This window comes from Juglans regia, chromosome 13 (genome assembly GCF_001411555.2).
Source record: "Juglans regia cultivar Chandler chromosome 13, Walnut 2.0, whole genome shotgun sequence".
NCBI classification, from domain to species: domain Eukaryota; kingdom Viridiplantae; phylum Streptophyta; class Magnoliopsida; order Fagales; family Juglandaceae; genus Juglans; species Juglans regia.
This window is the reverse complement of record NC_049913.1, coordinates 26,179,118-26,251,206: the sequence shown is the minus strand read 5'-3', so window position 1 is coordinate 26,251,206 and position 72,089 is coordinate 26,179,118. Positions and strand designations below refer to the sequence as shown.

General features: G+C 35.3%; 5 protein-coding genes across 5 annotated transcripts; 3 read left to right on the top strand and 2 right to left on the bottom strand.

Annotated features, from left to right (window-relative positions):
• Nucleotides 1–13,373: 13,373 nt before the first annotated feature.
• On the top strand, nt 13,374–18,305 carry LOC108989721 (protein DETOXIFICATION 29). The gene is made up of 8 exons (XM_035684116.1): nt 13,374–13,843; nt 13,941–14,482; nt 15,220–15,306; nt 16,191–16,247; nt 16,530–16,768; nt 16,933–17,051; nt 17,140–17,226; nt 17,357–18,305. Exons 1-8 carry the CDS (start codon nt 13,493–13,495, stop codon nt 17,441–17,443), a joined length of 1,569 nt encoding a protein of 522 aa, XP_035540009.1. The 5' UTR covers nt 13,374–13,492; the 3' UTR covers nt 17,444–18,305.
• A 1,373-nt stretch (nt 18,306–19,678) lies between these two features.
• LOC108989749 (60S ribosomal protein L27a-3) lies at nt 19,679–20,478 on the bottom strand. Its single transcript, XM_018963472.2, has one exon. It carries the CDS (start codon nt 20,361–20,363, stop codon nt 19,923–19,925), a length of 441 nt encoding a protein of 146 aa, XP_018819017.1. The 5' UTR covers nt 20,364–20,478; the 3' UTR covers nt 19,679–19,922.
• Nucleotides 20,479–27,574: 7,096 nt separating this feature from the next.
• On the bottom strand, nt 27,575–30,449 carry LOC108989744. Its single transcript, XM_018963466.2, has 4 exons — nt 29,874–30,449; nt 29,490–29,642; nt 29,185–29,390; nt 27,575–27,952 (listed from the first exon to the last, which is right to left on the bottom strand). Exons 1-4 carry the CDS (start codon nt 30,324–30,326, stop codon nt 27,745–27,747), a joined length of 1,020 nt encoding a protein of 339 aa, XP_018819011.1. The 5' UTR covers nt 30,327–30,449; the 3' UTR covers nt 27,575–27,744.
• A 19,810-nt stretch (nt 30,450–50,259) lies between these two features.
• LOC108989722 lies at nt 50,260–68,425 on the top strand. Its single transcript, XM_035684371.1, has 17 exons — nt 50,260–50,835; nt 51,213–51,261; nt 54,739–55,179; nt 55,654–56,006; nt 56,081–56,284; nt 56,357–56,545; nt 56,766–56,840; nt 56,920–56,986; nt 57,100–58,213; nt 58,292–58,348; nt 60,494–60,568; nt 60,717–60,759; nt 65,284–65,627; nt 65,828–66,080; nt 66,164–66,937; nt 67,576–67,822; nt 67,985–68,425. Exons 1-17 carry the CDS (start codon nt 50,434–50,436, stop codon nt 68,404–68,406), a joined length of 5,109 nt encoding a protein of 1,702 aa, XP_035540264.1. The 5' UTR covers nt 50,260–50,433; the 3' UTR covers nt 68,407–68,425.
• A 305-nt stretch (nt 68,426–68,730) lies between these two features.
• On the top strand, nt 68,731–69,460 carry LOC108989732. The gene has a single exon (XM_018963452.2). It carries the CDS (start codon nt 68,747–68,749, stop codon nt 69,428–69,430), a length of 684 nt encoding a protein of 227 aa, XP_018818997.1. The 5' UTR covers nt 68,731–68,746; the 3' UTR covers nt 69,431–69,460.
• Nucleotides 69,461–72,089: the final 2,629 nt, after the last annotated feature.

Here is a 72,089-nt window from a genome sequence, read left to right as displayed (position 1 = left end):
CCCTTCTCTCTTTCCAGTACCATCTTTATCTTCATTTTCATCTTCCTCCTCTTCCTCGTTTTCTTTCTCTACCAACCAGCCTTTTGCTGGAGCAAATCTACAGCGCATAAGCAACAGAGCATTTGGCGGAGGAGCAGCAGATGCAACAATAGATTCATCATTAGTGATTTTCTCCCTTTCTCCTTTCCTCTCTCTCCTCAAAGCACTCAAAGCAATTGCTATTTTCGTCATTTTTCTTTTTAAATACCTAAAACCAGTATTGCTCAATATCCATTTTTATGAAATACTAATAATCTGAACTCTGAAAGCTTAAATCAAGAAACAAACAAGTGGCAATTACTTCTATACGAAACTAGAAAATTCAACCCATATTCCATCCACCAATCTGAATAAACAAAAACGATTTGGCTTCAAAATATGACATAAATTTAGCTGATAAAAAGAAGTAACTTCATATCTCAATCATCTACTCAATCTGGCATTGTACACAACCTGAGAGTTCATATATTGTTGGGTACATGGAAACCCCAACTCTAGCCCCCATGGATTTCGATGGAAAATTTGACTTTAAATGAAAATACCCTCACCTCTTGTCAATGCCCACAGCTCTTTTGGTCAAGCTTGAGAGGAGCAACAATCAGAGATTTGATGAAGGGGAGAGCATGCCAGGGGGAGGGAGGGAGGGGGAGAAAGATGGAGAGAGAGAGAGAGAGAGAGAGAGAGAGAGAGAGAGAGAGAGAGAGAGAGAGAGAGAGCGACGAAGGGTGGAGGTAAATTAGAACTGTAAAAGAAATAATTACCTGTGCATGAGTCTATGTTATAATTTACTATACTAATTACGTGGCAAATTATGATTTGTTTGGTGTAAATTGACACTAATCACCCGACCGGTCTGAAGTTGCACTCAAAACAAAAAGAAGGAGAACGCACGTAGCGCCGCTTGAAGAATCTCGAGGATCCAACTGCTGCGCTCCAGCCTTCTCCTCCATTGCCTACCACCTCCATCTCTATTTATTTGACTCGCTCTTTTCATTCCATACTTTTTATTTAATTTCAGTTTAAGGTTTATGGAATATTTTTTAGATTTTTGGCTTAGACTTTTAGGCATTTTATTTGCTGCTTATTTACTTTGTGTTATTTATTTTTCTCGCTTCTTTAAGCTTTCATTTAGCAGTAATTACAATTGCTATGGATTGATTTTAAGAATTTGTGATTTAAATACAAGGATGAACTCTAGAATCTTGATTTTGGGACTTTTCAATTCTCAATTTGTATTTTGTCAATTACTTTCTAATCTAGTTTAATTCTTAGATTCGTTTTATTAATCTCTTAGTTCCATTACATATTAGATTAATTAAACCTTAATTGAGACTTAAATAATTTCTATTTTATTGTTTAATTTTTAGATTAATTAAGATTGTTTAGTTTAGTTAATTTTTTTTAGTGTTAATTTCCATTTGTTAATCTTTTATATTTCATTTCGACACTAAAAAAATTCAAAAATATGAATCTAGTCCATGACTAGTGCCCTTTTCATTCTTGTTGCACTCTTCCATTCATTGCACATACCATCATTTTTATTTTCTCTTTGTTAATATTTTCACTATTTTAAACGAGTTTGATTTTAAGTAACTTTTCTTGAGGAGATGATCTAGGAATTAATTCCTAATTATTACGCGACATCTTTCTGCACTTGGGATAGCCTTTGTGCTGCTCATTTTTGAGTGAGTCAATGCCTCTTTCCCCAATTCTCACTTTAGAAACTTTTGACTGTTGGGGAATAGATTTCATGGGACCTTTTTCGATTTCATTTGGAAACACATATTTTATTAGCTGTGGATTATGTTTCAAAACGGGTGGAGGTCGTTGCTTGCAAAACAAATGACCATCGTGTTGTCTTAAAATTTTTACAATCTCTATTTGCTCACTTTGGCATGCCCAAAGTTATCATTAGTGATGGAGGTTCTCATTTTTGCAACAAACTATTTTCTACACTTATGAAGAAATATTATATCACACACCGAGTTTCTACCCCTTATCACCCTCAAACAAATGGGCAAGTAGAATTGGCAAACAAAGAGATCAAAATCGTTTTGGAGAAAACTATCAATCCTAATAGGAAAGACTGGTCAGTTAAGCTTCTTGATGTTTTGTGGGCTTATAGGACAACTTTTAAAACTAATCTAGGGATGTCCCCTTATCAATTAGTTTTTGGTAAAACTTGTCATTTACCTGTTGATATTTAGCATCGAGCTTTTTGGGCTATAAAATATGTCAACATGTCACTTAGTGAAGTTTAAGGATTGAGAAAATTGCATATCAATTAATTGGATGAAGCTTGTCGAGATGCCTAAGACAATGCTCAGCTGGCAAAGGAACGCATGAAAATTCTACATAATCAGAAAATTCATCCCAAGCATTTCATAGTAGGCCATGAAGTTCTTCTTTACAACTCTCGCTTACATATTTTTCCTGGTAAATTGAAATCTCGATGGAGTGGGCCATACATTGTAAAGAAGGTTTATCCTCACGGGACGGTAGACATTATCAATCCGAAGAATGACAATAGTTTCACTGTCAATGGACAATGTATGATTTTTTTCTTCTTCTTCCCTTTACAGTTTTCTTTAATTGTTTTGCTTTGATTTTATATAACATGCTAGGTTGTCTGTTTTTCTTACTTATTCATGTGCACTTTGGTTTCTTTCGTTCTATTTATTGAGAACCATGTCTCTCACTAGTTGGGGGGAACCTGTGTGCACCGGATAACTCAATTTTGCATTAATGTGATGTGATTGATACACAATAGATGGACACACTCTATTTCTAACATTTTGTGAAATTTGAGTACCTTGGTGGAGTGGTTGAGCAGAATTCGTTTTGTGAAGATTTATTTTCAAACTTGGGCATAGAGCATGATTTTTTATGCATCATATATTTATTGATTTGTGGCTTGAAACACCGGGATGCTATACTTTTTGAGATGAGACTTGGTAAGATTATATAGAACAAATGATAAATTTTGAAGGACATTTTGCACATGCTTACACTTGTAGTGTTCCTCATTTACCATTTACAGATTTAACACAGGAGAAGTAAACTGTAGGTAGGGCTGTAATCGAGTTGAGTCGAGTCGGTCTTTGGCTTGCCAAGCTCGGATCGACTCAAAATACTCGAGCTCGAGCTTGACTCAATAAGCTAAACTCTTAACTTGAACTTGAGCTCGAGCTCATTCCACAAACGAGTTCGAGTCGAATCGAGCCAAGCTCGAGCTCGAGCTCGAGCTCGAATTGTTTATTTTTTAATTTTTTAAATAAGATTCAATAATTAATAAATTAAACAAATAAAAAATAAAGGATCTAATATTGAATTTATACAGTTAACAAGTAGAACCTCTATTGAATTATAAAATTTTAAAAAATTTATAAATAATTAATATCTAACTAGTTGATATTTATCCAAAATAACAATATATTATATGCCTATATATATTATTAATACATACACTTAATATGATAGTATAGATTTATTTCATATATAGTTATCACGTAATAGTATATGAAATTATCAAATTTTATCAACTAATTATTATACAAATTATAAAATATAATATGAAGTATATTCACTATATAGACATAAGTAATTAGATTACATATTATATATTTAATTATAAAAATGGTATACTTATATTATTAGCTAATACACATATATATGTATATATACATATGTGTATGTATATATTTATTAATATATGAATGAGTTTTAATCGAGTCGAGCTAAAGAGTCGACTTGAGCATAAACGAGCGGGCCTTAACGAGCTTTAGCCAAGTCGAGTCGAGTTTTGTTAGGTATGTGTCATTTACTAATTGAGCGGGTATCTGTTTTCACAAACGAGTTTTTTTTTTCACGAGTAGAGTTCGATTCGAATTTAATCGAGTGAGTACTAAGCCATGCTCTTAAAAAAAAAAAAAAGTGATTTGAAAAGAATAGATAAAAAATGGATAAATGCAGCTTAGTGAGCTTTCCTCCTAAGTAAATGGTTAGAAACAGTTACGCAAAACTTTGGGGGTTGAGTGTTAACCTTTAAACAGAGTTGGCGTAAAAACTGACAATCCCTTGGGTTTTGAGGTAGTTAGAATTAGTAATGATTAATCTTAACATTGAAAAATCCTAGGATAAATCATGACTAGTAATGAGGAACACACATCTGAGTTCTGAGATATTTTTCTCAATTCTATCTGAAGGATTGTTGAAACAATCTTGGTGGGTATAGTTCCTGCGGTTGAAAAGTCAAGGGTCACCTTTTGTGAGAATTTGGAATTGTATTTGATTGATTTTGTTTGGATTTCGATCATTATGCAATATTCATCTCAATTAATTTTCACTATTTTGTTCAAAAATTAGCAAAATGCTAGCTGAGAGTGTGATTGAGCTGAATTATTGCATATTTTATACATCTAGAATCCATATATTTGAATTATTTCATTACATTATTATTAATTTTAAGTGGAAAAATAGTTAAAATGCATAAATCCGAGTTATAATTTATAACATAGTTAATGCTTAATTTTATAAATTGTGATTTAATTGGGTAATATTTCTTCACATGCACAACACATTTTTTATATTCTATTTTTTCTTTTTATTTTATTTTATTTTTTCTGATTTCTATTTTTTTTATTTTTCTTTCCAAGCCAAGAAATGCAAAGCATGAGAAAATAGAAAAGTCAAAAAGGTACTTGATTTTTTTGGATTCTCTAAGCATGCGGGACCCAACATTTATTTTCTCTTGATGTTTGGGCTTTGGATGGAAGCAACAAAAGCAGGGCTCTTTTGGATTTTTCTTAAAAACGCACGTCATACGCACAAAAGAAAAGAACGAGGATTCTTTGTTTTTTTTTTTTCGTTTGGACGCAACACGCAAAGAGACACACGATGCAGCTTGAATAACCTCCAGGGGTCCGATGTCTGCCGCTGCCCAGCTGTCCTCCACTGCCTACCACCTCCACCTCCACCTCCACCTCTATCCATTTGGCTTGCTTTTTCCACTCCCTACTTTTTAATTAATTTTAGTTTGAAGTTTATGGTGTATTTTTGAGATTTTTGGCTTAGAAGTTTTGACATTTTATTTGATGTTTATTTACTTTATATTAGTTATTTTTCTTACTCCTTTAAGCTTCCATTAAATAGACATTACAATTATTACGTATTGATTTTGAGAATATATGATTTAAATATAAGGATGAACCCTAGACTTTTGATTTTGGGGCTTTTCAATTTTCAGCTCATATTGTATTAATTATTTTCTAATCTAGTTTAGTTCTTAGTTTAGTTTTGTTAATCTTTTAGTTCCATTGTATATTATGTTAATTAGGACTTAATTAATTTTGATTTTATTAATTAGTTTTATGATTAATTGAGATTGTTTAGTTTAGTTGGTTCCTTGATTGTTAATTTCAATTTGTTAGTCTCTTACATTTCATTTCGACATTCAAACAAATCTAAAAATATGAATCTAGTCCATGACTAGTGCCGCTTTCATTCCCGTTGCTATAACACCCAGACCCAGTCAAGTCCGATTTTTATATATATTTTTGGGCTTATGCGTATGAAAAACCCAATTGAGTGTTCAAGTTTTTTTTTTTTGGAATAGACTATGGGCTTAAAATCTTTGTTTTTGAGGTTTATGATTATTATTTTCTTTTATGTTTATAATTAGGTTAAAAATCCTTTTATGAGTAGAGAAAATTTTTGGACTAATTGAATTATTTTTAGAAATTGAGTCGTGATCGATGACTCAAGAAAAAGCCCAAGACCCAAGCCCACACCCGTGTCTTTTAAACCATTAAAACTAACTGAGTTTATGATTTTCTTTTCGTTGCAACGCATGATTGCACTCCCATGCACGTACGCCTTTATATTCTCCTCAGCTTTAGGGTTTTGTTTTTGTTTTGTTTCAATCACCTATATATTCACACGACAACTTCACAGTTCATCGCACAGCCCCACAGATTTCTCGTCGTGCATGGCTTCATCTAGTTCATTTTCCTCGTCCGTTTTCCATGGCATGCATGATATTACACGTCTCTTTCCTCTCTTTCTCTAGGGTTTTTGTTCATTGCTTATAAATATATACATACGTACGACCTGTATGTGATAGTTTGACAAGCCTATAGCTACCGCAAACCTCCCACGGTAGTCCCCACCCACGCACGTTAGTCGCAACATGCTTTCACTGTACCAGACCACCACTTTTGACACACTTCGGCTTAGCCTCTGTCAAACCCTCCACCAAGTTGCAGCCGCTACTACCTCCTTCAACCACCATCACCGAAACTCATATCGGCCTCTATATTCGATCACGTGAAAACTGACGCCACCACCATAGCACCCGTGGCCAACCACCTTTGTGCATGACCCACGCCACTGCAAACCTCCACTGGAAGAAACAAGCCCAGCTGTTGCACGCCGCTTCATCATAGAAGCCCAAGTAGTGTCGGGCACCGCTGCTCTGCCCTGTACTTCCGTGCCCAGCCACCGATACGCTTTGGACGTGAAGGGCTCTGTTTTTTCACATCAAAACAGGGGAAACATCCCCACCTTAAGCCACGACGTTAGCCCCTCTACTTCGACACCACTACCATCAGAAGACGCCGAAGGACGAGTCTCCACCTACGAATGCTACCCTGGTCGACGCCCAGCCCTAGGCCGTCGCACGCCTCACTACCTCACGGTGAGTTTCCGTTCTCTCTCACGCCGAGCTCTCTCTCGGTCCCTCGCTCTTTCTACGTGAGGTCTCTCTCACTCTCTCTCTCCCATGCCCAGCTTGCCAGCATATCCACCCCAACCGCTGTGCCCAGCCATTTTCCGCCGCTTAAAACTTCTCTCGGTAAGTCCTCTGTCACTCTCCAACCGCAACGATGCTACCTTGTTTCTACTTTCTAGTATAGGTGTTTAGTTGTTCCTGTAAACTTCCGTAGGTTTATTAAATATTTTGAGTGATAATTACAGTTTTACCCTTTTAGCTAAATGTTTCTTGAACAAGTGTTTTCGGTAGGACATGTTTTTCCATGGGACTACGTAGTTTTCAATAAATACTTTAGTACAAAATTATATTAGTTATTATTAATGTTTTAGTCGGATTTGCTAAGTGGGGAAAATGATGAATTTAAAAAGTGATGGTATTTTAGAGTTAGGAGAAATTGTAGGTTTTAAGGTATTAAAATAGATATTTCAGGCTTAGATATTGAAATATGTAGATTGGAAATTTATGGAAGTTACGTGATTATTTTATAAGTGACGATTGATTTTCGTTCAGTACTGCTGTGGAGAATTTCTTATAAGCTAAAAAGTCCAGGTAAGCGGGGTTCCTATGCTAGGTTTTATACGAGTTATTAAGACTGAGATTGACTTTCTGAAAACTTTGTATATTTTGTGATGAAATGAGAACTTAGGAAAAAACCAACATCGGTCGCTTATTTGCATTACTCATGAAATCTGTATGAAAAAAGGAAAATATTTTCTGACATGCATTATATAGGCATGAGCTAAATTTTGTCATGTTGTTTCTGAAATCTGAGAAAGAGCGATATTGAGAATCTGAAAAATGGTGCATTGATTTAGAAAGATGCTCCGACTGTTGTTTTCAGTATGTGAGAATGATCTGATTATGTTTTGGTACTTTGTTTTATTTTGATATGACATCTAAAAACCTTTGGCATGACGTACTGATTTTGTATCTGACTCTGTCTCTGCTCTGCTCTGTTATGCTCTGTTTTGGTTGGTACCAACTTTTCTGTCTCTGAGTGCACCCACTTTGGAAACAAAGTGGTTTTATTATGGTATTTCCTGTGTGCACACTCTGGGCTCCGAGAAGAATAAGGGAAATATTTCATCTCTGTCTCTGCCTGGTTTTGGCACTTGGTTTAGCACAACCCTACCACGGGAGTGAAACATGGTCTTTGCTCTGTGAGATGCTCTATTTTGATGTGATGATGATGCTCAGGTTATATTATGTCAAAGTACTCTGGATTTTACTTGTCTTAAAACCATCGCTCTGATACTTTTGAAAACATGTTTTGTTCTGCATCATAACTCTGAAAAATAGTTTGTTCTGCATACTATACTTTGTAAATGCTTATGTTTGCGCACTAACATATGTTATCTGCTTACTGAGTTATTGATAACTCATCCCTTATCTCCATAACATTTTTCAGATATTTTGGATATTTCAACGGAGGTTCAAGAATAAGAAACATGGGTAAGGTTTTGTGAGCATAGTATATTAAATACAAAGAGGGTACTTGTTATCGGAGAATTTTTATTGAATAGTTTCGTTTTGCTCTGTTGACTTAGTACTTTGGGAAGTTGGCATGTATTCTGAGACTTCGTCGTATTCTTAATTCTTTATCCTGGAGTAAATGGTTTAAAGTAATGAGGTCTATGAATAATTGAGGTATTTGAGTTTATATTTGTACAGTGAGATATGATTTTAAGTGTTAAGAGGTAACTCTCTGACCCATCCGGGTCTGAGGTGTTACAGTTGCACTTTTCCATTCATTGCACATACAACCACTTTTATTTTCTCTTTGTGAATATTTTCACCATTTTAAAGGAATTTGATTTTAAGTAACTTTGCTTGAGGAGACGATTTAGAAATTTATTCCTAATTATTATGCGATATCCTCTTGCACTTGGGACAGCCTTCGTGCTGCTCTTTTTTTAGTGAGTCATTGAGATGATGGAGTGAGTTTTGTGAGACTTACCTAAGATAATTTTATATGTGTTTGGATGTTAAAATGAGTTAAAATGTATTTTTGGGAAGTTGAAAAATGTTATAGGTCTCGTGTATAAAGAGGTGTTAAGTTGAAAAAGGTTGTGTATCCTACATGTAAAAATATTTTGAGTTGAGATGAGTTTAGTGATTTAACAGTTGAGTATTTAAATGTTAGACTCAATTTAAAATTAGATTGAACTGAATAGTCCAAATTCCCAACGAGGCCTAAATGAATAAGACTTTGACAAAACCACTACTCACTCCAACTTGACTCTTGTACCCCTAAATAAGGTGTATCCACCCATGACTTGCCTGCTTATTTAATGCCTGACGTTTTGTAAATGGATTTGGAATATTATTTTAAGAATAATGCTATTTTATCTCTTTAATTTGTACTCTCGTTTCGACCGCTCATATATCTAATTTTTTTTTAATGATTAAAGAAGTGACTATTATTGTATATGTAATTTTTTTTTTAAATATTTAAAATAAAAAAAATTAATTTATACTAAGCGGCACAAAGACTGGACACCACTCTAATTTTAAAAATTTCACGTGGCAGGCAGAAAAATTTAAAATGGTGGTAAGTAATAATAATTCAACAAAACCCAATCCAACCTAGTCCAACCAATTTAAAATTCGAATTTATAAGTCATTCTAGAATGCGGTCCAATCCGGAACCAATTCATCTGTCCTTTTTTCTCAAGATTTAGATTTTTATTTCAAAGGTTTTATTTATTTATTTTAAAGATATTTTTATTCAAAGGTTTAGAATACAAAAATATAGACAGATAAAGTGATCTTATAATATTTATAATTATTTTAACAAATCTTTAAATAATATTAAATAATCATCAAACCATCATCACTCATCCCTCGTCCTTATACTGATCTCACCTATTTCTGATCTCATCCCTCACCAAATCATACGTTATAAGTGGTAATCCTAAACCTCTCTTCATCAGTCTACTTTGTTATGTGAATCGATGACCTGCGTTTTATGTTTCATATATACAATCATAAACTATAAACAATTCTTGCGGTAATAAAGTTGTGAAGAAGGCCGAAGGCCTAAGCCCAAGCCTGTGCGAGAAAATGTTACGGCAAGGCCATGGATAGCATTGTAACACAGAAAGGCTTACAGATTGCTTTGATTTCTCTTCGAATTATAGGGATTCCAAACGACAGGAATCTCAATCCTGGCTAAAGATAAAAGTAAAAACTGCATGGACGAGGGAGAATATCAGGACAGGGCCAACATATTTTGGAACGGAAACGTACAAGAAAAACGGAATACATTCAACTAAAAAAAGCTTTTCCTTAAGTTGACAGAGCCAAGAGCCAGCTTGGACACGACTCCTTGATTCCTTTCTTTCCATGATCTTGTCCACTCGTTGCTGTACATATCTCTCGTTTTGGTTATTCATTTTTACCTACCATTCCTGAAAGAGTAGATGTTAATTAAAATATGGGTTGACTTACAGATCTGTGGAAAAATAGTATACAAACTTATAATATATATATATATATATATATATATATATATATATATACTAGCAGTAGGTAACGTCCGAGCGACGTTTGCCCTTTTTTTTTTAATTTTTTTTTTTATCTAGTGATTGAAGAAGTGTTTTTTTAATAATTTTGTGAATTTTTTATTTTTTTAAAAAATGTTTATGATGATTAAAAAAATACATGACAAAAGGAAAATGAAAATAAAAAAGTGAAATACACATTCAAGACATATTTTTAGGCTACTTCTTCATTAGTTGTAGCAGTTTTTTTTAGTTAATTAAGAATATTATCATATTTAAATTATGTTAAAACTCTAATTATTTATATTGTTATACTTTTTTAAAAATATTTAACAAAATTTCATCATTTATTTAATATTCAGTAAAACTTTATCTTTTATTTAATGATGAGAAATTAGTATTTTATAAATTAAAGTTAATTTTAAGTGTATGATATAATTTTTAAAATTTAATTATCTATTTTATGTTAGTTTAAATTAATATTTAAACTTCTATCGTTTGATTAAATCTGAAAATTAAAGATGAAGGGTCGGAATTTAAAACTCAAAAATCAATATTTTTTCCTACTGTTCATAATTATTGTTTATAAACAGTAGCAAACGGCAAAAAACCATATGAAAAAAAAAAAATTTTGTTACTATTCATTTCATTACTGTTCATCTATGAACAGTAATATTAAATACTGTTCATAATTACTGTTTATAAACAGTAGCAAACGGCAAAAAACCATGCGAAAAAAACCTTTTGTTACTATTTATTACTGTTCATCTATGAACAGTAAATTGATTTTTTTCCTATTGTTCATAATTACTGTTTATAAACAGTAACAAACGGCAAAAGACCATGTGAAAAAAAAAAACTCTTGTTACTATTCATTTCATTACTGTTCATCTATGAACAGTAAATGTTAAATACTGTTCATAATTACTGTTTATAAACAGTAGCATACGGCAAAAAACCATGCGAAAAAAACCTTTTGTTACTATTCATTACTGTTTATCTATGAACAGTAAATTTATAGCCACTTTTAAGTATAGGCCGTGATATATATATTATAACGTTGAGTAGAATTGAACTGAATTGAGTTTTTTATGAATTTATGAATAGTAGTAAGTTGAGATAATGAAGTGAGTTTTGTGGGACCTATCTAAGATGAATTTAGCTGTATTTAGATGTTAAGATAAATTTAGATATATTTATGAAAAGTTAAAAATATCATGGATCCTGCGTGTAAAGAGGTGTTGAGTTGAAAATGGTTTTGAGTCTCTCGTGTAAAAAAGTTTTAAGTTAAGATGAATTTAATGATTTGAGAGTTAAGTATTTAAATATTAGACTCAGTTTAAAATTAGATTGAACTGAATTAATTCCAATTCAATCTAAATTCCAATAAGTGAATTAATTGTGCATGTCTTTTGATGAATAGAAACGTCCATGTTAGTTTCTAGAAGTACTTTCCTGCATGTCCTGGCCCGGCACCAGACTAGCTCTACCTTCCAACCTGCTTATAATGTCATGCAGGTCTATATAAGAATTTTACAAAATTAAGTTTATATATTGAGCTAGCTTAAATATTATGTTAGATCGAGTTGCATTAACGTGTAAACTTATTTTTATAAGATTTTTATGTAAGATCAGCACAATATAAGATTTTTTGGTGATCTCAATCCTTACAACTAGTCGATCTGTTTATACATGTGAAATCAACACTTATCCTAAAAATTTAAACTAATAGGAAGATATAGATTTTATTATTTATTTTACATCTTAACACTCTCATTCACGTGTAGGCTAGACTCTCTCTCAATGGATGATCCAACACATGAAATATTTAATTAAAAAGAGTAGAATGTAGAGTTAGAATTCGAACTCGGAAACTGATCTACTCTGATACCATGTGAAATCAATACTTATCTTAAAAACTTAAGTTAATAAAAAAATATAGATTTTATTATTTATTTTATATCTTAACAATCAAAACTTAACAAGTGATGTATTTGGAGAGCCCCTTCATGTGTTCACAATCATGTCTCAAAATTACTTGAGAGTTAACCAGAAATGACTCACGCCACATGAATTGTCCATGATATGTAAATATAATAGTAATATGACTATACATATATATATATATATATATACACATTTCCCTACCCTTAAAAAGCATATCTACTTTGCGTGATTCACTCCAACCACCGTTGCAAAATAAATAAATGTGAAGAATTGACAAACACACACACACATATACTTTAATTGACCTATATACTTATTGATCTAGTGGTGATGTTCTTTGTTGAACTTTTGCCGGCGGTCTAAAGTTACACGTAGAATACACATTTTGTTGTTTTGATTTTATATTAAGGATCAAGCTTGAGTTCAATTTAATCAGCCTGAGTTTCTAAACAAAAAAACAAAAAACAAGAAAAAGAAAATCAGCTTGATTTGGAATATTGGCGATGTTATATATATATATATATATATATATATATATAGTAGATATTGAGAAAGATCATCAACATTCAGAGCGGATATATATTCGTCTTCCACATGATCCCAAAAACCTTGATCACTTTATTACCTCACACAATGATCATGAGATCATGGCATGCATGTACAAGTGATCTCGTGGACATTGCTCAAACCTTATTTACTATTTCATTTTGTTTTACCTTTTTAGCTTTTTCATTTTACCGTTTTAGTTGATCCGTGATCTGTGCCGGAGGGAAGTTTAATTCCACCCTCATTTTTTTTTTATATGTTTTTAACGTTTTTCAACATTTAGATGTTTTGGTTTTATGTTTTCTTTAGTTTTTTTTTTTTTTCTATGTTTATGATTATTTTATATTTTTATATTCATTTTATGTTTTTATATAGTTTTTAATTTCTTGCTAATATTTTTGTTAAAAACCGTACGGCATAAACCATATTAAATTATCCTTATTTTTGGGAATCGTAAATGATTTATCTTTCAAGAAAGCCGGCCAGAAAGGTAAGTGGGGGCAAGACAACGTATGGAGACGATCTTCTTGTTATAATGAGACATGAAAATTCGACTTGCCTTCGTGAGTCATGATCAGAGTTCGTCATTTATATACGAGAGAGAGTCGCCAATAAGAAACTAAACCACTTACAGTTACTAAACCCTAAAGATCAGCCACTCTCTCTCTCTCTCTCTCTCTCTCTCTCTATGGAGGATGGTAAGCTGCAGCCACTTCTGTCCTCCAGCGTCGAGGACCAAAACCAAAACCAAGAGCCGCGACAGTCCCTCCCTGTAGCAGCAGACAATTCCACCTCCGCCATCTTCGTCGCCGGTGTCCCTGACATCCTTCCTATCGAGGGGCCTCGCGAGTTTTTCAGAGAGTTCCTCAACCAGTCAAAGAAGCTCTGGTACCTCGCCGGCCCCGCCATCTTCACCACCATATGCCGGTACTCGCTCGGGGCCGTTACCCAAGTCTTCGCTGGCCATGTCAGCACTATCGCCCTCGCTGCTTTCGCCGTAGAAAACTCTGTTATCGCCGGCTTCTCCTTCGGCATCATGGCACGTATATAATCATACTACTGTTCTGTCAATCTCTGTACAATAGATATTTGTTCTTGATTACTGAACTAACTATCAATATTTGAATCTGAATTAGCTTGGAATGGGGAGCGCACTCGAAACTCTATGCGGGCAAGCGTACGGAGCTGGGCAGATTGATATGCTAGGGATCTACATGCAAAGGTCGTGGTTGATTCTCGTGTCCACGGCTTTGCTTCTAAGCCTTTTGTACATATTTGCCGGGCCACTCTTGAAACTAATCGGCCAGACGGAATCTATATCGGAAGCCGCGGGAGTCTTCGCCATTTGGATGATTCCGCAACTTTTCGCCTACGCGATGAACTTCCCAATCGCCAAGTTTCTGCAGGCGCAGAGCAAGATCATGGTGATGGCCATGATAGCGTGCGTGGCTCTGGTTCTGCACACTTTCTTTAGCTGGCTGCTGATGATGAAGTTAGGATGGGGTCTGGTGGGAGGGGCTGTGGTGCTGAACTCGGCGTGGTGGTTCATAGTGGTGGCGCAGCTGATTTATATTTTTTGTGGGAGTTGTGGCAGGGCCTGGTCTGGGTTTTCGTTGAAGGCATTTCAGAATCTATGGGGTTTCATTAGGCTATCTGTGGCCTCGGCAGTGATGCTCTGGTGAGATCAGTCTTGACCTTTCAATTTTTTAATATTAATGCTATTCTTTTCTTTCTTGTATTTCTTTTAAAAAATTGTAGAAATCTATTATTAAATGATAAATTTTTTTATATAAATCTCATATTTATCTAATTTTTTTAAATAGAATATATAGAACTTATACATTTTAAAACTATAAATATCATTTCTCCTATTTAAATGATATTAGCTTGGAATCTGCCATGTCACAAAGTGTAACTGGGAATTAATGACATATTAGGAAGAAGGCTCTCTTTTATTTTTATCTTAGTTATGCTGACTTACTAATTCTGGATAAATAAATGAGGTAATATTATTTACTTTTGTTGGAAAGTTTTTTCGATTGAGAGATGGATCGGTCTTAATTAAATTGTGATAGAAATTAGAATGTTGGTACAATATTGACATGCAGGTTAAATAATTGACAATATATCCGATATTTAATTCCTTTTTTTATTAAAATGGAATTCCTATATATATATGACTAACGAACGAAGTAAATATTACTAATATTTAAAAGCATATATAGAAGTTAATAAGATATTTCAGACTGTATGTCCGTACGTGGAATTTTAATTATCATGCATGGGGTCTGCCGTGGTTCATGTGAATTAATTAAGTTGTTAGCATGATTTTCATGGTACGTTGACAGCATTCGACGTACGCATAACGTTCAATAATTTTGTGTTGATCTCATATTGTGATGATTGTATATATAGCTTGGAAGTTTGGTATTTCATGGCGCTGATCCTCTTTGCTGGATATCTAAAGAATGCTGAAGTTTCAGTAGATGCCTTGTCCATATGGTACGTGAGTTTTAATTTTATATATATATAATATATTAGAATAATGTTATACACTACACTCTCATCCTATTTTAATCATGCTAAATAGTATGTGACAAATACATTATCATTAGATGATAAAAAGTATGTAATAAATTATTATTTAATAATGATAAATGTGCTACATCATACTTAGTGAGATAAAAGTGAGATAGTAGTATGGTGTATAGAATTTTCCAATATATTAAGATAGTAAAATTTATAATAAGAAGAAAATTCTATTCATCATATTATCATCTCACTTTCAATCTATTAAATAAGATGTGATATATTTATCATTATTAAATAATTATTTATTATATATATTTTTATTATTTAACAATAATAAATATATTATATATTATTTAATAAATATATTGTGTAGCATTACTCATTTCATGGTGTTGGTTGTAGTTGTACAGCTAGTATTAATTAACCTAACAATCTTCGCCATTTTTTGGGACTGTGCCAAAATGCTGTCTCCTCATCATTCATATATGACATTTAAATCCTTGGGATCAGAGACTTTAATTTCATGCTTGTGAGAGCGACATATCATGCCTCCAAAAAAAAAAAAAATACTAAAAGAAAAAAAATTATTTGTAATAAATTATTTATGGATGACTATTTATGATAAAAAAAAATTATTTTAATAAAAAATTTATTATTTTTACAGAAAATATTTATATACGATTTTTTTTTATAATAACATGTCACATGTGCTTTGCTGACTTTAATTAAAATGGTCTAATTATTTTACATATTACAAAAAATCATGCTTGTGCTTTTCTTTCCTACCGAATAATGAAAAAAATAATACTGGAGGTGTCTAATTCTTTATGGACCGTTGCCTGTTGACGTTGCAGCATGAACATATTGGGCTGGACAATCATGGTTGGTCTTGGGATGAATGCCGCCGTAAGGTTTGACCTCGCATTCCCTCACACTAATTAAGCTTCGACAACGTGACAACACATTTTCTTAATATATTTTGTAATAATATTATAAAATATTGGTATTTTTATGACATGATTATTATTTTTATATGATAATTTATAAAAATATTCTTAATTTAAAATATATTTAGATAAAATATTATTAAAAAATAGTGTATAAATTATTCAATATTTTTTTTAATTTATTTGAAAAAAAAAAACGATCGTGATCCTCTAATTCCAATCTCAATTGGGAATATAAAAATGCAGTATAAGAGTTTCAAATGAGTTGGGTGCGGGTCATCCAAGAACAGCAAAATTCTCATTAGTGGTGGCAGTGGTGACTTCATTTATAATCGGCCTCGTAATCTCACTCATTCTGATACTCACACGAAACGATTACCCATCTTTGTTTACGACCGATACCCAAGTCGAAGACCTTGTTAAGGAGCTCACTCCAGTACTTGCTCTCTGCATTATCATTAACAATGTTCAACCCGTTCTCTCTGGTACCTACAACTTTGAACTCATGAATTCGATCTTGAAAATTTCTTTCCTTCTTTGGCATATAATCTAAGCCTTTCAGTTTCTATCGTTTTTTCTTCTTCTTTCTACAATCTTTTCGAGATTTTAGGTGTAAAGGAAACTGTCATTTGATGTGATGCTTTAACAGGGGTGGCCATTGGAGCAGGATGGCAAGCTGTTGTTGCTTATGTGAATATTGCATGTTATTACATATTGGGGGTACCTCTGGGTGTTATAATGGGTTACAAACTTGATTTGGGGGTCAGGGTAAGTAACATTTTCTCTCCCTCTATTCCTATTATTTTTTTTTACTTCATTTATCTTACTTAAATGTGCTGTCATTTTTAATTTTTAGGGAATATGGTATGGAATGATGACTGGAACAATCGCACAGACGTGTGTCCTTTTCTTCATGATTTACAGGACCAACTGGAGCAAAGAGGTAATTAAACTTTTGACAATTTTTTTTTTTTTCTTTTCGGTTCAAGGATAAGCTTAAATTACAGAAATTATGTTCAACATTGAACCCCAATTAAGCATTGAGGGATTTACTAAATTGGTATGAAATCCAGGCTTCTAAGGCAGAAGACAGAATCAATAAATGGGGAGGGCACACAGAAACCAGAGAGAACGATGTAGCCGAAACAACAGAAACGTGAAAGTGCAAGGCAACAAGCCAGAGATCTTCGCAAATAAGAGACCATACCTCAAAAAGCCAATTTTCTCCAAAACATGCTATACTACTCCAAGGCAGCAAAGAGCTGTTTCTATTGTTTGGCTTGAAAGGTGTTTTTTCCCCCCTTTTCATGGATGAGCTCCTCATCAGGAGAAACAAAATTTCACATCCTTACAGGAAAAGTCTCATCTTGAGATTGTCCAACTGTTCTGAATCAAAATAGGAAGACATAACGCCCCTTTAACAGCTGGTGTATCTAAGAGCAAACTAAGAAATTAACTAATCTGACCAGAAAGACAGCTCCAAGTTTAGACCCAGTAGCCAAATTAACGATCTATACGACGCCAAAATCAAAACAACACCAAACATGTTTTGTTACAAGTTCAATGCAACACCAAACATCTTACGCTTTATTGCCTATTCTACCATATAGACTGGACATTGATCATTACAACCTAGGCAAAAAGGATTTCATTTGTACATTAGGTACCTAGGTAATAAACGAACACTGACATAACACGAGTGATGGCGGCAAGTCCAACGTGGAATGAATGAACAAAACGTTGTGTTAGCAGGGGAAGTGAGCTCAGGCACATGCCATAAGCTAAACATAGCTAAAGAAGACTGATTTAACCCCAAGGGTTATGGCTAAGGCCTTGGTCTTGGAGTATAACTCTCTTCAAGGACCAAGGTTCAACATCTCATGGGTGCAAACAATTATTTGAGACCACACCTCTAGTGAAAACCCAGCGATTTAACCAATTCCGTATAGGAAAATTTCTAAGAGTGCGGTGCACAGGATTAGAGTTTATTATGCGTGGGTCCGAAGGACTGCCTTAGAGAGCTTCTCCGACATTTAAAAAAAAAAAAAAACAGTAGATTCCTAATGAGCAGGAAAAGGTTGCTTGAAAACTAAGGAATGAGTAGGTTGATACTAGATTCACAGCCAACGAAATCACTTCCATTAGAATCCTTACGAAGGAAAAAAACCAGAAATATCACAAAGAAAGCAGAGGAGACGTGATCATCCAAAACAAAAAATACCGTCAGCTTACAATGAAAAGAATAGGTATGAACTCCGAGAACAATTTTTTGGCAACAGTGAACTACATTTCCTAAAAAATTTCCCCACCGTTCATGCAATACATGCATAACCATTCATATTTCCCATGTTTCCAGGGCTAATTATCTTGAGCCAAGCAATTGCAAACCATTTAAACAATGCATGCAAAGAAGACCAATGTTGCTGTCAAAGACAATTGCCAAGACAAGGTAGCAAGGGTCGACAGGCTAATTTTTTTTTTTTTTTTTATGACCAGCTGCAGGAGGAATGCTAGTTCACAAATCAATCACATTAATAACACATTTGAAAACTGGACTCATCCAACCGACCGCAACCATATTTTTTTGCTTTACATTGATTGCAAAAAATCAAATTTAAACAAGCCCTAGAATATCACTATCCTAATGTCATATCTGAAACACCATGACCAATGCTTCTAGCAGGAATCTCAGTAAAAGATAGATATGATAGAAGAAACAAGGCACTAAATAATTACATTTGGAAAGACATTGCCGAACTCAATTCATTCCATGAGTTATTTTGTCAATTCAATAGCTAGTCCTGGTCACTACATAAAAAATGACTTTCTTCATGGGACCTCCGTGAATAGGTTACGTGTACTACACCAGTTTTTGAGCTCATGGAGCGGTATATTATCTCGCTCAGTTGACCTAGAAGCTCTATGCTGTCTTTAGATATGGCTCAAAAGAGCTCCTTCCTTTTACTTCAGTAAAATAAGCCCTCTCACTTGAGGCTCATCCTTTTACTTCAGAAATCAAAGAATTTCTGTAAATTTATTTCAATGGTGTAAGATTGGGCCAAGCTCTCTTCCTATCTTGGATCATATTCCAGTTCTTCCACAAAAGAAAATCACAACAGTACTCACACACAACACCATAGACAATTAAAACACTAATATCACTACCCACACACAATTTCACTCGAAAGCCCATCATCCCCCATTATCAAAGTACTGGAAACATAAATAAAATGCCAAGAGAACCCAATAGAGCCCACCAATAGTAATTTATCCAATCAATAAAATCTGATTCAAACATTTGTAAGAAAATGATGAACAATTCACCATATTAGCTCCATCGATGGCATCATAAACAAAAGTGTCCATTATCTAAAACCAAAACAAGTACCTAAAGAGGAAAAACAATCTCACAACATTATAGTGAAACCTGATCAGATTCACAGAATAAAATAATATTTAAGACATAAACCCATAAAATCTACCACTGCGAATAACATAAAACAACCATAAAGAAATCCAATCATTTAAAAATCTCATTAAAAACAGATAATAATACCAATCACGGCTCGAAGAAGTTCCAAAATAGACCAGAATTTTAAAAAGAACAAAAATGTAACTAAAAAGCAAAAGCAGCGAAACCTAAGCAGTGAGAACGACAGCACCACCGGCCTCCTTAATTTTCTTCTCGGCAATCTTCGAAACGAGCTTGGCCTTGACGACGACGGGCTGGTTCTCCGGCAACACGCCCTTGCCCAAGACCTTGAAGAAGCCATACTGGGTGACGTCGATCAGGGGAACTTTGTCTTTGGACGCCTTGTCCTTGACATCCTTAGGGACCAGGGACCAGAGCTTGTCGACGTTGACGATGGGGCAGTAGAACTTGTTGCGGAGCTTGTGAAAGTACCGCATACCAACCTTACCAAAGTACCCCGGGTGATACTTATCGAATAGAATCCGATGGTGGTGCATGCCTCCAGCGTTTCCGCGGCCTCCCGGATGCTTCCTGTGCTTCCCGATACGACCGTGTCCGGCGCTCACGTGTCCGCGCTTCTTCCTGTTCTTCTTGAACCGGGTCGTCATTTCCGATCTCTTTCTCTGTGATTGTGCGCTGGGGTTCGGCGGCTGAGAGACGAGGTAGTGAAAGGAAGGTGGAGTTTGGGATTTATTGGGCGGACGATTCAGAATTGAGGGATGGGTTTTTATGGTTGACGAGTTTGCCCTTAGGGTTTGTGAATGGCAGCGAGTAGTTACTAGTGATGGAATTTTGAAATGGGCTTTTATTATATAAGGCCTAACGGAGGAGGTGTTGGGCCAAGAATGGTGAGTCTGTGAATCTGTGATCCTTAGTCAGTCCATTAAGATCCACGAAAATTAAATTAGTAAAAATTTAAGAAACACAATCTTTGGATATATCATATATACCCTGGGATTTATTTTTTAAAATAATGCTACGGTTATAAAAATATTTTATAAAAGTATACTTACAAATTAATGTGATTTTTTCATAAAAAAAAAAATTAACGTGATTTCATGTGATATTTTAAATTTATTTTATAATAAAAATAATTTTACTCTGATAATCTAATTGTGAAAAGTTATCACTTACCTCCTTCGAAATATATGAGCAATTCCCTGCCTATCATGCATCAAGATAGCAAATGAATAGTGATGGAGGGGAGAAAGAATATGGGAGACACTCAGGACGAAACTCTTTCTTCCAAATCTGAATGGAACCTTGGCAGGAATGGTTCTATATCTTTTGTAGCTCTTCTATTGAATCTGGGGTCGTTGCCTTTACTTGGAAACTATGGCACAACATATCAATGTTTTGAATTTTGTTTCGTACTGGTCGGTACGGCCAAAATATACCATATTGACCAGATAGCCGATACAAAGAAGTATATTGTTTTGTATTGCTAATAAAAACTTTAGTCATATCGGCTTATATATTGGATTTTGGCCGATATACAAATGTTGGCTTTTACTTTTTTTTTTTTTTTCATTTCTTCAAACTATAGGCTCATTATTTTAGAATATAATTTATATATATAATTTATTCATATATAGACTATTCTAAAATGGTATCGGTATCAAAATATCTTATTTTAATACCTCGATGGAAAGGGTATTTAAAACATTGCAACAAATTGCCTCTGGTTGACAGAAAACAACAATGCGGAATCCAACTGGCTTTAATGTGATTGCTGCAAAAATTACTCAGAATTTGCCACTCATGTCTTCATGGATTGTATTTTAGCATAAAAATTGTGACGATTCCTTTTCTTCTATTTCTTTTGGCCGGCTTCCCATGTCGTCTCTTATGATTTGAAAGACAAAGCTATATCCTGGTTATCTTTTTCAAAAGTTCTTATCAATTTCACAAGATTGCTCAGCTACAGCCTCCTTCCATCCATTATTTTTTGGGAGATTTCATTGGCTAGAAACAAGTGAAAATTTGAAGGGGTTCACATCTCATAGCAGACTGTTATCCAAAACCTTTCCAAGTAGGACTAGAAAGCTTAATTCCTTATTAAAATATAGTCACCTCAAAACAAGTTCCACTTTGGCTATTGAAGTAAAAAAAAAATGTTTGATCAAATGGTTTTTAGGCCATATGGAAACTCAAATGATCAAGAGTAGATAGGATGGCCAAAGGCATATGGCCTGTTGGCATAACACCCAAACTTTTAAATTTGAGGTCTTGGGTTTGACCCCCTCTCCCAAAAAAAAAAAAAAATGTCGGTAGGATGTGGTGGTGTCTTAAGGCACCTATCAGTTCTTTCATTATCGGTTTCTATCATCGTTTAATTAGGTATTGACATATGGAATGGTGTTTTGCAGATTTAAAAGTATTTTCCATCCAACTAGACACAGATATATATATATATATATATATATATATATATATAATTTTGTCAATATATCTCTTCATTTTATTAGTCATCAGTTAGACCGTATTGAAGAAAAAATTGAAAGCTTCTACTCAGACTACTAAACTTGAAAAACCTTTGATTAATTTACCAAAAGATAAGGTAAGGCTTAAGTCCCAAGACTAAACAAGCCAAAACTCTTGATAAAATTAATTAAATACTTTCTAATCTAAAAAAAGAACCCTCTACTAGTGCTTTGAATAGCAAAGGTAAATGAGTGATTTTTGGTCTTTTTTTAGAAGACTTATTTGATTCTGATTCTTCTGTTGACGAAAATATTGTTTTACTTGAAAAAAAAATTTGGCAAAATTGATTTACAAAAACCTTGTATTAAACGATTTTCTAAACAAGAAATATTGTATTAAATTGATTTACTTGAAAATATTGATTTACTTGTATTAAATTGATTTACAAAAACCTTGTATTAAAAATTTGGCAATATTGTATGAATGAAATATTGATAGATTATCTAAACAAGAAATCTTCAATAAAATGAATCAAATGTCTGTGGTTGCAAATGCATATGTTTATAATAACACTCTTGGTCAAACTGAGATTGTTGATTTATTAACCACCGGATTCCCTAGTACTCTTCTTTATTGGTGGGATAAACATTTCACTGAAGAGTCAGGAGAAACCATTAGAAAAGTTGTTAAACATGATGATGATGGTATGCTTATTTTTTATGAAACCATAAGACGAGATATCCTTGGTGGTGTTAATACTTTGATTTATATTATTGTTAAACATTTTATTAGAACTCCCTCCAATATTAATAGTCATATTAGTAATTATTTGAATAATTTAAGATGTCCTACTATGTCTGATTATAGATAGTACCAAGATGTCTTTCTTTCTAGAGTAATGCTTAAAGAATATAGTCAGAGACCATATTGGAAAGAAAAACTTATTGATGAATTATTTCATTTATTTGCTCACAAAGTTAATGATGAATTTACTGATATCTCGAAACTTTTTAATTATGACAATTACATCTATGGTGATATGATCAATACAATTAAAAAATTTGGTATTAGTATGTGCAATGATAAAAAGAAAAAAATATTCGTCAACATCTCAAGAATAGAAAAAAAGGCAAGTATGAGATGAGAGATTTTTGTGAATAATTTGGTCTTCCTCGGAAAAAAAAAGCAAAAGCATAATAATAAATCTTTTAAATACAAAACTCATGCTAAGAAAAAACTATAGTAAGCATGATGATTTTTATAAGAAAAAACCTACTGATTTTTATATAAAAAAAAAATCCCCTATAAGAAAAATACTTTTCAAAATCCTTAAAAATAAAAATGTTCTAACTATGGCAAGTATGGTCATTTTTCCAAAGAATGCACCAAAAAGCCTTGTAAATTTCAAAACAAGCTTAATCAATTAAACAGTAATACCAATGATCATGAGGAACTGATTTGGATTTTAGAATAAAAATCCTATAAATCATTTGATATCAATGAATTTAGTTCAAGTGATTCTGTTTATCACTCATAAACTAAATTTTTTGATTCTCCCAATATTAAGCTTGGATGTAATGATTTTTGTTGCAAACCTTTGAATAAAATAATCAATGTTTTAACTAAAACTGAAGAACATTAAAATCTTTTGTTAACTTTGCTCAGCCAAATTATTGATCTCGAGCTCAAAGAAGAATTTCTTCAAAAGTTCAAGAAAATCATGGTTCGTCAAGAAGGTGAGAATGCTAAATCCAAAATTAGTTTTGAAGAAACCTTGGGACAATTTGATAAGAAAAAGTCCAAAGAAATTTCTATTAATGATTTACAACGTGAAATTGTTTCTATTAAAAAAGATATTGTTGATCTCAAAACTGAGATAAACAATATCAAATTTGACAATAACTTTTAAACAATAATTGTTATGTTTAAAAGTTGATAAACAATTTGATCAAAATATTCCTTTCGACAATGATGAGCAACAAAATGATGATTCTGATTATAGTCAAAAGGAAGTTCCTCCTTCTGACAACAATAAGATTTGTTTAACCCATCATATTATTCCTCCCAACTGATTTTCTAAAGTTACTATTATTGTTTGTTATGAGTTTGAATTCATTGTGGTTGCTTTGATTGATTCCAAATCGGATATGAATTTTATCCAAGAAGGAATAATTCCTAATAAGTATTATGAAAAATCTATTGAAAAATTATTTTATGCTAATGGGTCTCAAATAAAGATCAAGTATGAGCTTAATAATGTACATGTTTGCCAAAATAATATATGCTTTAAAATTCTTTCTATACTTGTTAAAAATATGACAAATAAAGTAATGCTAGGAATTCCTTTTATCTCCTCTTTGTATCCAATCATTTTAGAACATAATAGCATTATTACTAACCATTTCAGTCATAAAGTAAAATTAAAATTTGATTCAAAGTTTGATATTGATACTAATGTTTATTTGAAATCGTTGGTTTCTGTTAAAACAAAATATTTGAATTTCCTACAACAAGAAATCAAATATAAAAAAAAAAATTGTTAAACAATTATCTAATAAGTTGCTATAGTAAAACTGGTCGATGATGTTCGTTCTGATCTTTTAAATACCTTTTAGCATAGAAAAATGGATGTTGTTTCTTTGCTTTATATTAAAGATTTTTCTAAAAAAAATATTTCTACGAAAGCTCGACCAATTCAAATGAATAGTTAGACTTTAGAATTTTGCAAAATAGAAATTCAAGATTTGCTCGCTAAGAAAATTATTAGGAATAGTAAATCTCCTTGATCATGTGATGCTTTCTATATTCAAAAAAATGTTGAGATTGAGAGAGGGACACCTCTCCTAGTCATTAATTACAAACCATTGAATAAAGTCTTAGAGTTGATTAGTTATGCTATCCCAATAAGAATGACTTGATTCATAGGTTAAGTAATGCGATAGTCTTCTTCAAGTTCGATATGAAATCAGGTTTTTGTCAAATCCAAATTAGCGAGTTAGATAAGTATAAGATTGCTTTTACTATCTTCTTTGGCTATTATGAGTGGAATGTAATGCCTTTTGAGCTCAAGAATGCCCCTAGTGAGCTCCAGAACATTATGAATGATATCTTCAATTCATTCGCCCATTTCACCATTATTTATATCGATGATATTCTTATTTACTCGAAGTCTATTGATGAACATTGAAAATATTTGCATTCATTCCTTGACATCATTAGACAATATGGTCTTGTTGTTTTTGTTAAGAAAATCAAATTGTTTCAAACCAAAGTGCAATTCCTTGGTTATGAAGTTTTAGAAGGCAAGATTTGACCTATTAATCGTGCTATTGAGTTTGCTGATAAATTTTTTTGATGTGTTCACCAATAAACTCAGTTACAAAGGCTCATTGATTCATTTAATTATGTCGCCGAGGTTTACAAAGACATAAGGAAATATTGTAAACCATTTTTTGAGCGATTACAATCCAACCCTCCTCCTTAGACTAATATTCATACTTCTATTGTTAAGCAAATCAAGACAAATGTTAAAACTCTATCGTGTCTAAATATCCCTACTACTAGTTCTTTTAAAGTTGTTGAAATAGATGCCTCTAACATTAGTTATGGTGTCATTCTGAAATAGATTATTTCACAAGACTCATCTAAGCAAATCTTTCGCTTCCATTTCGGAGTCTGGAATACTGCATAAACTAATTATTGTACTATTAACAAATAAATTTTATCTATGCATCTCTAAGTTTCAAAGTGATTTACTAAATCATATATTTTTGTTACGTATTGATTGTAAAAGTGCTAAATATGTTCTAGAATTTTTTTTTTGAAAACATTGCATCAAAACATATTTTTTCCAGATAACAAGCTATTTTAAGTGTATTTGATTTTGATATTGAATATGTTAAAGGATCCCAAAATTATATTTCTGATTTCCTTACTCTTGAATTAGAAATGATGAGTAAGAAAAAAGAAAAAAGCAAGATTATTACTCTTCAAATTCTTGATAACAAACTTGTTAAACATGAGTCTACTACTCCTCTTGATATTGCTAAGAGGTTTACTATTCTTGGTAGTATTCCTATCATTAAGCTTGCTTCATTTTCAACTGCTCTTAATACTCCATATGATCCTTATGTTAAATCTATTAGTACTACTAAATCCCAACTCTTTTATCATGCTTCAAAAACTGAATATGTAAAGTAACTCTATGCCCAAAGCCTGTTTTACATTGAATGCAATTGGTCCATGTACATTGATCCCTTCAAAACTGCTTTTGATTTTTTTCCTTCTGGTTTTCACTAGATTCCTAAAAGTCCTACCAAAAAACTCCAATATTATAATGTTATTCTTCTACAAACAGAATCCCTAATAATCAAACCCAATACGATAAGATTGATAATACCAAACTGATCTACCACAATGCTTATATATTAAATCTAGTTATTGAAGAAGAATGAGGAACATCCCTATACTTACAAAAAAATCCTAACTCTAATGTTGCTAACTGCTATTTTGATTACATTGATGCTTGGTTCAAATTCATGTTATTTTAAACCCCAGACATTACACATTTTTGGTTCTTTAATTTTGATAAGAAATTTAAATTTAATTTTCCCATTTGGTTTTTGAGATGGTGATATCAATTTGACCCTATTCCAATGTCTTTACTAATAAATTTCAAATTGCTGTTAAGTGTTTTGCTAATGTTTTCAAAACGGATCGACATAGTCTGAAGTTTCCATACTTTCTCCATTTTTGCAAGAAATACAAAGTTCTTTAGATACTAAAATAGAGTACATACTAGCTAGGTGCTGATGACATTTAAGCACTCCCTGACTGAATTGGGTAGCCTTTGAAGAAGTTCAGCTGTGCAGCAATGGAGTTTCCCATTGTTGGGGGGTAAAATGAGCACGTGCACAGCCCACCGAAGACCCATAAAAGATTGAAACCTACTATGTCAGAACAGAAGGGAGGAAGAGAGAATCTACAAAAAGGAGTTGATCAACCAATAAAGCTGGAGGAGAGATGACATAACGTAGGAGGGATGAGACATAAACCAATAAGATAGACTAGAAGAGGTAGGCATTGACTTCATTTGGAGATCTGGAAGGAAGGGAAGAACAGAGAGCTCCAGACTCTATGGAAGCAATTGTAGAGAGATGGAGAGAGATTATAGTGGATTTTACACCCCAAATTCGTGGCTGTAGACCTTAGTGCCTAACCACATAAATATTGGTCTTCTTTATTTCCTGCAATTAATTATCAAGCAAACTATGGATGAACACCTTAAACACACTACCACCAAGAACAACCATGCGAGAGGAGAGGGTCATTCATATTGTGAAGGCCAGAAAATGTATCAACACCCACCATGCAGTAGTGTTGGTAAAGAAGGCACTCAAAAGAAAAGATGAAAGAATTACATTCCACGAACTATAGGAAATGTAAGAAATACATCTACTTCATACATACAAGCTTAAAATTACAATTTAGAACGAAGTACCAACCTATAGTTTTTAATGAACACGTCATGAATGGACAAATACCGATACTATATGCATATATGATTCATCTCTGAAGGAAGAGGGCAGCTCCAACCAAGCCCAACCATAATGTCAAAGCCACCCAGAGAGCTCTACTGTTCTCAACTCCACTAGGAGGCCGCCATACCAGAAAGTCACTAAGATAGTCTCTGGATGATGGAAGCTGATTGGTTGTTGACCAACTTCTCCTTTCATCCTTGTCCTTGTATTTATCACTCCATGTTCCAGCATAGCTGCAATAATCACGCGCAAGCAACACATCCAATTAATTTCTATTATTACTCAAAATGTCGCACAAATCAGAGTCTGAAACATGAACAGTCAGTAAATGCAAATTCAACATTCCAAAAGAAAAGGCAAGAGTCAAGACCAGGGTCTTGGATGGCATCAATCAAGGCCAAAGTCATTGAATCTATGAGCAAGAAAAATCAGTGATGAAAATATTTGCTGAAGGTTGAATGCATTCACAGATGCTCCATTTCAAAACTACATTCTGTAGCTCATTAAAGAAGCCAAAGCTATTTTGCTCCTGATGCCAGTAAATGGCCCAATGAGGATGAGGACATCAAATTCAGTTATAATCACATGGATTAGCATTAGATTTCAAACTTTTGGAGATCCATTAAAAAAATAATTGTGCACCAGAATATTAAGGCAGTACCTAAGTAAAATTAGGTTACACTTAGATGACTTGATAGTGTTCTAGGAGCCCCTCATGGTCCTTAAATACGTTGCAAAGAAAATAACCTCCAGCATCTTCAAAATGTTTAGTGAGACTTGGATGACATTAGCAAGGTTAAAATAAATAGATTTCTACCAATCTCAATAGGGCTCTTGAAACATTGACTGCATTTGTACAAGGACCAAAAGACAGAACCTTTAGTCAGCAGATTAGGCACCGCCATAGCTCAATGAAGAAGGAAATACATCAACTTCATACCAGCAATGATGTAATACGGTCCTATGAAACAGAGACTTGAAAAACTTCAGTTCACTAGTCTTCAAAGTCCAAAGAGCATAGACTAGCAGGAGAGTCTCTCTCCATGACCTTTCACCACAAAAAGCTTCATTTTTTATGCCCGGCATCCATTCAATGCCATCTTTTTTATCTCATACCATATTGAAGACTGAACAACAACCCAATCTCGACGGGAAAAAAACAACACAAAACTACATAAAATAAAAAAAACCTCTATTCGTGAAATGAACGGATTCTTTTATTTTTTTTATACGACGGGAAATCATTCCACGGCAGAGCCCACAGAACGACTCCATGAAACCTAAAATCCCGGGAGACTTGCACAGCAACCCACTACCATGGCAGTTGGAGCACATGCACACAAGTTTGCCCTGACCACTTGGGCTGCCCACGGGTGGGTGTGAAATAAACGGATTCTAACAACCAGGCAAATCAACAACCAGGTTAACATGCAAGTTATAACTGAATGAAAAGAATCAAAATTACCTGTCATAACTAGAACCAATGAGCGGTATAGTAACCATCTCCTCTTGGGAAATCTTTAGCTTCGGTGCCTGCAAAATGTAACGAAGCTCTGCAGCTTGGCGTCGGATGCTGACACTTGGGTGCTTCCTTTCCAATTGCTGGTAGAGGTCAATACAATCTGCATGGCGGTTATTGGCTTCGTACGCCATAGCAAGCCATATTTGAATCTGGAAACACCAAAATCAATCAGAATCCTTTCGTTTTCAGTCGGTGACCAAACCATCTCCTACCCAAAAGAGAATTTTCGCAGCGGGTACTACACCAACCTCACCACCAAAGAGTGTAGGCCTAGGGATGATAGTGAGGGCACCTTCAAGAAACTCAATGGCCCGTCCGTACATTCCCTTTCCATAAGCCTTTTGGCCCAACTCGAACATCAGCTGTGCCGTGGCTCTCTGCTCCGCCTGTTCCTTAGCCACCTGCCTCTCTCACACCCAAACACAACAAAATCTGATTACACTTCGTGGCCAAAACCACTATAACCAATCCAATAAACAAAACCATACCAAGGCTCCGCAGTCCGCAAGCCAGGTTACAAAAATATACAAAAACTCCGAAAATTTTACCTCTGGAAACTAGAACAACGAAACACCATAGAAAGAGACTAAGGAACCAAACAAATCACAAAGATTTAGGATCCACCAGCTAACCTTTTCGAGCTCTTTTTTAACTCTCATCCTCTTCTCCTCCTCGGTCTCTTCTTTACCCTCACCTTCACCATCCTCCAGTCGACTCTGCAACTCCTCCGCTTTCTTCTCCAACTCCCTCCTCTCCTCGATCTCCTTCACTCTCCTCCGCATTTCCTTCTCCCAATCGAACGGCTCCTCCTCTCCCTCTTCGTCGCTTGATCCCGCATCGAAATCCACGCCGTTGACCTTCGAATTCGCCTTGCCACGGGCAACGACTCGCTTGTTCCGAGCCTCCCCGTCCGAGTCGAAGCTCTTGGAAGCAATAGAAGCGTAGTAGGAAGCGTGAGGGTCGAATCTCTTCGGCAGGTTCAAAACGACGTCGAGCGCCACCGGACGGCTCTTGCGGTCCGCTAGTAGGGTCCGAGGCGAGGCCAAGTCAAGCAACAGAGCTAAATTTCCGAGAACGACGGCCATGACGCCGGAGGATAGAGCGGAGAGAATTGAGGGTGAGGGATGGGGTTCCCGCTGAAAAGACAGTTGGGAGAGAGATATTTGGGCTGTTGAAGAAGTTGTAAGGACAAAAATGCCTATTCAGTTGCTTACAATGTCTTGGAATATTTTTTTAACCTTCCTATTATATTCTGTATATTTATTTAAAAATTTCATTTTATTTTTATATTTTATTTTATTTATAAATATATCTAAAATTATTTTTATTACGTGATTATAAAAATAAAATAATATATTTTTAAATAAATATACAATATGAAATTTATATTTAAAATTTTTATATCTTTTATAAAAAATTTTAAATATAAACTTTACACTTTTCATATTATTTAAAATATATAATTTTATTCTTTTATCATCATATTTTATAAAAAATAAAATAAAAAATATAAAAATAAAATTATATATTTTTTAAATAACGTGAAGAGTGCGAGACTTCTTTACGATATAACTCATTTTTTATTTTTCGTAGGGATGCTATCGTCCGAAAGAATGTGAAACGTGGCGTTATGTGGACGAGAGCCGTGTGGCAACTGTTGCACCCTCGGGCTTTCTCGCGGAAAAGGAAGCTTGATTTGAGTTGAACACGTCACTGAGAAAATCGTCGCGTTTGTTGAGTGAAAAAAGTTACAAAGATACGATGGCGTCTCAGGCATTAAGAGCATTTTTAATGGTTTTTTTATCTTATTTTTTAAAATATATCATTAAAATTTATTTATTTTATTTTAGATGACATACATCAATTTATTTATTTTTTTATATTATTTACATATTATATTTTTTTAATATTTTTTATAACTATCAATAATATTCTCATATTTTTTCATATTTACAATATCTACCTATATAATTATGTTATATTTTAAATTAATTCAAATTTATAAGTCAAATCAAAATTTAAATTGATTCAAAATATAAAAAAGGAGATTATCTTACAAAAATATTTTCAAAATATATTACGAGAATATTCAATTTTGATAAATTTGAAAATACATTCTCAAGATAATTGTGAAAGAATATTAAATTTAGAGAGTTTGCTAAAAGTTGATGGTTTTCCAACTACAATAGGCTCATTCTCGGTTGATGCACACATAGTAGCTATACACACAGTGTTGGGAATTTGGACCTCTCAAATTCACCTTCTAGGATCTACTCTTTACAGGAATATCAAGAAAAATTGAGAAATAATAACAACATAAGAATTTATGTGGAAAACTCATCAATTGGAAAAAAAACCACTAAATCCAGAGAAGAAGATTCACTATGTAAAAAATTGTTACAATCACACAATTTTTCTTCTTACCTCAAGGACACCCACCAAGCTACCCCACTAGCAAAACCTTGACTCTTACCTCTTCTCCTTCCTACAAAAGGATAACAAAAAAATTTTACTAGAATCACAAGTTACTAGTTAAGTTATGACTTGATGCACTTAATCAAGAAAACTAAGCCCCCTTATATAGGTCATGAGCCTTGCCCCTCACTCTTCTAAATTCTCCTACCAATGTGGGATTCAAAGGAACAAACCCAACACATAGGAACTACACCCTGCACCTGTAAGTTTAATCATAATGAAGAAAATTGTACACTTGCAAACTTGGCCAAATAAAATAAAGATTGAAAGTGAAAAAAAAATTCCATTCTTGCAAATCAGTCATATGTCCAATTGCATCACGACTGGTAGCAATAAAAAGGCATTCGGGATGACTTGCACCAGTATTCGAGATGAAAATGGCTTTGAAGTCAAATGGAAATACACACACATGATGGGTAATATATTATGAGAAATGATAGTTGCAGTCGTGACTGTGCATGTACTGTGCAATCACTTTGAAAAAATTGAATATATATGGTACTCACATGAAAAAAAATAATTTTTTAATAGTGGACCACACTTTTTTTCAAAACTATTGTACGATACTTACGCATTCCACATCTGCATGTAGCATTGCTCATATGTTACATTACTGGCTTATCGTGTTCAAAGAGGCAATTTGTTTTCCATTGTGCTGTCTTTTTGCCATCTTCCTACAATATCTTGATTTTATCAGCATTCCTATTTTTGAGAAACCTGTTCTTTTAGTAACAGAACAGACCAGCTAGCTGGAATGCCAAAACTATGGACTGGCCTTAAAATCACCTCAATTTTTGAATAAAGACTCAAGTGGAATTAGATAATATCGGTTATGTATATTATCTATAAGTTCAGAACTTCAATTTGTAAACAAAATAACAAACTAAATAACTAGGCCACTATTAAAATAGAGAAAACAGCAGACATACACAAGTTGTTTGTGAAAATGTTTCACTGTGTATTTCGTTCTCACAAAATGATAAATGTACAGTATGGATATATATAGATATTTACATAACAAAATTGATTGTAAAGGCCACTCTTACTGTGACACCTAGCCCTACTATTTATTCTTTATGTTACAAGGAATATGCTCAGATATTTTAGATGATTCTTGCTACTCTTCTTGTGATGTTGTTGGTACCTTAATATCCCCCCTCGATTCGAGCAAGACTGAGGCAAGAGTAAGACTAGATCAAAGAAGTGAGAAGTGGGCTGTAGACAAAGGTTTGGTGAGGATGTTGGCTATTTGATCATTGCTAGAGACAAAGGCTACATGTAAAGATTTGGTAGCAACTCTTTCGCGTACAAAGTGGTAGTCTAGTTTCACATGCTTTGTTCTAGAGTGTAGGACAAGGCTCATGGAGAGATAAGTTGCGCCAATGTTGTCGCACCAAAGAGTAGGTGGCTCCGATAGACTAATACCAAGTTCCTTGAGAAGTGACTGTAACCAAAGAAGCTCACAAGTGGTATTAGCAACTGATTTGTACTCAGCCTCCATAGAGGACCGAGCTATAGTAGGCTGCTTTTTAGAGCCCCATGAAACTAAATGATTTCCAAAATAAATGCAAAAACCTCTAGTGGATCACCTATCATCTGGGCAACCATCCCAGTCAGCATCAGAGAAGGCTGTCAATTTTGTAGAAGAGGATGAAGAAAAAAATAAACCAAGATGACGAGTTGAATTGAGATAAAGAAGAATGCGTTTTACTGTTATCCAATGTGGAAGACAAGGATTATGCATATATTGACAAACACGATTTATAGTAAATGAAATATCAGGATGGGTGAATGCAAGATATTGCAAGCTCCTAACGACACTACGATACCACACCGGATCCTCATACGTACACCCATCTAAGGTTGTGAGTTTATCAGAACAAGACATAGGTGTTGTTATTGCCTTAGAGGTGTGCATATTAGTCCGTGTAAGTAAATCATTGATGTACTTAGTCTGAGACAAAAATAAACCAGAGGAGGTTCTATGAGTTTCAATACCTAAGAAGTAGTGTAGCAACCCAAGATCTTTGATAGGAAAGTATGTGCGGAGAGCAGAAATAAATTGAGCAATTAATTGAGGATTATAACCAGTGACTAAGATATCATCAATGTATAGTAATAAATAAATAGAATCAGAACCAGTTTGCAAGATAAACAGGGAGGAATCAACACGAGAACATCGAAAACCAAGGGAAAGTAATCTATCACTAAGTTTTGAAAACTAGGCTCTAAGAGCTTGTTTTAAGCCATAGATAGATTTATTTAACTTACAAATATGAAGAGGATAATCGGGATTTACGAAACCAGGGGTTGTTTCATGTAGACTGCTTCCTCAAGATCCCCATGAAGAAATGCATTTTGTATGTCGAGTTGATGCAGAGCCCAGTAAGAGGAGATAGCTACAAATAGAAGGAGTCGAATGGTTGTGGGTTTGACTACGAGACTAAATGTTTCAGAATAATCAAGCCCATGCTGCTGATGAAACCCTTGAGCTACTAGTCTGGCTTTATGCCGCTCAATGGTTCCATCAACATATCTCTTTGTTTTCAAGACCCATTTTGAACCAAGAAGATTATAGGTAGAAGAAAAAGGTACCAGAGTCCACGTTTTGTTTTAAAGAAGAGCATCCAGTTCGGAAGACATGGCAGATCACCATTCTTGATGCTTTGAGGCTTCGGTATAAGAAGATGGTTCCTCTGGGACCACGAAAATAGGAGATGAGACGGTTTGAGTGAGAGAGACTGTAGATTTCGAAGAAGTCCATGGAATGGTACCATCGGTTCATTGTCGAGGACAGAAGGTTCATGTTTTAGATCTAGTAACAATAGGATGCTGAATGGGAGAATCAGTGGCTGTAGAAGTAGTGATGAAGTCGGTAGTGGTAGGATTGGATGGAGGTGAAACAATCGATGGAGACGATGGCAACAAGATGTTGTTTTCTGTGCTTTGATGAGAAGTGGCAGGTCTAGTAGACAATGCCGAGGAAGAAGCCCTAGACTTTGTTGGTGAAGATGGGGAATCCAATGAAGGCCTTGGTGACGTGGGAGTATTATTGATGGGTGGGCTGAGACCATTATTGGATGAAGATGGAAGAATGGTTTGTTGTGGGCCATGTGGATGAGATGGCGTAAGGCTGGGAAGAGAAATTGATTGAGAGAAGTTAGACTGCGTAGATGAAGTATTTTTGGGCTGCTAAAAAAAAGGAAAAATCATTTCGTTAAAATGGACATCTCTTGAAATGAATGTGCGGTTCGTATCAATGTGAAGACATAAGTACCCCTTGTGATCAGAACTATAGCCCATGAACACACACTCTTTGGACCGATAATCCATTTTATGGGAATTAAAAGGTCTCAGGTTGGGCCAGCAAGCACACCCAAAAACTTTGAGGAAGGAGTAATCTGGATGTTGACCCATTAAAATAGAAAATCGAGAGTTATTGTCTAGAAGGGGTGTAAGCATACAATTTATTAAGTGAGTGGCTGTTTGAAAAGCCTCGGCCCAATATTTGTGTGGAACCGAAGTATGAGAGAGTAAGGCTAGACCGGTCTCGACTATGTGACGATTACGACGTTCCACACTCCCATTTTATTGATGAGAATATGGACACGTAATTCGATAAGAGATGCCTAATATGCGAAAAATAGCTTGAAGGGGTCGAAATTCACCCCCCCCCCCCCAAAATATGTTTGGACTAATGTAATAGTTGAGGAAAATTGATTTTTGACAAAATTAATAAAAGCAATCACTATTGTGGAAACATTGGATTTTAATTGCATTAGAAAGTACTATATAAATTTGGAATAGTCATCTATGATTGAAAGAAAGTAACGAGATCCCTTTGTTGACAGAGTAGACGAGGGACCTTATAAAAAAAAAAAAAATTGAAAGGGATAAGTGGAGCAGCTAGGAGAAGAAGGATGGGGTAGAGCATGTGCTTTGGCTGAGGTACAAGCTGAGCAAGACTGGAGTGAGGTTGATGTGCTGAGAGGAAGACTATGTTGACGAAGAATGAGTGAAGTTGTGCATGGGCTTGGATGACCCAGTCTGGAGTGCCAGAGTTGAGCTGAAGTTCGCATACCCATATGTGCTTGAGGTTTTGAAGTAGAGATGGAAGTTGGGAGCTCTGCACTTGTTCGTAGCACATACAATCCGTCTTCAACATGGCCCTGAAGAAGAACAGCCTTGGTGCATGAATCCTTCACATAGAAAACAGAGGAGTGAAATTCAAAATAGACTCTATTATCTTGACAGAACTGACGGACAGAGAGTAGATTTTTAGAAATCATATGAACATGTAATAAATTGGTTAAGAGAAATTTGCCAGTGTTAGAGGAAAGTTGAGTTGAGCCTGTGTTGTGGATAGGAAGATTGGAGCCATCTTCGATGCTCACTGTGTCAGTTCCTTGATAAGTTGGCGAGTCCACGTTAAGGTTCTGGAAATCTGAAGTGAAATTATGACTTGTTGCTGAGTCTAGAAACCAGATGTTATTTTGGGATGAGTTTGGGTTGATAGCAGTGTAGTTTGGAGAGAAGGATGAAGGTGGAGGAGACTGATACCTATGGTCAAAACGGTAATAACATGTGATAGCTGTGTGTCCACCTTTTTGACAGACTTGACAAATGGATTTGTTATAGAAGGGAGACCTAGTGGGACGAGGACTAAGGAGAATGCTACAACCATTGTGGCGACCATGACCACGACCTCTAGAGGGGTTATTGCGACCACGATTAAAATTATGGCCTAATGAAGGGTTTCTAACCGTGTTGTTGGCAGTACTGGATGTGCCCGAAAGAAGAGACTGGGTCTGGTGAGAAAGCCTTGACTCGTGGTTTAAGAGATAGCTGTAAATCTAATGGGGTGAAAGAGAATCTGGTCTTGTGGTGAGAGAGGTAACTAGACTATCATATTCAGTACCTAGTCCTGCAAGGAGGTAAATGGCGAGCTCGGAATCGTCTAAAGGACATCCTGCAGCTGCCAGAATAGAAGCAAGTGACTTGACTTTATTGTAATAATCAGTCACAGAATCGGCTCTTTTCTTGATAGTTGCTAACTGTAACTTAGTATAAATAAGATGGGCTGAAGATTTTGCAGCAAAAATATTTTGCAAGGTTGTCCAGACCTCACATGAGGTATAACAGTCAAGCACTTGTGCCAAGACAAAATCGGACAGTGATGAAATTGATTGTAGACATTATCAATTTATCCTGAAGACGCCATTGTGTATGAGCCGGATTTGATTTATCATTGAGTGTGGTTGGAGGTTGTGGAAGTGAACCATCCACATATGGGAAGAGCTGATGACCTTCCAAGAATTGAAGGATCTGCGCTTTCCATATTAGAAAATTTTCAATCGTGAGCTTGATATTAATGAAATGGGAAGCTGTGTTGAAATCGGAAGGATTGATAGATGATTCTTTAGGTGCCATCGTTAGAGAGGTGAAAGAAAGATAAAAGAAAAAAAAATGATGAAAAGTAGTTAGACACGAGTCGTGAGGCTCATGATACCATATTAAAACAGAGAAAACAGCAGACGTACACAAGTTGTTTGTGAAAATGTTTCACTATGTATTTCATTCTCATAGAATGATAAATGTACAGTATGCATATATATAGATATTTACATAACAGAATTGATTGTAAAGGCCACTCTTACTGTGACAACTAGCCGTACTATTTATTCTTTTTGTTACAAGGAATATGCTCATATATTCTAGATGATTCTTGCTGCTCTTCTTGTGATGTCGTTGGTGCCTTAATAATCATCACAAGAAGAGCAACAAGAATCATCTAGAATATCTGAGCATATTCCTTGTAACAGAAAGAATAAATACTAGGGCTAGGTGTCACAATAAGAGTGACCTTCACAATCAATTCTGTTATATAAATATCTATATATATGCATACTGTACATTTATCATTATGTGAGAATGAAATACACAGTGAAACATTTTCACAAACAACTTGTATACGTCTGCTATTTTCTTTGTTTTAATAGCCACCAAGACCTTTATACCCAACAAGCTAGCTCTTCCAATATAACCTTCCCACCTATCGCATAAACCTGCAAAAGGAACTAACGGTGCCACATACTGTCCCTTCCAATATTTTGTAACAACAAGGCATGAAATGAGAAATACTAGTTCTTTTAGACCACCACAACCCAGTTTTACTAGACAATGGTACTAGGATATGTTTCTTTGGATGGGGAGTATGTCATTCTGAATAGTTTTAAGTGGCATTATAGGCTACTGATTCTCTAGTCAATTAAACAACTTACAAAGTAGTATTCTCTCTCTATTTTAAGGTACATCAATGGGTATTCGAAAAGCAAAATAAATAAGTAAAAAGAAGCAGCAAAGAACCTTTTTTCCTTTAGAAAAACTACTGACCTTCAAGAACATATCAGCAACAAAGGATGAGCTGAATATCTCATCCTAAAGCCAAAAAAAAAAAAAAAAAATCCCACGAAAAAAAGAGAGAGAGAGAATCAGCTTTAAAAAGAAAGAATCAATTTATGAAAACGCTAATGAAATTAGAATTGGATTTAAAGAAATAACCTCAGTGACTGAAATTTCCAAAGATTGAAATTTGTTAGTGTAATACTTCCTCGACTTTGTGGAATTATTGGTCACCCACTCGAAAAAGGAGGAGCGACGAGGATAATTTTTTCATAAGCTTTACCTTAGGTGGACGACGGGATGCTTGAACTGGAAATGTAGAAATTTGAAACAACAAACTGTGGTTGATGGAATATGAGTGGAACCCAACTGTGAGGAAGGGAAGACGCGTGAAATAAACAAAAGTTGGAAGGGGCTGAAATGAAATAAAGTGAAATTCGGTAGTGGAGAAGAAAGTACATGGAGAGAAAAATGAATTAAAAATAAATACAATTGTGAACAGTGCACGCTACATGTAGCAGTAACACTGTAACAAACTAGAAATTATAGATAAAATATAAAAGCCATTGGACGGGATTTTTGAGTTGATTTCTTTAAATTTTATAGAAATATGGATATTACATAACCCATTAGGAATGCTCTAACATTTATCTTTTATTTTTACAATTTATAATCATTTCTCCCTTAACTTTTTAAAAATAAATATATTGATTATAAAAATAAATTTATAAATAATTTATTTTGATATATTATAATTTAATTTTTTTATTATAAAATAAATATATCACATTTCGTTAAATTAGTTTCTTTGGTGGATTTTTTTTTTTTTTTATGAATCTAATACCGAGTTTTTCCTCTAAAATGGGTTTCCTCCAACCCATTTAAAATAGATATATGATTTTATTCTTAAATGTATTTCACAAAAATAAGTTTACAAACTTTATAAATTGTAAAATTCTGTTTTATTATAAAGTAAATATATGTACCACATCAAGTCACATTAGTTTATAAGTTTACTTATCCTTTTATGGATTTGGCACTTCTTTTAAAAAAGTTTCCACATGTTCTTTGAGTTTGTAATAAATATACATTTCTTTAACGAAGGAACACATTGTTAGATTCTATTAAGATGATAAAATTGTTTTTGAGTATTTTAAATAATAATATAATATTTCATTTTTCTTATATGTTTAAATAAAATATTGTGCATTGTAATGGCACAACCGAATCTCAACAAACGGATAAAGCTAAACAAACAGATCAAGATCAAGATCAAGATCAAAACAAACATGAAGATGAAGATCACATTCACGGAAGCAAATCTAGGAAATAACAGACTCTCTGTAAATTTAAATATTTTCAAATGCTTGTAACCGATTTAGTTTATTCATAAACATCTATAAATAAAATAGCATGTGATCCTCCTAAATTAAGAGAGGAAAACATTTCTTCCATCTATCTTTATTTTACTCTTTATGGTATCAAGAGCCACAAAGACATACGTTTCCCATCCATGGCCTCCAACGTATCCTCTGCCAGCAATTCTTCCTCCAACTATTCTTCTTCCTCTACTGCCAGTTCCATTCTCCCCACCCAACTCCATCATTTCATCACAATCAAACTCACCAAATATAACTATCTTCTTTGGCGAGCTCAATTAATCTCATACCTCCATGGTCAAAATCTATTTGGTTACCTAGATGGCTCCATTCCTTGCCCACCTATCACAATTCCTTCCTCTTCCAACAACTCCACACATGTCCCTAATCCCGAATACATTCACTGGTCACAACAAGATCAAATCATTCTAAGTGCCCTACTCTCTTCCCTCATTGAATCCCTTCTTACCCAAGTTATTAGTCTTACAGTTTCTAGGGATGTCTGGCTCGCATTAGAGAAAAAATTATCTTCCACTTCCTCCTCCCGAATCCTCAACATTTGTTTCCAACTATCTACTTTTAAAAAGGGATCCCTTACAATCACCGATTACTTCACCAAAGTCAAACAACTTTCAGATACTCTATTTGCCCTTAGTCATCCCCTAAGCTCCTCAGAAAGCACTTCATATCTTCTTGCTAGTCTCCCCTCCTCATATGACTCACTTGTTACCGCTATTACCACTAGATTATATCCCATCTCCCTTGATGACTTATATTGCTGCCTACTCACTCATGAAAATCATCTTGACCAACAAAACACCTCCAATGAATTCAACTTACCCTCAACCAATATTGCCACTTCCTACCCTGGTCGAGGTCATCGTGGTTCACCTTTAAATAGAGGTGCTCCTCACTATGGCAATCGGTCTAAAGGCAGGGGGTGTGGATTACAAAATTACTCACCTCCCCAAACGTCACATTTAGACAGACCTCAATGTCAACTGGCACTTGTTGGTATAGATTCGACCAACGATTCCAATCTCCCTCCACACCTAATACTTAAGCAAACATAGCTAAATCACACACACCTCCCACCCCACCTCCTACACCCAAATATGACCAAAACTGATTCCTTGACACTGGTGCCACCAATCACATTACCTCAAACCTCAACAACCTTTCCCTCAATGTCGACCCCTACACTGGACTTGATCAAATTCAAGTGGGTAATGGACAAGGTTTGAAAATCCTTCACACTGGCTCTTCTCTTCTTTATGCAGCTTCAAAATCTTTCTTTCTCAACAAAATCTTACATGCTCCTGAAATCAAAAAGAACTTATTGTTAATTTCTCAATTCACAAACGATAATAATGTTCATTTAGAATTTCACCCCTCTTTTTTCTGTGTCAAGGATCCATCATTGGGACCTATCCTCCTCCAAGGACTGAGTAAAAATGGCCTTTATCCTCTGCATACTTTCACATCTCCCTCCACCAGTCCAGCTTCTTACATTAGCGAAAGAGTTTCGGTTCCACAATGGCATGCACGCCTCAGACACCCTGCTTTACGCACAATGAAAGAAATCCTCTCAAAGCATCATCTAGCAGTCACCAATAATAAAATTTTTCCAGTTTGTCATGCTTGTCAATTAGGGAAAAGTCATAAATTACATTTTCATTTGTCGAATTCTATTTCTTCTACTCCCTTTGAGTTAATATTTATGGATGTATGGGGGCCCTCACCCACTGAGTCTGTTCATGGAAATAAATACTACTTAAGCATCATTGATGGTTTTTCTAAATTCATATGGTTATTCCCTATCGATGCAAAATCAAAAGTTGCACATACCTTCATCAATTTCCAACTTCAAATTGAACGCTACTTTGATTGCAAAATCAAAAGCGTACAAACTGATTTTGGAGGCGAATTTCAAACTTTTAAATCACATTTCCTCAAATTCTGCATCATCCATCGTCTGTCCTGCCCACACACTCACGAACAAAATGGGTCTATTGAGCGCCGTCATTGCCACATCGTCGAGATTGACCTCACTCTTATGGCTACTGCATCTATCCTCCACCAATATTGGAATGATGCCTTCACCACTGCCACATATCTCATAAATCGCCTCCCTTCTCCCATCATTCAACACAAAACTCCACTTGAACTCCTCTTCAAACAAACTCCAAACTATACCCTCCTCCGTACCTTCGGGTGCGCCTGCTGTCCCTATCTTCGACCATACAACTCACACAAAATGGATTACCACTCAGATCTCTGTGTCTTCCTTGGCTACAACTCCAACCATTGAGGATATCATTGCCTGCAACAATCATCAGGCTGAATCTCTATCTCCAGGCACGTAATCTTCGATGAAACCCGGTTTCCATTCCAACAAACGAATCATTCATCTCTCGATTCACAAACCTCTCTCACAACACTACCATCATCCCTCTGTATTTCGCAGTCTAACCCTTCGAAAAATGACATCTCTTTTCCACTAGACCCACCGACTCCATCATCAAATGAATCGTGCCCTAACTCAAGCCCAAACTCCCAACCTGAGCCCAATGTTGAAAGTCAGAACTCACACCCTATAACTACAAGATCCAAAAATAATATACACAAGCCCAAAAGTCTCCCACTTGATGTGACTTCCACTCCGCAGGCCTTAATCATCGAGACCCAAGAAATTGAGCCCACTTCCTTCTCTACTGCCTCAAAAAGCCCACATTGGAGACAAGCCATGAATGAGGAATTTCTGGCCTTACTCGACAATGGCACATGGGTTGTAGTTCCTCCAAAGCCCAACATAAATCTCGTGGGCTGTAAGTGGGTCTATCGAATCAAGAAACGAGTTGATGGGTCCATTGAACGATATAAAGCCCGTCTCGTTGCAAAAAGTTTTCACCAATTACCAGGTATTGACTATGATGCTACCTTCAGTCCAATGGTAAAACCCATGACCATTCGAACTGTTCTCTCTTTTGCAGTGTCACAAAATTGGCCCATTCGACAACTAGATGTCAAAAATATTTTTTTACATAGAAACCTACAAGAGACCATTTACATGACCCAACCTCCCAGATTCTCTGATCCATCATGTCCTGAGTATGTTTGTCATCTTCACAAATCTCTTTATGGACTTAAACAAGCACCCCGAGCTTGTTCTCAAGACTCAGCAATAAACTGGTAGAAATGGGCTTTACTGCCTCCAAGGCCGACACTTCTTTATTCATTTTCAGGTCAAAACATGCCGTCATCTTTTTACTCATATATGTTGATGACATCATCATAACTGGACCCCACCAGTCTCTTTTACACTCAATCATCACAAGTCTTTAGCAAGATTTCGCCCTAAAAGATCTTGGGCCACTGCACTATTTTCTGGGTATTGAGGCCCTACAGGATGACCATAGACTTTTTCTCTCACAACAAAACTATATTTTTGACTTGCTCAAGAAAACTAATATGCTACATGCAAAGCCAGTGAACTCCCCCATGTCCACAACAGCCAACTTATCACTCTTCAAAGGTGATCCTTTCAGTGATCCAACTCTCTATCACAGCACAGTTGGCTCTCTCCCGTATTTCTCATTTACAAGACCCGACCTCGCATTTGCCATCAACAAAGTGTGCCAGTTCATGCAACGTCTCATGATAGACTACTGGACCGCTGTCAAACGAATTCTTCGCTATCTCCAACAAATTATCCACCACGACATTCTCATTCGCCGCACCTCATCCACATAAATACATGCTTTCTTTGACGCTGACTGAGTCGGTTGTCCTGAAGCCAGAAGATCCATAAGTGGCTATTGTGTATACCTTGGTTCTAATCTAATATCCTGGAGATCTCGCAAACAACCAACGGTATCACGTTCAAGAACCGAATCAGAATATCGTGTGGTTGCCAAATCCTCACTGAACTCGGCATCTCAAGTCCAAATCCACCTACACTCTGGTGCGACAATGTGGGGGCCACATACCTAATGGACAACCCTCTCTATCACTCACGCACTAAGCACATCGAGCTGGACATTCACTTCGTGCGTGATCAGGTTGCCCAACGTCAACTCCAAGTTCGGTTCATCTCAAACACATATCAAATAGCTGACTCATTCACCAAAGCACTCCCAACTGCACGATTCTACCACCTTCGAGACAATCTCAATGTCCACGAGCTCCCATTGCAATTGAGGGGGCGTAATGGCACACCCGAATCTCAACAAATAGTTAAAGCTCAACAAACAAATCAAGATCAAAATCAAAACAAACATGAAGATGAAGATCATGTTCACGGAAGCAAATCTAGGAAATAACAAACTCTCTATAAATTTAAATATTTTCAAATGCTTATAACAAATTTAGTTTATCCAGAAACATCTATAAATAAAACAGAATGTGATCATCCTGAATTAAGAGAGGAAAACATTTCTTCCGTCTATCTTTATTTTACTCTTTACATTGATGGAGAATGACAACTCATTGATATATATGAATAATAAAATATTAGACGGCATTTGTTACATAAAAGAAAACTAGCCATTATATGACATTTGTTACGTAACAAGAAAACTAGCCGTTGGACTTTGGAATGCATCATAAGTGATTATAAAACAATTCATATATTTAGATTTTAGAACAGATAAGAAAAACCAAAGCTCTCATTCTAAAACATATATCTCTCCATCTTGTAATTCTAAAAAAAAATAGTATTTTTTAGTCGTTTTACAAAAGTGCTATTGTTGAACAATGAGAATAGAGGGCTTCATTGTATCCTGGAAACAATTTTGTTAATACTCTATAGCACGTTGAAAGGAGACAAAATATGTTCTATAGAAATCATCACTACTGGAGTCCAGATATTTATTATCTGCCTTCATGATTCCATTATTTTCATTATAATTTTCTAACAACTTTAGAACATATTTTGTATCGTTGAGGCGATGCAGTCCATTCAAGTGATGAACCAAGACTCTGTTTGTCTTGATCATTTCAATGGTCAAAACTTCATTTGCTGGCAGTAAAAGATGTTCTTCTTCACTACTTTGAAGCTTGCATACATTTTAGAAGTGACTTGGAGGTAGTTCCCGATCCTACTCTAGAAGAAAATGCTGAGTTGAAGGAGAAGCGAAGGAAACGGAAATAGGACGACTTTCTATGCAAATGCCACATCCTCAACACATTGTCCAATTTGATATACGATGTCTATCGGTTTGCTAATTCGGCAATTGATTTATTGAAGAGTTTGGAAACAAAATATAAAATCAAGCAAGCAGGTATCAAAATGTCTATTATTTCAAATTTTATGGATCTTAATATGAGTAATGATAAGCCAATTTTAACCCAAGTATATGAATTATTGCTTATCGTTGGTGATCTTAAATTGAAGGGAATTGATATTTTTTCAAAGTCATTTACGCATTGAAGAAGATTCTAGAAATAAAGACAGAAAAATGATTCTTCTTAAATGAAAACAAAGGTGAATCAAGCAGAAGAATAAGTTTCATGCAAAAAATAATAAAAAAAGTTGAAGAAAAATGGCCCTAACTCCAAATATCAAAACAATAAGAAAAAATATCATTGTTTTGTTTATGGCAAGCAAGGGTATCGTTCCTATCGATGTCAATATAGGAAAGAAGAAGTGAATGCCATGACCGAAGATCTCGTGGAAACGATTTGTGAATTTAACCATGTGACATTCGAGAATAGACGGTGGCTTGAGACTAGAGCTACAATTCATATCTCGAAGGATAGAAGTCTTTTCAAGACTTATGAAATGGTTGATGATGTAATCGATGTGAAAATGGGTAACAACATTCGAACCAAGGTCATTGGAAAAGGAACCATCGTGCTAAAGTTCACCACTAGAAAAGTTTTGACTCTTGTCAATGTACACCATGTTTCTAACACAACAACAAATTTAATTTCTGGTGATCTTTTGAATAAGAGAGATTTTAAGCTTGTGTATGAATCAAATAAATTTATTTTATCCAAGAATAGGGTGCTTGTAGGGAAATGCTACTCTTGTAATGAAGTGATTAAATTGAATGTAATGGATGAGAATTCAATTTATATTGTGTCTTCTTTTAATTTATGGCATGGTAGATTATGACATGTAAATTATAGTTCTATAAAATATGAGAATAACTTCAGACCTGTCGGTCTAATAAACCTCAAATAACAGCCCTCCAATAGGTTGTTGACAAATAGGCTCCTCATTTTAATTCTCATGTGTCTGCACCCTACGTGAAACCCCACACCCCCCCTCCGCCCTCTATTTCGTCTCCCATCCTCTCGCATGAAACCCACCCCTTCTCCACCCACTCCTCTTCAAAAAGGAAACTGTGACCCTCCTCACTCGATCAAAGCCGCCACCGCTGACCCTATTGGAAACCCCACAGCCCCGTCTCCCATCCTCTCGCATGAAATCCATCGAAGAGAAAATAACTCCCAGAACCCTCATTCCCTTACTATGCGTTAAATCCCAATTCTTCAACTAGATAACGAGCTGTTTCTGTCGAAAGAAAAAACTTCTCTTTAACATCTATAGTTCTGGCTGAATATGAACCAAAACAAATAGACAAAAAACTAAAAAATGAAAAATGAAGGAGTTGCTAAGAAAAAGAGAAGGGAAAATAAACAATTCAAATTCCCAGGTAATTGTTGACAAAAGTATTAGCGGGTCTCAGAAACTCCACGCAAAGAAATGAACTTGCAGCCTTTGAATGATGCATTTTAGTAAAAAATATGCTTATTTTAATTTGAAAAGCAATTGTTCCAGCAAAAGCAGTGCTTCTTGAGTTCCCTCTCTTCTCCGTTTGCAGGCTGCAATAGGACATCAATATGCTAGGCTAGGGCGGTGGCTTAGATGAGACAGAGGTCGGGTTGTGCTTTTGTAATTATTTGTGCGTTTGCATTTTATAAAAAAGTCCGTAACTCTATATTTGACTTGAGAGAAAGAGTTCGGAAAAGAAAGAAAAGTTGGAGGGCAAGTAAGGAGAGAATCAGAGATGGCCTGGGAGAAGAAAAGAGGAAGACTCTAGTGTATTGATCCTGTTTGGCTTTGGAATTGTATTGGATGTTGTTGTTGCCTTAACATCGGTCTGACCGTTGCAAAGTGATCCTGATAAAATATATGTCTAATCTTAGTTTGATTTCTAGTTTTGATGATAATATTTCAAAATGTCAGATTTGTGCTCAATCAAAAATAACTAGAAAATCTTTTCAAAGTGTTGAGCGTAAATTTAAAATTCTTAAACTTATTCATAGTGATGTTTGTGATCTTAAAAATGTTAAATCTCGTTGTGGTAATAAGTATTTTCTTACGTTTATTGATGACTATATTAGATATTCACATGTTTATTTGCTTAAGAGTAAAGATGAAGTTTTCTTAACTTATGGGGTGAAATAATTTTATATGCTTGTTATATTTTGAATAAAGTGCCCCATAAGAAAGTTTTAAAAACTCATTTTGAACTATGGCATAAATATTCTTTATCTTTGAATAGATTAAAAGTGTGGGGTGTTTAGCCCATATTAGAAAACCAAATCTTAAAAGATCAAAATTGGGTTTCAAAATATATAGATTTTTTTTTGTTGGATATTCTCAAAATAGCTTGACTTATAGATTTTTGAACCTAGATTCAAATGAGATATATGACTATAGAGATGTTGAAGGTTTTGAAAATTTGACAAAGTTAGATTTTCAAAAGAATGATTCTCGTGTTTATCCCAAATACTTTTGAAAATCAAATTGAGCTTCCTAGTGAGCTTGAACTAAGGAGGAGCAAAAGACCTCGAAAAGAATCATTATTTGGACCTGGTTTTCTTATCTATCTCGTAGAAGGAGATAGAAATGAGGTGAAGAAGGAACTTAAATTTGTTTTTAACATTGAAAGTGATCTTTTATCTTACCAAGAAGCTATGTTATCACAAGATGTCATTTTTTGGGAAGAGACTGTAAATGATGAAATTGAATTAATAGTTTCAAATTAAACTTGAAAACTAGTTGATTTACGGTTCAAAAGCAATAGGATGTAAGTAGATTTTTAGGAAAAGCTTAATGCTGATGGGTCTATTAATAAATTCAAAACTCTTTTAGTGGCTAAGGGATATAGACAATGAAAATGTATAGATTATTTTGATACAGATGCTCCTGTTGCTAGAATATCCACTGTTAGAATTTTAATTTCTCTTGCGTCCATCAATCATCTAGTAGTTCACCAAATGGATGTAAAAAACTATTTTTTAAAATGGTGACTTAGAGGAAGAGATTTATATGGAGCAACCCGAGGGTTTTATAATGGCTTATCTTGAAAAGAATGTTTGTAAATTGATTAAATCGCTTTATGGTTTAAAATAAGCTCCTAAACAATGGCATGAAAAATTTGGTAAAATAGTTTTATCTTATGATTTTTGAGTGAATGATGCTGATAAATATGTTTATTATAAAATAGATAATAATGATTGTGTGATCATATGTTTGTATGTTGATGATATGTTACTATTTGGCAATAATCTTCAATGTGTAAAAGAAACTAAAAGGTTTATTTCCTTAATATTTGACACGAAAGATATGGGAGAGGTTGACATGATTCTTGGAATCAAGATTGTGAGGTCAATCAATAGTTTATCCTTGACACGGTCTCATTATATTGAGAAAGTGATCAAGAAGTATTGTCATGAAGACCAAAAATCAATCTTACCTCTATATGATCTTAGTCTTAAATTGAGATAAAACAAATGAAGATGTAGATCTCAATTAGAATATACTAGTGTGATAGGGAGTTTAATGTATGCTATGCATTGCACTAGACCTAATATTGCATTTGGTATTGGGATGTTAAGTAGATTTACTAGCAATTCAAGTAAAGAGCATTGGAATGCTATTTCTCAAGTTTTAAAATGCATGAAGGGGACAATGAATTATAGTTTACACTATCAAGGAAAACTTGATGTATTAGAAGGATACTATGATACTAGTTGAAATAGTGTAGAATCAAATTTTAAGTCTACAAGTTGGCGGATTTTTACGTTAGGAGGAGCTACGATCTCATGGGGATCAAAGAAATAAACTTGTATAACTCATTCTACAATTATCCAATATGAGTTTATTATTTTAGTAGTTGCATGTAAAGAAATAGAATGGTTTAGGAACTTGTTGGTAGACGTTCCAATTTAGACTAAACCATTTCCTGCATTAACGATTTATTGTGATAGTGAGGCAACCTTGCGAGTAGCTACAAGCAAGATGCATAATAATAAATCAAGACATATTAGTTTAAGGCACAATTATGTGCACGAATTACTCAATAATGGTGTGATTAGTTTTGAATATGTTAAATCTAGTCAAAATTTGGAGGATCCGTTACCAAAAGGCCTACCAAGAGATATGATTTATAAGACATCAACGAGAATGGGGCTGAGGTCTATAAATTAAGTTCTATAAATTAAGTTGCCTATGATGGAAACCCAATCTTGGACTTGAAATATAGGCAAGGTTCAATGGGTATCAACAAGTCAATAGAGTGATGATTGTCTAATATTGGATAATTGTTTAAAAAGAAATTATCCTTTTACACCCAATTTCAGAGAGATGTATTCTAGCTTTCATAGTTTATGGAGTTTAAAAGATGAATAGAACTCTTAACAAGTTCATTGATTAATTTTGTCGAGGTGAAACATGATCACCTTAGATGATCTTACTTATGTGAGAGTGGAAGTGTAGCCGCTTCCTATGGTACTGACGATGCCTAGAGTTCTCATGAAACTGGGATATGCACAAGGCCATAAGAGTGCAAGCTAAATTAAAACACTTGGAGAATTAGAAAATAATTGCTTGAATTCTATTCGGCTAGTCTAATAAGGTCATCAGTTCAATATACGTTCACTTATTACCTTAACATAACTTTGATATATTACATTAGGTGAAAGTTCAAGTCCAAAAGACATCTTTCTCGAAGCAATTTATTTCTTCCATATGCACAATAATTTTTTTTTAATTATTGTTCCAAATAGTGAGAGAATGTTAGATTTTATTGAAATGATAAAATTATTTTTGGGTATTTTAAATAATAAGTTAATATTTTTTTTCTATGTTTAAATAAAATCTTGTACATTGATGGAGAACATCAACTCATTGAAATATATGAAGAAGGAAATAGTAGACGACATTTGTTACATAAAAGAAAACTAGCTATTTTCTAGTTGTTATACGACATTTGTTATGTAATAAGAAAACTAGCCATTTTTTAACTGTTGAAATGCATCATAAGTAGTTATAAAATAATTAATCTGCTCATATTTTAGAATAGATAAGAAAAACGAGAGTTTAATATTATAAATATAAAGAGATTATATAAAAATAAACTTATAAATTGATTTAGTTTTAAGTGATTAGATATTCTCTAAGATAAAAATAAGTTTATAATTGACGAGTTATATCAAACTACCTTATTTTATAAATTTATTTTTATCTAATCTGTTTGTTAGTAAAATATTTATGTTTTTGCAGCCCTTTTCTTCTACGCAAACAAAGTGCTGTCGATACCAACCCCAGGTCCCCAACCCCAAACGCCAAGTGTTGCTTGCTTATGCGTCCATGCAGATGGCTTTCGCTGAACCCAGCCTGTCCTTTGGGGCTTAATAAACAGATCTATAATAAAGAAAGCCCAAAATAGTGTGGAAGGCCCAACTCAGTAGGGTCTAAATTGAAACGGGCAGTAATTCCCAATGGTAGCAGTCATTGAGACTTCCCTGCTCCCCCCCCCTCCTAAAATCTAATTTCCCCCATTTCGTTCCATTCATTTGCTCGTTCGTTCATCCCCTGCAGCTGCACTGCTGCGAGGAACCCTCGTCGGCCATCCCAATATTGAAGGACCAAAAGCCCGTAGTATAAGCCTTTAATACAAGTCACGAAGCTCAACCACACATGGACGCGTACCAGCAGCCTCAGCGATACATGAGGCCCCCGCCACCGCCACCGCCACCGTCGACGTCGGATCCCCACCACCAACAATTCCAACATCACCAGCAACCACCTCCGCCGTGGTTCTCCAACCAGTTTCAGTACCATCATTCCCAGTCCCCGTCACCGCCTCCTTTGCAGTGGGCTCCTCCGCCTCCTCCTCCTCACTCGGACCATCTTCCTCCGCCTGGTTCTGCTTATCCTACGCCCCCTCATCCTTACCCTGCGCACCCGCCACCCCTCCACCACCACAACCAGTTCCCTCCTCCTCCCCCCTCTCGCACCCACGTGCCTCCCCATCTCCCTCCTCCGCCTCCTCCTCCTCCTCATTCCCAGTTTCCCCAGTCTTATCCTCAGGCCAGCCAAGTAATCTCAACTCTCTCTGTTATTTAGCTTTAGTTTTGTTTTAATCTTGCCCTTTTTTATTCTCTAGGGTTTTGCGTTTCTTTATCAATTTCATTCCTGTTCTTTTCGAATAAATTTTCTGAGTTAAGGATCCGGTTTTGAGTCACTAATTTGTATCTGTCTCTAGAATCTCATGTTGATTGGTTCGTTAGGCTCTTTTGTGGTGGTGGTGGTTTATTGCTTCTTTTAGTTGGATCGTATAGTGTTATTAACTATGCTTGTCAGATCATTCATTTCTTTTTTGAGACGGCATGCTTTCGCACTCAAGCCCGTCGTTGGGATGATTGAGTAGCTTGCATATTTGACTGCTTTCTAACTCATTATATTCTTTTTTGCAGGACTGGGGCAGTACAAATTGGCCTCACCATCAAGGTTGGAGTTATCCTGGTAAGCTTCTATATATTAATTGTTTCATCGTTCTCGTATGTAAATGCATTGCGTCATTATCGTTCCTCACGTTCTGCTTACTCTGTAACAACGTAAAATGGAAGATGATAATTTTCTGTCAAAGTAGGCATCATTTTAATAATTTTGCTATTAAATGATCTCCAATTTGTGTCTTGACTGATGTGGCAGTTGCTTGGATTGAAAATCATGGAATTTTAGCTATTATGTTCTGAAAAGACCGAGAAGAGGATTGTTGGTGACTAAGTAATGATGCATATAGCAAATACTAAATTTGCAATTGTTTTACTACAAAAAAAAAAAAAAAAAAAAAAAAATTTATAAGTGTTTAATTTGGTTGATATCTGTGGTTTTTAAAATTGCTCAGTTGGTCACGTAGAAACAATGCTTAAAATATAGTGCTTTATCTTTATTAATGATTTCAAGTGGAATGCTATACATGTTGAAGGTGTTGGTGCACAGGGTATGTGCCGTGCTAGAGTTATCGGGATTTTTTTTGGTTAATTAATTGAAGATTTTATCAGGATTTCTAGGCTCTTATATTTATAATTTGGGTCACATGTCCCCTGTCTATGCTGTCTTTGCAATCTTGATCTTGCATAATCATCTTGAGCATCATTTATTTAGTTGTAGAGAGCCAATGGTCTTTTGGCAAATGGCATCTATTTCCATACCAAAGGGTGTATTAACAATGCAAGGAAGACCTAAGCTACATCAGCCCATGCTTTGAAAGAACTAGTTGATGTTACAATCAGAATGTTTTGAAATCATTATAAAGGGCTTAGACTTCTTCTTCTTAAGCAATGTGGGATCTCATTCACCACCTTTCTATACACAATCCGAGATATTATAATCTCCCCACTCAAATTCCCAACGTCCTTGTCGAGCTATTTCATCATAGGTGTCAGAACTCAAGTACCACACTTCTAGTTGGGATTGATTTTGATACCATGTGTAACGACCCAAGGAAAGCTTAGATATCTCATTCACCACCTTTCTATACAAAATCCGAGATATAATTTTTTTTGATAAGTAAAAATTTTATTCATCAAATGCAATAGGCGAAGCACATGTACATAGGAAGTATACAAAAGAAATACCTAAATACATTCTAATACTAGAAAAACGAGGACAAAAACTCATTAACAACCCCTCCATTGAGTACAATAGCTGAAAACCAACTAAACAAGGAACACAATAAATTCCCAGAGTTCTTCTACATTGTGTTCCCTATTATTAAAACACCTCTCATTCTTTTCCACTCAAATGCACCACATAATGCACACATGAATCATCTTCCACGCAGCTGCCACTTGAGAGCAAGTATGAAGTCTAGTCCAACATTCGAGTAAATCTACCACTGACTTTGGCATATCCCAGATCAGTCCAAATCTTCTAAACACACCATCCCATAACACTTTAGCCACATCACAATGTAGAAATAAATGATTCACTGATTCCGCAGCTTTCTTGCACATGAAGCACTACTCCATAACAATCATTTCACGCTTTCTCAGATTGTCAGTAGTCTGAGTATTCCCAATTGCTGCTGTCCATACAAAAAAGCAACCTTTGACGGAACATGAGCCTTCCAAATACTCTTCCAAGGAAAGGACAAAATCTTATAAAATGATCTAATAGAAAAATTTTTAGACGCTGTATATCTCCAGAACATTTGATCCCTGTCATGTCTTCTAATATCCACTGAATACAACAAGCTAAAAAAATCATTAACCCCCTCAATTTCCCAATCTTGAACAGGTCTAAAAAATCTAACTTCTAATGCACCTCTCCATTAGAGCAACTCATCAACTCTGAAATTGATGCCTGCTAATTAACAGCCAGAAAAGCTCTAAACAGTGCATTCTCACTACAACAAGCATCAAACCAGAGTCGAACTCTTGAACCATCCCCAACCACAGATTTGACTTGTTTCACAAAATAATCCCATCATTTCCTGATAAACTTCCACAATTCGAGATATTATAATCTCCCCAACGTCCGCTATTTCATCATAAGTGGCACAACTCAAGTCCCACACTTCTAGTTGGGATTGGCTTTGATATTATGTGTAACGATCCAAGGAAGGCTCAAGCCATATCTAAGCCCATACTCCGAAAAGGGTAGCTACTATGTAGTGGCATAGGTTTATGGCAAAAGTTCCACAGAGAGAGAGACTAAGGCCTTGTTTGGGGCTTTAGATGAAGCACAAACCATCTGAGGTGGTTTCGTACGGCCAAAGTTGCTTGTATAACCAAACGTCTTATAAAACACTTCATGGGAGTATTTCAGTTCATCTCATGGTGTCTTTGAACTGTTCATTGATTGAACAAGTCACAAAGACAGAGCCTCGTGCTCTTTATTTTTTCTTTTCTTTTATTTCCCTGCTTTTTCGTGTTACAATTGGAGACCCTTGAAAGCTGGAGGGTTTGAACTTCTCCCTCCTATGTGGGATCCCATTTACCACATTCTTATGCATAGTCTAGGGTATTACAATCTCCGCCCTCAAAACCCTGACATCCTCGTCGTGCCATTCTATCCATTGTAAGTGGTATGACTCAATTCGCACACTTCCGGTTGGGTTAACTATGATATCATTTGTAATGATCCAAAGAATGTTCTAGGCACATTGGCCCTATGCTCCAAAAGAACTAGTTGAGGTTATAATTGGACTCCCTTGGAAGCATTATAAAGGGCTTGAGTTTCTCCCTCCCAAGCAATGTGGGATCTCACTTTCCTATACACAATCTGGGGTATTACAGGTGGAGGGAGAAGTCATTGGCTCAATCTCATGCTGTTGTGAGAGTTGTGTTATGAAGAAGAAAGGAATAATTATTTTGCTTTAGTGAATATTCATTTCATTGAAATGGCATGTGATTAATTGCAAGGCTTGTGACACCCAAAGTATGTGTTATTATGGTGTGTCCACACATATTCGGAACACACTAAGCTGGGAGACAGCCAGTTCGGATGAGAACAGATGTAGGTTTTATGTTTGAGAGATGACGATTTTGTACAAATAATCTTTTTTCTTGTAATCCTCACTGCTTTATCTTAACCGTGTAGACATTGGGCTGTATTGTGTTTACTTGTGTATCAGTGAGGCTGCAGAAAATAGTAATTTAAGAGGTGTTTTATGCATTTAAAGTGATGATGGTAATTATACATACTACTTGCTATGGGATCATAGTTAAAATCTTATTTATAAAAATATATTTGCTAATCCCAACTATACATATAAGCAGTCGAACCTGCAATTCGAAACATAATGTGCAACTGATGTATGATACTGCTGCTTATTATTTGAGGGTGGGCCATATTTTACTTTTTGAGTAAGAAATTTATTAAGTTCATACTTACCAAAAAAATTTATTAAGTTCATCAATAATTGACATTTTGGTTTAACTTATTAAAAAAAGTTGATGTTTTGGTTTAAATTTTCATGTTTATATAATGCAGCCCATAATAATGAAGAAGATTGGGCTGCCAGGGCTCGAGCATGGGCAGATGCTAAAACAGCAATGGAGAATCAGCATTCACAATCTCAGTTTACACCAGTTGGCAGGGTGGAAGATCAAAGTCATTATTATGATCAGTATCCACAAGCCGTTGATGCTCATTACCCAGATATTCAAGATCAGTCCCTTTCTGCTCCAAGCTATCAACAGTTTCCAGTTTCAGGTGCACCTCTTCACCAGCCATCGATAGTTTATTCCCAGGAGATTGCATCCATTGGCTCTGAGCTATCTTCTTATGTTCCAGATGCGCGTCTACCTTACAATATTAGAGATGGGACATCGGCTGGAGATTCAAGTGCTGTATTTCATCATCAAGGAAACGTACTCACAAGTTCATCTGTTCATCAGCAGGAGGTACCTTCTAGTTATTCTTCTATTACAGGTAATGATTCACTTAGCATATTGAGCTTGTACATGAAACTTGTGTTAAAGAACTGCTGCTATGAAACACTCTTTTACTAATTTTTTTTTTTTGTTGGCACCGTGTGTCCGGGAACAAAGGAACCCTCTTTAGTAAATACTTCTATGGTACTGTATTAATTTATAACTGGGGCCTTATAGAGATCTCTTACCTTCTTTAGTTATTATTTTATGTTTCCACTTTAATCACAGCTTCTGCTGTAGTTAAGATGAGAAGCAATACATAATTTCATTTCAGGATGCTACATCACTAATCTTGCGATCACATCAAAATTATAAGTCGAAAGAAGCCAGGATTTGTCTGCTTACCTTTATGTTGTGGATTCTTGATAGCCTTCTGAACTTCATCAACACCCCCGTCCCCCCCTCTTCCCCCCAGTATGCATCCACACACGACCCATTTTATTTGCTGTTTGACTATTTACTTAATTGGCAGGTAAAGAAGATAAAACAGATCAAAATGAGCAGTCGTACAAACTGTTGCCTCTGCCAAATTCCTCAGCTCAGGAGGGACAGCACCATTTACCAATGCATGTACCCTTCACATATGGCAATCAATCAGCTGATGCCACAACCAATCTTGCTGATCAGCCTTTAGATTTTGCACCTAGATTTAACCGTGATCGTGATCAACATATGCAATCCACTTATTCTCATCATGATTCAATTGGACCTGTAAGAAGCATCGACCCTGTTGCAGCAGTGCACTCAATAAATAGCTGGACTCCCCCTATTACACCTGGTTTGGTTTATCCTTCAATTTCTCCAGATATTACATCAGGGGCACAGGTCTTGATTCTGGCTTCCTGAGTTGTCCAATTCTTGATCCTTCATGTGACTATGCTGACATTTGTTTCATTTAGCAGCATGATCCTTCCCTGGCTATACAGTCTCCTGTTCCTGGACATGTTGCCACACCATTTGGAAGGTTCCATGGACCAGGTCAGCCAGCAATTCCATCTGGTGGTATACCCTTTGCTCTCAGTACAGGACCTGCACTTCATCCTACCACAGCTTTCTCTGGTGATGCATATGGAATTTCTACAGTTTCTGAACGCCCTAAAAAGGTAATCTTTTTCAGCCTTCATTATTAAACAGTGACATAGTTAAAATTTATCGTTTTTGGAACTTTTTTCCAGCCTTCAGTGCCTAATTGGCTTAAAGAGGAAATAAAGAAAGCAGTCATTACAAGTTCTTCTGTGGACCATCCTAAGGAGGTAACACAAACCGTTGAGGATGAAGGTATTGATAAATCTATTGGGAAGGGTGACCAGGCAGATAGCAAAAGCATTGATTCTTCTAGGTCAACCGAAGAAGAAGAAGATGAGGTTCTATTCTGTTAACTGTTTCACATTTCAATACTTCAGTCGGTTGATTTAAAAAGATGATTGATTTTCTGTTTTTTATCCTCTGGTGAATGTTTCTTTTCATACCATGAGAAGTCCTTTCCATTACTTCTTTCATGAATTTTTCTTCGTTGTGATATAGCTATTGTTTGCTTTTTGTTTGTCTTGTGTTCTTCATAAGCCATAGTTTTGCTCTGTGTAGGATGATGTGGAAGCAGAAAGAACTGCAGCTATTAACCAGGAAATAAAACGTGTGCTAACTGAAGTTCTTTTAAAGGTTACAGTTGCTGAAAGTGTGATGGTTGTCATATTTAGTTTCTGTCTTCTGTAGTTCTAATTGTTATGATATTTATTAGGTTACTGATGAGCTGTTTGATGAAATTGCCACTAAAGTTATTGGTGAAGATGATCTAACAGTCGGTGGTAATTGGATCTCGACCTCCAACTTTTGTTATCAGTTTCCATATACTAGTGCTGCTAGCTGTGAAGTGCTATAATTTTCTGCCATTTGAAAAAACTTTACTATGATGTAACAGTTGAGCAGAACACTATCACTTCCAATCATAAGGAATCGCCATCGTCTCTGACAGCAGTTCCAGTTCCTAAGGCATCTGCGAAAGTTCTAATTCCCGGATCTGCAAATGATTCTAACACTAAAAGTGTCAGTGAAAAATCTAGTTCCAGCTCCCCAGGAGATATTTTAGGTCTTGGAAATTATGCTTCTGATGATGAAGATGGAGATGATGAAATGCGAAGCTCAAGTTTAACAAATTCCAATCAGCAGTCAGGCATTAAAACGCGTACCGAAGATACGCATGAAGCTGCTGAGAATGGAATCTCCAAACTAGAACTTCAAGAGCACAGCAGAAGTAAGAAAAATATGGAGAGTGGCATGGGCAAAACCAGCTCCATTGAACCCAAAAACACCAATGGTGCTGCTATTAGTGAGTTGAATGATAATAGGGTGGATGGGGGTCTAGGCCATGCTTATTCTTCCGAGGTGGTCTCTGAAGATGGTGATGAAGGAATTGCTGTTGGTGGGAAAATGCTAGATAGAACCAATGGCTCAAAGAACACTGTGGGAGTAATGGAATCTGGACAACCTGGAGAGTATGTTAGTTTTAAGAAAACATCAACTAATGATCCCCAACACAGTGAAACAGGAATGAAGTTAGATAAAAGTGATCGACAGGAAAGTAAAAAGAGTTCTGGGAAAGACTTTGTCAAGGAGGGGGAGGGTAGTAAGATTAAGGCGGATGCGAAGGGAGAGGAGAAACGTAGGAGACCAGATGAAAGACATCCAAGAAAGGATAAAGAAGATGATTGGAATGGGCCAAAGGAGCGAATTAAAGAGCCCGGGGAAAAAGCAAAGCAATCTGAGGCAAGAAAAAAGTCTGACCATCTTGACGTCAAGGAAGACAGGAAAGAAGGAGAGAGATTCCATCGGGGTAGTGCTAAAGAAGATACGAGTAGAAAAAGAGAACACAGAAAGAATGAGGAAGATGGGTCACGAAAAAAGAATGCAAGTGAGTCAAGCAGGCACAAGAGAAGACGTTCTTCTTCCATTAGCAGTAAAGGTAGAAACAGCAAGGACATCTCTGTTAGTCATGCCAATAATTCAAGTGATGAAGCCTCCGATGATTCTAAAAGGTTCGCCATTACAATCTTCTTACTCTGCCTCTCGTCTTCAGTTGTGTTAAGTGGTCCTTATCTGCAGTCATATTGCAGGAAGATGCAATCAAGGAAACGGAACACACCACCATCACCTGTCAGGTCTAGGGGAAGGTACCCATTTATCAAAATCTCTATGCTTTTGTTCAGGTTTACAAATGTCAAGGGGCTGTTTAAAAATTCCTATCGACAACAAACCGACCCCATTCTATTTTACTTAATTTTTAGAAAACTAACTTGATATCAACACCTAGGAAATTAAAAGTAAGACATTAGCATGTTGATTTATTGGTACAAGAAAAAAAAATATGCATTCTTTTTGTTAAACTTCTGTTTATGTTTAAGTGCCTGGCATAATATTTGTTTTTACTTAACTTTTAATACAATACTGATATATACTTTGAATATTTTCGTTTTTGCAAACTCTTTGTGGTCTCAAAGGATGATTGAAGTGAACTGTGATAGTATGCTGTTAATCACATATACGGTGAAGGCATCTTAATAATGTGACTGATTAAGCTTGCAATTCTGATTTTGGTGTGGGTGATCCTGTTAGGTCAGAAGTCTGCATAATAATAGTGATCTATAGGTTCAATTTAGGTGAAGTTTCTCGTATCATTTTCTAGTTGCTAGACTGTAACTAGGTGTTTCCTTTTGTTTACTTTCTGTGAACTTGGGCAATGCCTATTTACATTTTTTGACAAGTAAAAGTAACGTTATTAATGAGAATGAAATAGGCGTTGCCCACGCCCACGCCCACGCCTATTTACACGTTTCAATAAACTCTTATTTTACCTATCCAGAAAAAAGGTGAAGTTTTATTTTCTACATTCCATTCTGTGGAGACTGCTATTTATGCAAGCTTGCACATAGATACGTAATAATGAAAATAGTTGGGTGCTTCAGTTTTTAGAATATGCTTTCCCTGTGACTTTTAAGGTCTGCACTTTAGTCTTGCTTTCTGCCTATTTTCAGGGAACACACCCTAAATTTTAACATTAGCCTCTTTATGTATGAAGCTTCTAATGCTTTGCCCTTGCTACTTTTTACTTCCTGTGTGGGTGTTGACTAAGTTGTTCTTTGCACGCAGCTCTTGCAATAGTTTTTTTATTTTTATTTTTAAAATCAGTAAACGCAGCACTTGAAATGGTTAAATGACTAAATATTAACTCTGCTAACTGACCATTCTCTTGCATCTTCCATATTTGGTTGGGATAAACTAGTTGAGTTGAGTTGACAATTTTCTAAGGTTTGATATATTTGTTAATTTATTTTTTTTTAAGTAGTCGAGGAATTTATTAGAGAACAAAGAAGGCATATCCCAAGTAGACAAGAAGTATGCAAGAGTAACCCTTAACTAGAAATAGAAAAAGAGACAAGAAAATCATGTAAACTCAGCCTATTAAAATTTATAAAAGCTGTCCAAAAGAATATAGTATTGAAAACGGAAGTTTTTAGCTCCTTTATCATTCGTTTGGGATCCTCAATTTCTATCAGTAATCATACTGATATAAATCATACTATTAGTTCCTTTCAAGTGACTGTCAATTCTCTCTACTGATTCTCTCCCCCTCCCTTTGCCTCTATTTTTATCTGGCTGCAAACAGTATGTTGGCGTATGCCCTTGTTTATTTCTGAACACTCACATCAATCGTGAAAAATCTAGTTATAGCTGCAAGGCAGGTTTCCCCTCGTGATTAATTAATAGATGAGACTGATTGTTCCTGAATTTGGAGCGTTTCTCCAGTTCATTAATCTTTTATTAATATCATTTGTACTGCTTTCAATGCTTCTGATTATGTTTTCATCTTTTTGTTGCATTCTTTAATCTAATTAATATCTATTAAATGTATTTAGTAGTCAGGTGTAGACAACAAATATCGAGTGGTTTCACTTTGATGAATCTGTCACATACTTATTGTTTGTACTGTCTGCTAGGCTACTATCATAGTAACGGGAGATTTTTATTTGATTTCAGTTCCTAATAAATGTGAAAAATGCGTTCTCTGGAGAAGATTTATCATGTTCATTGGTGGATCTGCAGTTTTTCTTGAGGATTAGCAATATTCACTCTTTTTTGGATTGATCCCTATTGATGTTTTAATTATCTCATTCTAATTTCTATATCATAAACAGAAAATGCTATGCTAAACAGGCAAATTCTTGTCAAGTTTGACTATGTAAAAGGTTGAACGTTTCTCTCCTGAATTACGATTATATAACTCACGAAATTAGTATGATGGATGTTTTCATTTCTAGACAAGTTTCGCGGTCCCCGCATAGCAAGCATTCTCAGCGCAGGCATTCTCCCTACTCTTCTCTTGATCCCACCAGGTATATCTCTTAGCTTAAGATATTATTAATATTGTTGTGACATACACTCCCTTCATCATAGCAAATAAGCAACTCAGGTGAAAGAGTCAGGCTTGTGAATTATCTCCCCACATTGTTTAGTCCATTTATTTCACTAATTTAAATGCAGGGGAAGAAGGTCAAGGTCCAAATCACCTGTTCGGAGGCATAGATAATCTGAGAGGAGCCCTCCAGATCATAGGCACTTTTAGGCTCGAGTTCACTCGTATCAGTGCACAGTCATGGTGGTTGACTGATGTACTTGGTTACTCCAGACATCGTGTTGGTGTATGTCAAGGGTAAGTTAAGCTCGAGTTCACTAATATCGGTGCAGGGTCATGGGGTTGAGTGATGTACTCGGTTACCCTGGACATTATGATAGTGTATGGTGGGGGAAGTTAAGCACGTCCTGTAATATCTTTGTTGGTCCGATAGATGAATGGAAAGTACATTTTAGATGGGTTAATGATGGATCAAGGTTGGCAGATGTTGTGTTTTCACGTCTTGGCTCCCCTGCACCTGGAGAAGTTTCTATTACAGTTTTGTGGCCTTAGGATTGCATATTTTCTAGAGGTATCATCTGTAGTTGTAACCCCTGAAGTGTAATCGTATATTTCATTTTGATTTTTATTTGTTAGGTTGTGGTATTTATTCTGAGACACTACCATCCGGTTAAGAGGAATGGTAGCCCTGTAACTTGTACAAGTCACAAGACCTAATTAGACCGAGTTGTACCAGTCACAAGACTAATTATTAACAGACTGACTGAGCCCGAACCATTTCGTCTAGCATTTTAAGACGGGATTTGCTATACATCAGTCACTATTTATTCTATATCCCACACTTGACAAATTTTTTGTTTTTTTGTTTTTTTGTTTTTTTTTTCTTGAGTGTGAGGGTGAATAGTAACTGATGAATTTATTGTTTTAAAACTAATCTTCCCCCACCCCAACCCATACACCATTTGCAACCAAAGGGAGGAGCTCTCTACTACTCTCTCTCTCTCTCTCTCTCTCTCTCTCTCTCATTTTGTATTAGTTTTGGGAGTTAGATCATCCATTCTCCGCCCACAACATCAGAATTGTTGTCTGTTGATCTCCTTGAGCCAGCCAACTTTGCTCTATTTTTGTTGGTGTTTGGCAGCATATGCTGCTTTCGACTGGCATGCCACCACGTGCCATTTGCCCTCTATCTTTCGAACCAACCTTTTTTGATTGGATTCTTCTGTTCCGATTCTGTTTGGCTGGCGGTCATCACATTTCCCATCATCTCTCTTCAAGTTTTCCCTTTTTCATCCACTTTCCTTATCCATGGATATTTAAGCCTCTGATTTGTCGTCGTCCACTCACCTCATTGCTACAATCCTCTATTGATCTGTATGTTCACTAATCTACCGTCTCTCTACTCTCTCCGCCAGGACAAGACACTTTTGACAATCCACTCCCAAACCTAGCCGAAGAACATAGGTACTGAGTAATGTTTCGGTTATATTGTTTTTTTCTTTTGTAGTTTCTTTGCGTTGTATTAATTGTAAAATGATGTTTTGTTGAGATTTTTGTCGCGCGCGCGCGCAGATTTTGGTGTATGCTTTGGTGTTCCATTGTCATTGGTTATGTCATTCTTCCCGTATAACAAGTACGGAACACGATAAGGGAAGCCTACCGTATTCCATACCCTCCAGCAGTTATTTTTTGTTGATGTATTGAAATAATAAATTTATGAGTTTGAAGACTTTGTCTTGGAGGTAATGGTTTATTGATTTAATAAAATAATTGTTAGTTTTGGGGAAACCAATATGATAAAAAACGATTTATATTTTATTCAATTTAGGTGTCGTTTGGATAATGAGTTAAAATGTGATGAATTAAAATAAAAGTTGATTAAAATATTATTAAAATATTATTTTTTAATATTATTATTATTATTTTGGAAATTGAAAAAGTTATCTTGTTTATTATATTTTGTGTGAGAATTTAAAAAAGTTGTAATGATGAGATGAGATGAAACATTTTCACTATCCAAACGGTGTCTCGTTTGGTTTTCTCATCTGTGAATTGTAGTGAGGTAATTTGTGAATAGTAATAAAATAGTTTGAATTAAGATTTTTATGAGGTTTTGAGAAATGAGAGAAAAAATTAAATAAAAAAAACTATAAAGTTAAAAGAGGATTAAAATATAATATTTTGATATTATTTTTGTTTTGAGATTTGAAAAAATTGAATTATTTTATGTTTTGTTTGGAAGTTTGAGAAAATTGTAATAATTAGGTAATAATTAGAATAATAAGTTGAAAATTTAAAATATGTTTGAATGGTATTTGGATATTGAGATAAAATAAGATGAGTTTGAAAATTTTGTGAAACTAAATCAGAACTTAAGATATGATTGATATATTAAAAAATTCTGTCTTTGATCGAGACAATTTACTCTTAATGCAACCCAATTGTGTTGTCTCTAGTTCCTCGAGTTTTGAAAACTATGGCACAAAGATTATGATAGTTGATCATTAACAAAAGAGTAATGTTAGATATATTCATGAATTGTGTAAGCATCGTATATTTATTTTGAAATAATAGTCTATTATAAAAAAATTAATTTTTTCATATGAATTTATATTTACTCGTTTTTTTAAAAAAGAATATGTGACGTTTATGTATTTTATGACTGTAAATATTTTTTTTTAATAAAATATAGTATTTTATTTATTTATTTTTTCAATATACTTGTAAAATCTGAGCGAGCCATAATAGATTCTGGCTTCTGCAAATTGCACTAATGCCCATCGACAATGTGGAATTGAGGTGGAGGATTTGAAGTTTAAAATCGAGGCCCATTTGCCTACAATTATTACATAATTTACTTCCAACCATACTATATTCCATACGAGTCATTAGAATCGAGTTTTGAATATAATATATATATATTTATATATATATATATTTATATTCTACAACGTAATTCCTAACTCATGCATTCTTAATCAATTTCATAATTCCGTTGATCTCCTCAATTATTTTAAAAAATAAATCTTGTATAAATATAATTTGAAAAATCTTACCTGCCGATTTTTATTCAACCCCAACTCCACTATGAGTATACCATAGATCTCTCCGAGTGACTCTGAACTCCTCGTTATGTAAGCATTAGCGGTTGAGACAATCAAAGTTTCTGTGCAAAAACACATAATTAATACACACAAATCTCTTAGTTCTAAGAATTATAAGTAAATTGCAAAAGAAAAAGTGATCATTCCACAAAGTGTTATTGGTTGGATCCAGTTCAATGTATGAACCTGTTACGTACATTTACTTGTCTTCTTAAGGTCTCTACCTTAATGAGAGAATAAACTGTTTTTTTATCATATGGGTAGGATTTAATTAATCATTAATCATTAGCATGCTTTTTTATTAGATTTTACTATACATAAGTCACTATTTATCCTTACACTCCACACTTGATAGTTTTTTTTTAGGATAATTCTATGCATCAGCCTACACACTTCACACACCATGCATTCAAATTTTTTTTTTTTTAAATCTCAATACACTAAGTGTGTTGAGTGTGTGATGAATAGTAGGCTGATGCAAATATTTTTCTTTTTTTTTATAAGGTGTAAAGTGTTTTTCATAAAGTGTGGGGTGTGAAGTAATAAATAGTGACTGATGTGAATTATTATTATTATTATTATTATTTTGCAAGGTTACCCAAATAACATTGTATATAAGAACTCACATGCGATATTTTTTTTAGTTCATGTCATATTTATTACCCACAGCATATGCATATGAAATGAAATATAAATCTAACATTTATTAGAAATTAATAAGTTCATAAAACTGGCTTTTGGGTCTCAAATTATTTCAACAAAAGGTGACATCTTTCCGTATAAAAAAGATGGGGGAGGATTCGGAGGCATTGGTTTCTGCACATATTGGCGAATTGACTTTAAAGCAAAGACGTGGTTTTCCACGATTGCTCGTGCATATTTTCGGGGGAAACGGCTTTGTAGCACGCATTTTAGGCAGGCCGACTTGAAGAAGAGACTAGAGATGCGTCTCCCAAAGAGTCTTCTCAAATCAAAGTTCTCTCTCTCTCTCTCTCTTGGTTGACCGACACATTTCGAAGTTTCAAATGCGGAAAAGAAAAAGGTTTTTAATGGAAACCAACGTGTCCATGTCGGCAAACCTCACATGGCTCATGGCCTTCCCCGTCTTGGTGGTGCTGATACCAGTGGAGAAGTTTGATACTCGCGCATGTTTTATCTTTCAGTAGGTAAGCTCGTTTTGATGTAAAATGAGATAAATTATTTTATATGAATTGAATAAAAATTATTAAAATATTATTTTTGATTATTATTATTATTTTAAAATTTTAAAAAAATGTATAAGAATTTAAAAAATTTATAATAATGAGAAGAAGAAAAAAAAAACCAATACAGCCGCCACTCACACAGTCCATAAATCAACAAAACAAACCTCTCCATATCAACTTCATTTCGTTCTTCTCACAACACAGCAATGAAGGTCCTTTCTCTTTTCTCTGCTTTCTGCTGTTAAGTTGTCTGATTCCCCAATATGCCAATTTGTTATCCATTCCTTCTTATGAAACCACCTCGTACTCTTTGTTTGCGTAGTTTTTTATATTTCCTGTTTTGGATTCATGCGGATTGTTGCTCAGCAGTTTGTTTTGGTTCACAGGCATTTCAAGTTGGATTATGGTCAATTTGGCTATCTGGGTTTGTGTTAATTGGTATCTCTCTCTATTCTACTCAGAGGTTACCTACCCTCAAGGATCATCGGATCAGAGTGACCAAACTTGATCAAAAAGCTGTCGGCGATCCAGACAATCCGAAGATTACCATATTCTCAGCACCTAGTCCATTCAATGGCTCTGTTGGGGCTAGGCAGAGTCTAGCTGTTCGGTCATGGCTTGCTCTGTCCCCACAAATTACTGTTGTTCTCTTCAGCCAAGACCCTTCCGTTGTTTCTTTCGCAGTTCCCTTTGGTTCGAGGGTTTTGGTTGAGCCCAACATTGATTTCACGTAAGCATATTAAGTTATTTTATTGATTTTTAATCCATCAAATAGAATTGGCCGTATTAATTTGAACGAGAATGCTATATCTGTGAAGCTTCAATTTGTTTTTTTTTGCTATGCTGGAAGTTGGAGGACTGTTTCTTGCCTCATTTACAAGGAAAAACATTGAATCCATTGCCTTTTGATCTGTATATATATGTATATAGGTTCCTAGGTAGCCCATTCTTCCATTCAATGATAGCAAGATCGCGTTCATTCACATCGGATATTTTCGTTGTTATTGATCCGGAAACCATTCTTCTACCTGACTTCATTTCCACCCTAAACTACGTTTATGAACTTGACCGTGATTGGCTCCTTGTTGCTTCATCACGTAATTTCTCCTACTTCCCATTATACTTGGATGAAGCTGGGAAACATTGGCGAAGAGGGGATGGAAAATGGGTGAGAACCCAGGAGGTACAACAGAACTTGTTCCAGGTTGAAAGTTGATGAGCCCACTCGAGACTAGTCCGTTTAACAACTATTCTACGTTTCTTCAGTTGCAGGAGCTGCTTTCTAAAACCTGGCGATGGAATCGTTGTGAAGGAAGAATGCTTATGGCTTGGAACAGCGGAGATTGGCCATTACATACAGGAGTTCTTCCTCCTTTCTTGTATGGGAAGGGGATCCACAACCACTGGATCATTAATGAGGCCGTGTCATCTGAACTCAGGTTTGTATTTGATGCCAGTTGGACCATCTCAAGTTTCCATCTAAATCATCAGGACCATTGGCCTAATGGAATAGTTGGAGATTCCAGAGTTTCAGATATTGAAAAGCGAAGGTGGGAGTATGTTGGCAATTCCCTTATTGGGGCATTGTATGGATCATTGTTATATCGCGAGGCTAATTACTCTAGCCTGATAAAACTTTTGAAGTGCAGCGGACAATATGTTTTCACCAACACAACTGAAAAAACTGTCTATCCATACGGATACCAGAGTGCCCGCAGTTTATGTAAGAGAAGGATCTTGCATTCATGGTGGAAAAAGAGGATCATGGCTTGTGTTGATGCTATTAAATCACTGGACAAAATACTAGATTGCTCTTTGAAGGATCAGATGAGGCCCTCAGCACCATTAGATTTTGCTTTCTCCTTGGAGTCACTCCTTCCATTAATTGCAGACAAGAATAAGACAATTGTGCTTGCAGTTGCTGGATATAGTTATAAGGACATGCTAATGAATTGGGTGTGCAGATTACGCCGCCTTCTGATTACAAATTTTATGATCTGTGCTCTTGACCAAGAAACCTACTCGTTCTCTGTTCTGCAGGTAATTTAGGCTTCACTACACTTTTATAGTGTTTTTTTTCTTCTAATTTTATTTTATTTTTTGTTCTAATAAACTTTTTGGTCATTCTCCGTTACGCAAAATGCGTGTTTATGGACAACCATGCGCTCTTTTAGGCATATGCTTTAGGTAGAGCAGATTTAGGTGCTGTTTGGATAGTGAGTTGAGATGAGATGAGTTGAGATGAAAATTAAATAAAATATTGTTAAAATATTATTTTTTTAATATTATTATTATTTTGAGATTTGAAAAAATTGAATGGTTTATTATATTTTGTGTGGAAATTTGAGAAAGTTGTAATTATGCATTGTGCACCCAAGGGTGGCAAATTTGTGGCCTCTATATTTATCAACCCTCTGCTTGGTCCTTAAAATCTTGAAGCTTGTCTGTGTAGTGGACTGATCTCCATATGTCTGCATATTGTTTACAAGACTCTGATATTTGTTAGTATAGTTGATATCCTTCTTACTTGTAGCATCAAACACATTGAAAAGCCCTTGAGTTGCTGAGTTGTGCCTTGTGTTCTATCTTGCTGTCTGCTGATTACCCCTGATGCTTTGGAATTATTACTGCCCCCATCTATGCGTGATCTAAATTAAACAAATTCTGGTTACTGGTAGGGTCTGCCTGTTTTCAAGGATCCACTGGCTCCGAATAACATCAGCTTCAATGAATGCCACTTTGGTACAAAATGCTTTCAGAGGGTGACCAAAGTGAAATCCAGAATGGTTTTGAATATACTGAAGCTTGGTTACAACGTGCTCCTAAGTGATGTGGATGTATATTGGTTTATGAATCCATTGCCTTTGCTTCACTCTCTTGGCCCTGCTGTTCTGGTGGCACAGTCTGATGAATTTAACATGACAGGTGCGTAATCCAAGCATTCTCAAACTTCAAAGAGTAACCCCCTCTCTGAGTGGTACAACTTACAAAAATTTCATGTGATTCACTTATAATTGCTTAATTGATTACATCTTCTGAATTTCATGTGACTGAATTCATCCCTCTCTTCTGATGTGGCGTATACAGGACCAATAAACTTACCTAGGCGCTTAAACTCTGGTTTCTACTTTGCTCGTTCTGACAATTCAACTATTGCTGCTATGGAGAAGGTGGTGAAGCATGCAGCCATGTCTGCCCTATCCGAGCAGCCAAGCTTCTATGACACATTGTGTGGGGAAAGTGGGTCCAATCGCGTAGGTGATAATAGATGTGTGGAACCTGAAACGAATCTGACTGTTCATTTCTTAGATAGAAACCTCTTCCCAAACGGTGCTTACCTAGATCTGTGGCGGAAGAAAAACGTTAAAGCTGCCTGTGTGAAGATGGGTTGCTTTGTTCTACACAACAATTGGATTGGTGGGAGACTGAAGAAGCTGGAAAGACAGGTATTGTCAGGCTTATGGGATTATGATTCTAGTACAAGGATGTGCTTGCAAAACTTGCACTAGTTTAAATCGAATTGCTAATTTTGAGGCCAAGGCGATGATGCCTTTTCATGTTATGCTCAAGGCTCACGTCTTTGGTTTTCACATCAAAGAAACGAGGACATATTTCCAACTAGATACAAGATGAAGTCATTCCCTTTCACTTCAAGGCTCACCTTGGTTTCATCGCTGTCTTCTATTGAAAAATGTTAAGCCGTCCGTCAAAGACAAAAGGAATCTTCCATTGACATTGCTTGGTAACAGTGGCATAACTCAAGCAACACAATACACAAATCACTCCACATTCCCTGTCAGCGGATTATGACGAAAACTTTGGTCAGTGTACGACATTTGATTAGCAACCATGCTGAAGAGGTGCGTTCCTTTGGTGGGGTTCGGTCGGTATTCCAGCAATAGAGAAAGCAGTATGAGGAAAGAGTTGGAAGGAGCTTCAGACGACAGATCATCTGAATCTAGAGGGAAGAAAGAAGTGAGAGGAGCTTCCATATCCTTGGACGTGAGATTACAGGCAAAAAATATTTACGTCAGAATAGTTCATGCAGGTGGGCGTGAGGAACTCTATCCAAATGCAATTCCTGCATCTAAGCTGATGGAAAAATATCCCGGGATGTCTGTTGCGCGGCCAGAAGTCTTCAAAAGTCCACACGATTCCCTATTATGTCCGGAAGACAGTCTCTTGCCTGGTCAGAAATACTATGTAGTCCCATCCTCAACTGTGCAGAAACTGAAGCATAAACTCTGGAAGAAGGCCGAGGTAAAAGAACATGTTGCAGTAAAAAAGGAGACTTGGGATTGGAAGATCACCATAGATGTAGGTGAGGTAGGTCTGGAGGAGCGTATTTGTTATGCAAAAGATTTTTATCAATCCAAGGACACGACCGAAAAGTGCTCAAAAGACTCGAAACCTTCAACGAGGAATCGTGTTAGAGGGAAAAAGCCTTTTGTACCTCCACTCCCAAAGGGAAAACCAATCCGAGGATTGGGGTGGGAGCCCAGCCTGACTTCTGTATCGGAGCTCTCTCCCTGACTTTGTGTTCCTTCTTTCTCGATGTTTCTCAGTTGTCACCCAATGTTTTTCCAGGTAAGGTGGTCTTCCCAATTAGCGGGCCAATTCCGAGAAAGAAGAAGAAAATAGTATTCCTAGAAAACAAATGCTGGCTGCATAGGAAGTCTCAGAAATTTTAGCCACGGTATGAATACGAGGTTCACTGTTTTTCAGTGTCTCAAATTCTACTATAGGAATTCTGTTCTTGATCTAAAGAACTTCTCTTTTGTAATTATAGAACTACTTCCCTTAACTTTGGATTGTCATCTGTTAAATTCTCCCAGTATTCTGAATTTTTGATCGGATAAAAAAAAAAAAAAAGTTTTGTTATGTCTCTGTTGTTGTTTTTATTATCAATGGTCGTAAAACCTTTGCGATTAGTAAGATTATGAAAATCTATGAAATAAAAATAGAACGATTTAAATATAAAAGCTAAAAAATTCAAAATAATGAATGGATGATGTGACTTTATAATATAATGGTTGTTTAACAATAATATAGTGTGATATTGAAAACGTAGCATCGTGAGAGTAAATTAGATTATTTTATCACCCGTTCAAAAAAAAAAAAAAAAGATTATTTTATCATGATATTTTCATTTAACTTATGAGTAATTGGATAGTGCAACTCTTATTTAATTTCCCCAGTTTCAATACGAAAATAAAAGAAATAAACTTGCTTGTATCCCCTTTTATTAAAATAAAAAATAATAAAAAACTCAAGCCTCAAGGGTTTCAAAGTTGCCCAAGGCTGATCAACTTTTATGGATCTTACTTTGTGCAGTTCAAAGGTGCTTAGTAACAATCAAATTGGCTTTCTTCTTTATTTTGTCCTTTTAGGTATACTGATCTACTTCAACCACAATTTTATAGATTTAATAATTGGGATCATTCGTTTTTTTGTCTTTTAATTGTTGGGATCATTCAGATCAATTCACCTTTGTCTGATAAAATGATGATGATGAGGCACTGTCCAAAATTATGGATTTGTTAGCCTCGTTTGTTTTTTGAGATGAGATGAGATGAGTTGAGATGAAAGTTAAAAGTTGAATAAAATATTATTAGAATATATTTTTTTAATATTATTTTTATTTTGAGATTTGAAAAATTGAATTGAGATGTGAAAAAATTGAATTGTTTATTATATTTCGTGTGAAAATTTAGAAAAATTGTAATGATTAGATGAGATGAGATAAGTTGAGATGAACTGTGAAAACAAATAAGACTTAGAGTCTGAAAGTAAACCAATTTACAGTACAACACGCACACATAATATCCCAAGACCAGAACCAGATTTACACCAAACTACCCAACAATAAGTCTAGTATGTATATATATATATACACTAGGCGGGAGCAACGTGCAAAGCACGTTTGCCTAGTTTTATGAAATGGCTAACTTCTCTCTTTTCTTCCAACTCTTATTCTATCTATTTTGAAGTTTCAAATATATTGTAATAGAAGACATGATACAAATTTTCATTCAACGATTACTTTTATGTTGACAAACAAATTCACGAAGATCAATCAAAGGTCATTTGTAGGTACTTTGTTTAGTGTCAGTTACTTAAAACAAACACAACTAGGAGACACAGATGAATACCTTCTCCAAGATACCCACAAGATTATTCAATTTTGCAAAATTTGAATACTATATGTTATTCCAGGTCTCAACAACTTACTACCAAAAATAAATAGTAAGCAATGGCCCATAGATCCAAGCATTCAAGTTGGAGAAGCTGACACTACCACAGTCCATAACAAACAAGTATGGTTTTACAAGTGTATAACAAGAAAACCAGCATCCAGAAAATAAAAGGTAAGATTAAGGCTATTAATGGTGTATTAAAGAAGTCCTATGTAAGCATCTTCACTATATTTTGCCCAATTCGGGACTGACCTTTAAATGATAGAAGCAATATTCCAAGTTAACAAGGTTTTCATTTCTGCAACTCTTGCGTAGCTTTTCTTACAATATTCATAACAGTACCAGTGCACATGACTTAGACAATATCAAAAGATTCGCATCAGCCGCCAATGGACAAGTCCACATGACACAAACCAACAAGACCCCCCCTCATTTTCCCCTCTCTCAATAATGTCAAACGCGTTGGCCTGAGTCCTCACCTCGTTCCTATCTTCAAGGACCCTGAAGCCACAATATTTATAATTTGCCCACATCCGGCAATGATTATTGATTGCCCACATTTGCATTAAAAATTTTAAATGCAATATATATTGGATATGATGCACTCAAGTGACATTTGCCTAGTTTAGATCAAGTGATGTAAGAAGAAGCAAATATCAAATTCTCCACAACAAATAGAAATTAGGAAAGGAAGGGGATCTAGACATAATCCACGGGAAAAAGCAAGGTAGAGAGCATATGCTCATAATTTTAAAGTTAAAGCTCCTTGGGTCTTTACCATCTAGAATGGTTTCCATAAGCCACCCAAGTTTCTCAAGTTCTTAACAAGAACACTCTGAATAGATGATAGCAAAATAATAAAAATTATAACATTTTTTACTGATGGAAAAATACAAAATTGCAATTTAGGCATAAGCTCAAGCAATCTTATACAATTATTTTCTTATATATAGACTCTAATGTAGAATGGTGCAAGAGTCCTGAATTGAAATCTT

What these genes read in the sequence shown, in the direction of transcription:
- LOC108989732 (XM_018963452.2), top strand. Translation starts at nt 68,747, where the DNA reads ATGCTGAAGAGGTGCGTTCCTTTGGTGGGGTTCGGTCGGTATTCCAGC.
- LOC108989749 (XM_018963472.2), bottom strand. Translation starts at nt 20,363, where the DNA reads ATGACGACCCGGTTCAAGAAGAACAGGAAGAAGCGCGGACACGTGAGC.
- LOC108989744 (XM_018963466.2), bottom strand. Translation starts at nt 30,326, where the DNA reads ATGGCCGTCGTTCTCGGAAATTTAGCTCTGTTGCTTGACTTGGCCTCG. An exon ending in CTACACTCTTTGGTGGTGAG is followed by an intron (nt 29,391 to 29,489) that starts GTTGGTGTAGTA and finishes TGGTGTTTCCAG; the next exon opens with ATTCAAATATGGCTTGCTAT. An exon ending in ATTGGTTCTAGTTATGACAG is followed by an intron (nt 27,953 to 29,184) that starts GTAATTTTGATT and finishes TGATTATTGCAG; the next exon opens with CTATGCTGGAACATGGAGTG.
- LOC108989721 (XM_035684116.1), top strand. Translation starts at nt 13,493, where the DNA reads ATGGAGGATGGTAAGCTGCAGCCACTTCTGTCCTCCAGCGTCGAGGAC. An exon ending in GGGATGAATGCCGCCGTAAG is followed by an intron (nt 16,248 to 16,529) that starts GTTTGACCTCGC and finishes ATAAAAATGCAG; the next exon opens with TATAAGAGTTTCAAATGAGT. An exon ending in TGTTCAACCCGTTCTCTCTG is followed by an intron (nt 16,769 to 16,932) that starts GTACCTACAACT and finishes ATGCTTTAACAG; the next exon opens with GGGTGGCCATTGGAGCAGGA.
- LOC108989722 (XM_035684371.1), top strand. Translation starts at nt 50,434, where the DNA reads ATGGACGCGTACCAGCAGCCTCAGCGATACATGAGGCCCCCGCCACCG. An exon ending in TAACTGAAGTTCTTTTAAAG is followed by an intron (nt 56,841 to 56,919) that starts GTTACAGTTGCT and finishes GATATTTATTAG; the next exon opens with GTTACTGATGAGCTGTTTGA. An exon ending in ACTCGTTCTCTGTTCTGCAG is followed by an intron (nt 66,938 to 67,575) that starts GTAATTTAGGCT and finishes GGTTACTGGTAG; the next exon opens with GGTCTGCCTGTTTTCAAGGA.